Source organism: Pterocles gutturalis, unplaced genomic scaffold, assembly GCF_000699245.1.
Source record: "Pterocles gutturalis isolate BGI_N339 unplaced genomic scaffold, ASM69924v1 scaffold11093, whole genome shotgun sequence".
In the NCBI taxonomy this organism is placed as follows: domain Eukaryota; kingdom Metazoa; phylum Chordata; class Aves; order Pterocliformes; family Pteroclidae; genus Pterocles; species Pterocles gutturalis.
This window is the reverse complement of record NW_010118111.1, coordinates 15,463-72,757: the sequence shown is the minus strand read 5'-3', so window position 1 is coordinate 72,757 and position 57,295 is coordinate 15,463. Positions and strand designations below refer to the sequence as shown.

Genomic DNA, 57,295 nt, shown 5'->3' with positions numbered 1-57,295 from the left:
CCAGACCATTCTATGATTTTATGATTCTAACATGCTAAGAGTGTGTATATGTAACTAATGTAGTACAAGTGCCATTTTTCCTCTGGCAATGGATAAAGAATACCTTGGGCAAGTCTACAGATTTTGTCTGAAATTGGTAAACCTAGGCGAGTTGCACTAGCAGACACTTTCTCACATCTTCAGCTGACGTTTAAGTAGAATCCCAAATACCTGGTGACAGGAACTCATTGTTTGTGATGTAAATCCGAGAGGAACCCAAATATTTCAACTAGGGGTGACTGACTAAGTCCTTGGAGATATTTTGAGATTCAGCTGATTGAGTTATGTTTCTGGAGAGAAGTAATTTTCTTGAAGCCATCTCAGCAAGAGCATATAGTAAAAGCAGTTGAAAGCAGTGCTTGACACATTAACTCTTCATTTCTGCTGTTTGGTTCCAAACTGTATATTTCATTGTTTGCCAGTAATCATTTGTGTAATCTAGAATATGCTTCCAAATGGTAGCACTACAGAAAAGTTGAACTGTGGTTGGGCACTGAAGGGGGCACCTTCCTACTATTGAAAACTCCTACATGGGGGAAACTAGAGATAGAAAAGATTTTTCAGGTCATATCATTAATTTATTTTAATTCAGCTACTGTCAATTGATTTCCACTGTATATTTTCAACTGGTCTTCCTAGCTGAAAAAGAATGTAAGATTAAAGTATAGTAAAGTTTGTTATGGGTTGAGTGACCAGGATTCCATGATAATTAATTTATATTGTCATGGTGATACTGTTGTAAGTTTTGACATGAAAGGACCTCGTAAAGATTGCTTCTTTACCTCTTCTTCAATGCTCCATCTGGCCTATATGGTAAATTAAAAGAAACTGAAAATAAAACATATATGAATAATGGGCTGGTAAGGAACTTGCATTGTTTTGAAGACAAGGCAGTCACAAATTTTCACTTCAAAGTAGTATAAGAAGCCAGGGCTAGATTTTTAAAAGCAGATTAAGTGCTCTAGACACTTCTGAAAATCCTACCAGGTGGTTATTTGCATATTTGGATACTGAAATATTTCTGGAAATCTCCCCTTCAGAACTGTTCATTCTGTAGTGGCATATCTTCAAATTCTTTGTTTTTTTTTAAGAAAAGCATAGGAATTAAGCTGTATCTAATTGTTGTAGAGTTTTTCACCGTCTGCACTGCACTGTGATGTGGGATGCTGTAGGTGGCATTGCATATATGACTCTGGAAGTCAGTTCAAGGGTTGGTACCAAGCAGAGCCATAGAAGAGTAAAATGTGTCAGAGTACTTTATTGCTGAGCTCACTTTATGATTGCGACAACAATCCATAGATTGTTTTTGCTGAGAGGAATCTGGTGACCTTGGAATGGGGTGAAGCATAAACTAGTGAAATCATTTATCATTCTTACTGCAGAGTAGTAAAATTTATTATACCAGCTGCTTTGGGCTCTTCCTGGTCCACAAGACTACTCATTCTTTCAAGGCACTGACCAAGTATGTGAGCTTATTGTTGTTCCAAATTGAATTTAATTCTCTAGATCTCATTTCTGTTATGGGTGGGCGTGGCACATATCTTTGTTGCAGACTCCATTCTTGACAGAATACAAGGGGTCACATAACATTTTATGTAGCTGCACTGGAGTAGTGCATCTGAAGCCTTGTGATACAATACAGCTGTCATAACTGTCACGCATCGCAAGCGGCTGAAACCTCATAGTAGTGGCTTCCAAGTTAGTCTGGGAAGGTTATGTCTTTACGTTGGTTCATAGACCTGAGGATTTATTTTCAGTATGGCTTTCAGTGTATTTAGCCCTATTTGCTACATTAGAATTAATGGACTTGGCTAGGCTAATTTTTTGCTTCTTGTGCTGAGGGTGCCATAACCCCGGGCATATGTGTCTTTAGTACTGAACTGGTAACACATGAGTATGTCTGCAAAAAGTGCTAATAATCAGAGGTAACAGACTTTTTAAACTGAAAGTATCCTTGTTACTTATAAGAAACACAGGGAAAAAAGAAGTTGATATAGTTTAGTTCTTCCCCCCACTTTCATCCTATTGGAAATTAACCATCTTAGTTGTGAGAGAATCCATTAGTAGTAGTAAGCTGAAAGAAAAGGTGTGGAAAGAAGCATGCTAAAGAAAATCAGTACCAAGTCTCTCCTGCAAGCTAAGTATTAAAAACTGCATGGTTTTCCCAAACAATTGCAATAGATGCCCGATTAGAGGTGGTTCCTTCCTTTTACTTATTCCCATTTTCTTGGAAGTACAGGTGTTTCCCATAATTCAGAACCATGACCTTTTTTCTGAGTTTCCCAAGCAAACATTTAAGGGTGAACAAGCAATTGTGTGTTTGACTGCCAGCCAGGATCAAAACTACAAAAATGGAGTTTGTCAACTTTTTTGTCATTTGTCTTCTCATACTTAACTATAAGACAGTCTTTAAACGTTGAGCACCTATTACAAAAAGTTTTGTCACCAAAGTCAACAAAAGGCACCTAAGTCATCATCTGAGTGTCTCAAATGGGAATGAACATAGGTGTGGTTTTAAGTGCGTGACTTAGGAAGCCAAATATCAGTTTGGACCATCTGAAAATAACATATGAAATACAAAAACTGTGGTTTTGTTTTTCCTAGAAAGCTGTGCCAGGGTTCCCTTCTATTGGGATGCTCATATGCCTAATAGGCTCATCTTATGGACGTGGGACCGATTTTAAGAAAATAATCAGGTTGTACAGCTTCCTCTTGCACACAGGGGAACGTTGGGGGGGGGGGGGGTGGAGCCTGAGCTTTCTGAGCTCCACACAGCACAAAAGCACCCTTGGAGACTTGGGAGTTGGTGAACTTCTTAACTTACATCTGTGATCACATTTCCCTTCAGCTGCTGGTGCTATGTCCAGCCTTTTCGAATCCCTTGGTGCAAGTATACCTGGACTGCAAAAGAGATCAGTTTATAATGAGATTACGTATATTAGAAATGGAGTTCTGTTGAAATCAGTGGGAAAATGTTAACAAGGGCAAAGTTTCACCCTAGAGATGTCAAAAAAAATTTTTTAAAAAGATGTCTTCTTGCTTTTTCTTTCAATGCAAATGTATTTCCAAAAGCACTTCAGGGAGCTCTGTCAGCAGCTCTCTTGTAAAGGTTTGAACTAGTGCACCTTCCTCTCATTGCCAGCTGCAGGAAAAATCTCTTTTGCTGCTCAATGACTTGAATTTCTGCTATAAGAAGTGACAGTTCTTGTGTGTCCCACATTTCTGGTTAATATAGTGAGAACTCTCTCTGTTTCTGTCCATTTTAACTGTTGTTTTCTGTAGCCCACACAGAATCAAATCAAAATAATAGTTTGAATAATGAACCAAGGCATTCGAACCTTTGGTAACAGTGGAAAACATAACATTAAATAGGACAATGCACGGTTCACACTCTGTTTATCACGGATATTACATTTCTCATACTAATATTGAGGATAGTCAAGCCAAGAGGTATTTTTCCTTCCCTTGACTCAACAGAAGAGGAACTTTTTTGAGTGGGAGAAGGGATCTTAGTCAGGGATGAACATTTTTTTCATGCAATTGTTTTTATTCACAATTGGAAATGATTTGCTGTATTATACCCCTGTTATCATCGTGAAAACAGTCTTCCAGCCTACAGGCAAGATTGGTATTGATCCCCTTAAAAAACAAGGAATGCACTGCATGATCTGGAGTCATTCTAAGTCAGCAAAAAATATATAAACCTGCAGAAAGTTATTGTTTAAGTTCTGAGATAAATTGCTTTGAATAATCCAAAATAAGCCTGTAGTGTTTTTCATTGTGAAAAAAGCCCCAAACAATTACTTTCATAACAGGAACTAGAGAAAGAGGTTTAGATAAATCTGAATATGATGCACTCTATCTCTGTGTGTGCACACAGATGCTGAAGGATCAAGGCAAGGCCTCCATTTGCATTTAACCACTTCACTGACCACACACAATAGGGTCTTCTACCTGTAGAAAGCAGTTGTCTCCCACCAAGCCCTTCATTCCCATTTACTTTTTAAAATAAGCTTCAGTGCAAGGACATGATAGAGCAGGAACTGACTTTTGAAGACATATATGTTACATGATAAGAGGGCAAAATGAAAGGCATTTGTTATCTGGACCTTAGTTAAATTAGCTATTTCCATTAAATTTCGTCATTTGAGTGAAAGTTGTTCCTCCATGCTGGATGTTTAGAAATTGGTTAGTTGTGTGCATCTAGTTTTGAGAAGACAATCATTCACGTAGATAAAAGACCTCAGGCTTTTCAGTCTCATGCTTTCCAACATGATGCCCTATTTAAAGTTAACTTTTTATTTTATGGTGGAGTTTAGTTGTTCATTTTTACTTGAAGCTCAGAAGAGTTTCTTATACTCTTAATCACTTATTTTACAAATTGGTGTTCAAACCTGCACTGCTCTATGCATACATCTTTAATAAAACTACAGAAAGAAGTGAGTTAGATGTTTTCCTACAGAGCCTGTAAGAGATAAATGATAAATGAATCATGCTTGTCCTGCAACAGAGATTAAATAATTCCAGGACCTAAAAAGTCTTTGCAGCATCCATGGCACCCCAAGTGTCTTACTTTATAGCCCTGTCTGTTCTGACACAGTTTATTTACCAATTTCCATCTTTTAATGCTATTTTGATAAATTTTTATTCAGCATCTTGCTTCAAAACAGCTTTTCCTAGCACAAAAATGAGTCAGCAGTGCTGATAAATGCCAAAAATATTATTTGAGACTCCAGCTGAAAGAAGCTTGTTTAATATATATTTTTAATGCAACTGCAGTATGTCTGGTAATAACAAAATCTTGACAAACAAATCACAGTGGCTGGTAAGAACTTGCTTTATGTCATGCAAAAATTCCTTTAGGGCAGCTCTTAAGTACTCCCTATAAATTGGCCAGGCTTTCTGCATTTCTGATTTCTGCAGTCCAGCCCAGTGCAAAATGCAGCTCTGTGCTTCTGTTAAACTTCTGTGACCCTTAAGGAACAACCCAGCTGCCTGCAAAAAATATTTTATAATTTATCTATTTGCATTTACTTGATATTATTTGTACATGTTTATGCGTATTTTTTATTCTGCATTTTGCTTTTTTTTAAATTTTTCTGACTGTGACAGTTTTATTATAATGGTATAGGTTTTACAAACCTGTTTGTGCTGGCCTACTCTTCCCAAAGACTTAAGATGTGCTAGGTCAACTCTTCTGACAATGATACCTATTGTGCGTTGCCTTTCAGCTCTTTCTTACATGAAAAACTGTAATTTTCGTATGTAGTTATGCTCGTTACCTAGGGAAGTTAGAATTATTGCAACAAGCAAGCCCTTTAGACCCTGAGACATACATTTTTTCAATCAAATCAAAGAAGAGACAAAAAACAGGAAGGAAATTCCCTATGGAGGAAAAAAGAATTTAAAACTAGCTATAGCACCGTGAAATAATGAGAAGTATTATGATCTTAAAGCTTACTGTGGGAAAGCCCCCAAATCAATTTAATTTCTTACATAGAGAATATCTCGGTATGGAGTTATTAATATCCCTATATAAGCTGGGCTTAAGTGTCTGTTAGCTTGCCTTGTTTTATCGTACTCTGGGGACTCTAGAAATAGAAAGCCTAGAACAGAAACTCCCAACCAAGCTATGCGTGTGAAGGTGAACAGTCACATTTGTTTTCTTAGTTATTGGCAATTTATATTTTACACTTTCTCTGATTTATCAGTTTTGCCACCAGAGTTTGTACAAAACATGCACAAACTGTTTTGAAAATGTTGCCGAAGAGCAAGATCTGCTGCTTGGGCGATTTCCTAGGGCCTCTATGTTGTTTATCTTTCAAGAAAAGCAGGTTGGCTTTGGAGCATTCAGATGGTGTTTGAAGCATTTCACAAAGGTAGGACTGACATCTTTACCCTTCCAAATGCAGGCTAGAATATAAATAGCATGTGTTATCAATAAATATAAATTATCTGTGTGCATGAGCTGTTTGTTCCAGCCTTGGAGCCGTGGTTTCTCGATGTCCATAGTTCAGGAAGAAAGTATGAAGTTGTTTTTCCATTGGTGTACTTTCCATATCTGCATAGTCTCTTGGCAATAGCAAAACCTAGAGATGCATATGTTGGAGCACATGATGAACAATTATGTCGAAATGCATAACTGAGCAGCTTTCTAGTTGTACAGTTAAACAATAGAGTGCTGCCTAACTGTAGTCATCAAATGTTACTGAACTCCCATGCTTGCTTGATGCAGTTTAACAACAAGAAAGGTGGATTATAAAAGAATTATTTCATCAGGAATGAACTATGGATCTAATTTACTAAGACACATAGAAGTTAAAGCGTGACACCACAAAGACATGCTGCAGCTACAGTACATAATCAGGGCTTTCAAGTGCTTTATCTGTCAGTATGATTAAGCAATTTCATTATTTCAATCTGTAATTAAGCCATCCATATTTTTGAAACCTATTGTGAAAATAAGTATTACACATTACGAGTTTCAAGGCTACAAAAGCAGCTCACAGCTTGTGTGCAAATTAGTTTACAAACTCTTCAACTTCACTGCAGTGTTGTCACAATGCAGCAGTGAATGTACATTGTATAGAAAGGTTCTTATTTGAAAGCTGAGTACCTTATTTTCTAATGCAGTTATTTTCTTGCAGCCAGTAAGACAAAAAAAAAAAAAATCCTCATTCCACGATTTTTTTTATTGTGCTATGGGGATGCTAGGTATGACACATACGAGTTTCCTGAAGCTCATCATTGATCACTGAAGTCCATTAGGCCACAAGGCATGTGGGTGGTTATACTGCAAGGATGGTGCTGTGTGTGAAAGACAGCTCAGGGCACGCATTGCTCTGAGGTTAATGGAGTCTCTTCGTATGGAATGGAGGTTGTTCCTGCTGGTTGTTCCTACAACAATTCCTACTGTATTGTTGTCCGTAAATCCAAATTATTATTAGACCAAGAAACTGAAGCTTAGAGAAATCAAATTCTTTGCTATTGAAATGTATATTAAAATGGAACTAGAACTTAAAAAAAAAAAAAAAGGAAGATTAGGAGATCAAGCTCTAGTTATATTTTACCTATTAAATTTTATTTTCTTATATTTATTATTCAGTTTGTTGTGGATATACTTTGTGCAACCTTGGCAGAGAGAGATGGACTTTATATGTCCTCTTAAAGTTCCTTCCAGCCTTGTTATGTGTGACTCTAATTAATGCCTAATATTTTAACAATATATTATGGTTGCTAATGGCTTCATGAAACTTGTATCAGTAATTTCTCATGTGAAAGTGACCATATGAACAACTCCACACCTAAGACTGAAGGAGACATTTAGCTTTAGTATGGGTTTGTCAGTTCTCACTATACCACTTCCCTAGATCATCAAAACCTATTTTCTTATTTACAGAACTCTTGGGATGTGTTAGGAATGATTGTGCTGGATAGACCAAATGTTTATGATTCACATGATCTTGAATAAAGAACAATTTCACTTTTCACAAAGAGCTCTACTTTTTTAAGATATGGACTGTCTTGAGATATAGATTTTAAAAACATTTTTTGTATTCACCGGACTTTCAGGAGAGTTTGTATCTATTGGCCATATTGAACTATTATGACATTAGTGGACTTATTTACTGCAGAAAGTAAAAAATTCCTGAGGGCTGCACTACGCATCTGCAAAGCTTATAAGCTGGTGCATCCACTGGTGTAAACCTGCCCCGTTCTTCTCAATGCAACTGCTACAGCACTGGCTGAGAATCTAAACCTTTACTTTCTTAGCAAACAAATGTACGCTCTGTGAGAGTAAAGGGAATGTCATCAGCTTTTGAATAAGGTCAGCATAACCGTGCAGTTTTTTTAATGCAATGCCACCAGTTAGAAATGAAGCCTTCAAAATGTGCTTGGATCCATGAGCTTTGCCAGAGCATGACAGAGCCAGGATTACTTCAAAACTGAACAGCATCTCAGCCCTGACTACGTTACAAATAATGGTGAATCCATTTCTAGTTTAGTAGTATTATTAGTGCTGGCTGCAAAATGGAAATCCTTATGAATAACTGCATGTCTTAAAAGCATTTTTTACTCTAGAGTCACATATTCTTTGTAAGCAGGATATGAACCCTACAGAAGCTTCTTAGGCAGGCGAAAGCAGGATCCTCACTTGTATTTTCCATTAGTAGAAATTGTTTTCCAATCAAACTGTATGTTTCTAAGCACAGCTTTAATGTTAAAAATTGCAACTTTGTTGAATCATAATTTCAGGATAATTACTGACATGCTTTAGTATTATTATTGATAGCTGTAATATTTTTATTAGTATTACTTTTTTTTAGTATTTGCATAAGTCAAAAATCCTACATCAGCAAGTAGATTTCCAAAAAGAACCATCACTATGACATATCTGTTGCACAGAGCTCTGCTATCACATTATAGCATATCTTCCAAGCTTTAAAGTCTCCTCACAGCAGCCAGTTAAGTTCCTATTCCTGATTTTCTCATGCCTACTCAAAAACTAAAAGCTGCAGGCTGATAGTGCACAGATCTTCGAAGCCCTCAGCTAGTCTTCTTCCAAATGGACAATTAATGGTACTCAAGACACTGAAGAATTTTACTGCATTTTTTCAAGCAGTTAGAGTTCATTTGGCAATCTTACAATTGTTGTTTTATTACAAACTCAGCCTTTTCCCTTTCAATTTGTTTACTCCAATTAACCTGTGGACTCAAATTTGCTCAGAGCAATTTGCTGTTCTTGTAATTGGTTACACAGCCTGCATGGAATTTTTTATTCTAAGTGGCCTCAAGCTCTCTCTCACTGAGGTATCTCTGCTGACATCACTGGATTTGGATGTACTCCCGAGTAAGGATTTGCTGTAATGCTTCATGGCTGGCGCAGAGACCCTGATTTCAAATTCATTCTTCATTTTCTGCGTTCTGAATATTTAACTGGATGTGTCTGATTTAATGGATATTCTTGCAGTAACTTATGCCCAGTGCTCAGCTAAATAGAAGAATTGGGATCACAGTTAAGTGTATTACAAGTTAAACAGAAAATTATTTTATTAATCTAACTAGTGTGTATGCAATAGAAGTCCATACTACTTTGTATGCAAAGGTAACAGGAAACATCCGGTTTCCTTCAGATAACTGCTGTAAGAGACCTTTTTGAATGTCATGCTTGGATCCCTTGCAGTACTGTTCTTCCCTACCTATGGACTTATCTTTAAGTATTTAAGCAGCTATAGTGGTTTTCATTAAACTACGCACATGCTTACATAGAAGAGCCATTCTAATTTGAAGTGTCAGTTGCTATTTTAATAAATGTTAAGCAGTTTGTTTAGGAATTTAGGCCTCAAAAGTTGGCCCAGAAGCAAATCTGCACCTCTATTAATTGCCAGCTAATTAAAACACAGCCATGCCTTTCTCACTCATCTTTCAGTTTTGTGTTACACAGAGCAATGGCTTGGACTTACGGAAACACATTTGGGCTGGGAGAGTCTTACGAGAGAGAGTCTTCTGCAAAGCCTTTAACTGCTTGCCTTGGAAGTTTTCAGGAAAAGAGTAAAGCCTGTTGAAGTGTTCGCCATATAGCTCTTCCTAAAGGCTCATGAAAGCAAGTAATCCTGATTTCTTACATGCTCTTGAACTTTTTTTGTCAGAAATGTTGAAAAACTTCTCAGGTTCTACAGGCTGAAGTAGGTGTCTCTTTCCTCATGACCCTGACTGTTGAGTGGCTAGCCATCTTTTCAGCGTTTGAAAGCCTTCTGCAATCCTTCGAGCTAATGAATCAGTTCCTGACCTATAGATGGACCAAGGTATCTTACAATCATCCACCAAAAAACCCTTTATCCTTTAAAAGGATGTAGACTCCAGTACCTTATTCCTGCTTTAATTCCTGAGTTTTGTTGGCTTTATATGAAATAACATTTACACTAAAATTTGAAAGAAAATATCAACAATTCAATATTTCCTGAAATTTGCACACTAAATATAGCAGCTTCTGCTAGAAATGCTTGAGTTTCAAGTTGTGGAAATGCTACTTTTAAGCTTTGGTATGGAAAAGCATGTGTCTCTCTAACTGCTATTGATACAACTTCTATGAAAAACATCTCCTGTGAATTTCATGCCTTCAAAAAGCCTGTCTATCAATTTCCAATTTCATTATACCTCTGCTAACAGCAACAATACTCTGGCATTTATAGTTTAAGGGGATTTTACAATAATTATTTATTTTAAACTGAAACAGTAGTTTAATGGGACAGATGTGTGCTGTGTGGTTGCAGTCTGTATCTGTGCTGAAGGCACACAAGGTATTTTTCACAGTTTTATTTTGAAATAGAATATCTCATCAAAAATTAAAAGTTTTAATTTATTGTTATAATTTCCAAATGTCAGTACAGCTGGTTATTTTAATTATCAGCTCAGAAAACTAGGTGAAAGCTTTACTACACTGGATTGTCCCCAAGGTCTGTTACTGTATATGTATTCATATGCATTGGGAATGAAGACAATGTCTAGAGCAACAAGAGGATGAAGCCTGCATGACTTCATGCATTAATGGTGTCTTAACCTCATGCCCGTAGTTTGAAAATCAGAACACAAACAAGGCTTTTTTAGTAGCCAGAAGAAATGCAAATGTTTCTTCTCTGTAATTTTTTCTCTAAGCCTCACTCTAAACTTAAGGTACATTATTAATTTGTACAGCCAATGATGCTGTCCTCTGAACCTGATCAGCAACAGGAATGCTACATAAAAATTATAAATTCCTGGGCACCAGGGGGTGGGTGTGCTTGCTGGGCACTTGGGGGGGAGCACACAGCCCCACGCCGTTTGATGCTCTTATAGGTTGACTTTGAACTTGGCTGCCCCAGAGAATTGCCTGTTCTCTGACAAAGAATTAGCTACGCCTTCAGCTGGGATTTTGGTATGACGAATATAGTGTACATGTGATTTCTCACGCTAAGTGCATCCTGTCTTCACACCCTTCAGACATGTTTAGTCATCGTCAGGAAACACTTGATACACAAGCCCTTTCAGGAGCTTCAGAATCTTTTCTTGTAGAGCTAAAATGTGAGAGGATAAAAAGTCTTAAGTGAAAAATAATGCCTAAAGCTTATGATTCAGAAGATGCTTTGTCATACTTCAGGAGCAAATATTAGAGAAAAAAAGAAATCTCAAAAGGAGATAGAGGTCTCCTCTGCACATCTCCAGGTACAGATTGACAAGAGATAGAGGGTTACATATCAAAATATGTATTTTGCATCTATTCTTGGGATTTAATTTTTTTTTTCTTACAAGGCAAACCTGAGAATATTTTTTTTTAAAAAGCAAAGTCTTATTTGATAGTAGTGGTTTCATCTGCCACTCATTGATATCTGTAAGTCTGCTGCTTATCTGAGTAAAAGGGAGAGGGTGGCATTTTTATGTGGACTTTATTTCCATAAAGTTTTCTGTGCAAAATTATCAAAAAACTGCCATCTCACATAATTTTTGTTCACAGCATAAAAGTTAGGGTTCAGAAAGAACATGAATCCATATGCTGCCTGTGCAATGGTATAAAGTAGCTCAGGCTTGTTGGTGCTACAGTGGATATTGATTACAAACCAAGCAGGGCAATCACTAGCCTTGGGCAAGTGAAGTAAATTCTGAGGTAGTACTGTAATGATACATGTGTATCATTCATTAATATTTTAAATATTCTTCAGCTGCTGAGTGTAATCTACCTGTACGTCATGCTGCACATACATAAACCCAATTCTGACTTCAGTGTCATTGTTTAGAAGGAAGAGGAAAGGTCAGACACTTGGAAACGTGACTCATGCATGCACAATTCCCAATTTGAATAGCTGTAGTATATACAGAATGATAAAAGCTCTGTATCTAAGATTGGAATTGGACCTTGTATGTTTTGACTTATTTTTTTGAGTTATCTACATTTATAGTGATTTATGGGATTCATGGTCTTGGTAGCAATGGATAGGCTAAATCAGAATTCTTTGGTATGTTTTTCTATATAAGATGTATGTTCAATTTATGGTACACAGGAAAATTATTGGCCAGAGTTACTTTGACTATTGATTTGGCTTATCTCTTTGTGGTCATAATTGCTTTTAATGTGTAATCTGGAGAAAGCTTATTGGTGTGTGATCACTTCATAGCTTTTTCTTTTCCTTATCTCTATGTGCCCTCAATCTGTTGAAGAAATTAATTTTGGGGTTCAGCACACTATATGTGAATAGGGCAGAAGTAGTTTCCAGTCCCTCGATGGGATGTAGCAGCAAACACTAAGATGGTGTGGTCGATCATGAATTGATGAGTACTTTGTAAGAGCAGCAATGCAAATTCAATCTAATCCACTCCATGAGGAGCAGTATCTTTCAAAAAGCATAAAGCTGGCTCCTGGGTCTGACAGAGTGTATTGGAAGGGAGAAATGTTGCAATGAAGCAACAGGATATGTTGAATATGAAGAACTCTAAATCGTACAAGAGAGACATACAGATACAGCTTTAGTTCTCGCTATGAAAACATAGAAATGAAAGAACTACTGGAAGATGCAGGGGGATGAGGTGAAGGCATAAGGGAGGAGAAGGATGACCATAGATAGGAGGGAGAGGAAAGTGGAGAGGAGAGAGGTTGATGCTGCCGTACAAAACTCTGTGCTTTGTTTCCAACGAATAATTTTTTACTGAAGAATCACATGGTATCATTTTGGGGAAAACAAACCATACTGCTGAGATACCCAAGGAAAAACTGAATCACAGTGTGTGCCATTCCTTCTCTTAATGGTGAAATTGCCATCAGCACAGTCACAGCAAATGAGAAGGAACAAAACTGCAGATAAATAAGCCCTTATTTCTTTTTGGTATTGAAGAAATAAAAAAAGAAGTATTGGATGGGTGGTTTCATTTTGAGGGATATTTTATTCTCAGAATTCTGCTGTGAGGGACAGAGTTTTCATCCCAAATTACCTTTTGACCCTGACAAAGGCGTAGGGATGTTAAGAGGAAATATCTGCTCTTGTAAGAGTTCCATACGAATTGGTTTGGATCTATTATAGTATACTTTAGGGGAGCGTATTGGACTTTCAGTCCTCAATATTCAGATTTTGTTTTCCTCTTCTTTTCTTTAAATAAGTGATATACAATTTTGAAAACACCGGAACCATTTTTGCCACATTTTGTCAAACATCAAAGGTGTATTTTTTCAGTATTCTTTTTTTTTTTCCTCAAGAACCAGTTGTCCCATTTCTTGCACCAGTAATTTTATTTTAGGAAGATGTCTGTAATCCAGCAGCCATTTTCCTATCACCAAAACAGTGCTTCACAGGGAAAATTTCAGCCAGCTCAACTGTGAATAAATGTTTGAACTTTTAGATAATTACTTTAATGATATCCATAAAACTTTTAGGGTTTCTGCAACACTGATATTGAAAATTTCTTCCTGCAGTCTATTTGTTTCATGTCCCTCATGTCAGCCCAGAACTATTCTGGGCTGTAGGCTCTCAATGCTGACTTGTTTCCTCCCATAAAAGCACTAGGAACATGATTGTGATTAGTACTGACTGAAAGCTATATACTGACTAAATAACAACATTCTCTGTCAAAGTCACAAATAAGCTGATAACTAATTGCCTCTATATGGTGTATAACATATAATCAGCTTGCCTGCAAAATGCCAGCTATGTAATTAAAGGCCTGGCAGTTACCATATCAGTAAAGAGATTATGCATAATATTTGGGTTGTATAATTTCCTGACTTCAAGTATAAACACAGGAGCATGGATATACAATGTTTCTTCACTTTACAGAAATTATTAAGGTAGACAGCTATGACTCATTGCCACCTTTTATCAGCAATAAAAACAAAATAGCATTTGCTTTTCTCTGCATTATATCCTAATTACCTACTGTAACAGAGTAAATACAACACTAATCTGTATGGGGAAGGGGTATCTATTTCTTACATGTCTTTCTACAGTTAGAGCTGCATCAATATTCAAGATTATTATGGTAGTGGGCTCCTTCACGAAAACAGTGGGTGATTCTCTGGAGATATCCTCTCAATTCAATGTAAGTTGTGTAAGAGCAGGAATTCTTTTACCTCTGATTTGCACTGTGCACCTTCAACACAGCACGTATCTTTCAAGTAAATCACCTTTCCCAAAATGTGAAAATTGTAAAAGGGTGTTTAGTGCCTGTGTCGGCTCTTTCTTCCTTTACTGAGTATGTTTAAAAAAACCTTTGCAAGCTTGCAAGCGATGTCAACACTTCCTTCGGAGATAGCAAGCCTTTGAAGAGGGATTTGCCAGGTGAAGGAAAGCCTTCAAAGAGCCAGCAGTACCGTTCTCAGCAACAGAGAGGGCATTAGCCCAGGGGAGTATTCTGGTGGGCTTTCTTCTGTGTGCAGACTACCTGAGCCAGGAGTCCTGGTATTTTCCAGGACTGGATATTTATTTAATGAATAAAAACCAGCACATAGCACTTCCCGTGGGATTTTAATAGACAAGGGGAGTCTAGTGCTTTGGTCTAACACAGTGAGTGATACGTGTATGTAGGAATGTGGGAAAGGGAGGAGGAGGAGGAGAGAGGAGGTCTCTTCACAATCGGGTTTTCTGAGCTGAGCCCAAGTGTTTCCCCTCAAAGCGAACAAGCCACAACTAGTCTGTTTGCTTTGTCTCTGGAGTCTATTTTGTATTAATCACACTCTTTGCACCTTCATAACATATCTAAATAACTGACTGAAACAAGCATTGTATTTGTTCAGACACCAACAGCAAGGGAAGGATATATCATCCTCTTTTGAACAGTGCCAACCTCCGTTTTCTTAGTGCAACCTCAGAGAGGAAAAAATGCCCAGCTGTTGAATACCCTTCCAGAGTATGGCCAGGCTTCTCAGCTGCCTGAAATCTCAGTCCCTGGAGCAGCAGGCAGTCAAGATGCCTGACTGAAATGTAACCTTTAGCATTTAAGTATTACAATATTTCAGTCAGGCTTTTAGAAAGCAAACTGAAAAAATGCAGTATATTAATATTTGAAAAGTAATTGTAAAGGATAGGAGGGCTTGTTTTGTGTTAACACTCATAGTCTTTTCTTTAATTAAGTATTATTAGCATACTGAAAAGTATTTCCGTGGTTTTCTAGCAAATAATACATGTTTCAGGAGGCTGGTTAAATGTGTATTTCATTTAGTTTATGACCAGAACCCCATTTGCAGACCATATATATTGCTGAGCCCTATAAAGAGTGAAAAATAAGTTCATTGCAAATCTCTTAATAGAAATATCTAACAGGCAGAATCCCTGCACGTATCATCTGAGCAAAAGGCAGATCCTGGAGATAAGAGAAACTGTTTTAAATTCCAGATAATCTTCAAAGATGAATGATGGATTTGAGCCTCAATGTACATAAAAACATTATCCCTTATCCATTTGGTCACTTCTCATTGATGTATTCATGATCATAGCGTATACCTTTTGGAAATAAACCAGTTTCATGCTTTGTTAAAAGCATTATTAGTCAAAATTAAAAAAATTAATTGAAAAGCTCAATAAAATGATGTCAATTAGACTTCAGGTCTCAGACTCTGAATCAAATGAGGTATTTGGGCTATTTCAGTTAGGTAGGAGCTGAAAGGATATGGCAGTTTTATTTTTTTTTCCTTTTCTTATTTGTTAAGTGGTAATAATGTGTTCAATTTGTGAGTAATTCGCAAAGACATTATCTCCCTAAGTCTTTGCATTTTTTAATCTGTGAACATATATATATATAGACATATGGATATATAACATTTATAGTAGTTTCTGTAATTTAAAGGGATGCTTATCAGAAAATTTATACTGAGAAATTGTAGCATAGATCAATATCTACCATATAAACTAACAAAAAAAAAAAAAGCCCTTTACAAGTGGAGGCAGAAAATTAAGCTTGTAATGTTTATTCTGGGTAAGTTTTTGGGTGTTCTTTTTATTCATCAGATTCTGTTAGATAAGAGTTGATTCAACTTGATTTAGAAAATGTTACCATGTTTTCTTCTTAGGTGGCAAGTGCATTCATCTCAGAGTATTGATCGTTCTTTCCATTTGGAAAGAAGCAGTTTCCCACCCTGACAGGACCAAGGAAATATTTTACTGAGCCTGCCAAGCTGTGGTATTTCATAGTGGGAGGTGTAATGCCCCTTTCTTCCCTTTCTTTTCCCACTCTCCACAGCAGTAGGTTTCAAAGGGCAGATCCATGCTGACAGTGTCCATGCTGCATTTCCAAAGCAAAGTTCTTTGCATTATCTGTAATAGTTTTATTTATTCTTTTATATGTGCAGAAAATTTTGTGGAATGTTGGTATGGTCTGCGAATAAATAGCAGTAACCATCATATTGACTGCTAGATCTCAGAGCACCTTACAAAGACCAACAGTCCCTTTCGAAACGGGAAGCATTTGGGAAGCTGTGAGTGTGTCCAATAGAATGCTGCTTTTAGTTCATCTGCTAAAAAGGTATGAATGGGTAGGATGATCTTTTGAATAAAAATGACAAAGAGCATAAGTTCCCACGTTACTAGAACTGGGATATTATCATTATTTTTATCCATAAATATTACATGTACAGGAACTGATCAGATGCTAATCTTTGCTTTTAAAAAGAAAAAACAACACCTAGATTGCATTTCTAGATCATCTTTTGGCTTTGGTAGTAAGGAGCTTCCACTGGCCCAATATAATTTTACAGAGTAAATTCCTCTTGTGCCAGTACTGATTTTTCAAGTCTACTTAAAGCTTTTCCAAATAATTAAAAAAGGGGAAAAGGGAAGCTGATGGCTTATTTGAAAACAACATGAGGTTACCATGCCTCATTCTTGTTTTATCATTATTTAAGCACTTGTTAAAATTCATTTTAGACCGTAGCTTGTATTACTCACTGATGTGAAGAAGGTGATAATGGGAGAGCATGGATGTATAGGGTAGCAATGAGTTTGCTGGTTCTTGTATATTTATTTTTATTTTTTATTACTGACTTAGCACCACAAATTAGCTAAAGGCGAATACTGTTAATGGGATTTAAAAATGGGTAAGTATTAATTTTCTAAAATATTTGGTTTTTAAATACAAATTTATGAGCTTTAGTAATAACCTTTATAGTATGTAGTATTTCAGAGAGCTCCTAGTTCTTCTAAGTTTAGTGGCATCCATCAGTATATTTTCTCCTGAAATATACAAAATGTATGTTTCTGTAAGATATTTGCCAGAACTTCTTACCTGTATATTTGGTGTGTTTTTGAGCAGGAATCGCAGAGGAAATGTTATGTGGTCTCATACTATTAGTGTATGTTTAAGTTTGTGTGGTGTATATAGAGTTCCTATCTCATGATGAATAGACCCCTCAGCCTTGTCTAACCAGAAAGCATTATGTGACTTTTCCCAGTAACAATGCTACAAATATGGGAGTGCCACACTTAAGCTATCTTTTGGCATTTGCCTAAGATCTGTCTAGTTTGAAACATTGTGATAAGCATTAGAGTGAGAAGCTGAGAAAACTTGTTATTGTTAGGACTGCACATGGTGTACTTAGATAATGTAGGGCTTTATTTTTCCCATTTTGCTGAAATGTCGTTGCGGAATTTTATAATGGTTTCACGCAGTGTACAGCTACATTAACTCTGAAGTTGAACTTTTGTTATTCTATAATGAATGTAAACAAAGGGTAAATGCATTTTTTTTATCATACTATGTGCTTTTTTTCAAGAGGCAAGATCAGATAGAGGTCACCTCAGCTTAGCTCAAGACCCTAAATTTGGACGTCCATTTTAACTGTCTCAAGTTGTCACTAAATGAGCTTTTGAAGATTTTCTGTTGATGAAACCTGGGGAGACTGGAAGTCTCTGAAAGTCTTCAAAGTAAATATACATTTTGTTATTAACACTACAGGGAATTTAGGTACCTGTTTTATGAAGAGGAGACACTTAAAATGCACACCCAACTTTAAAACCTAAATTAGGTAAAAGAAATCATTGTCCCTTCCTCTAGCTACAGGTGGATCGTGGCCTGTGTATTTATTTTTATAATCCACAAAGACAAGGGAGAAGGAGGTATAAAGTGTATGGGTCAAAAATATCATCACTCGATCAAAGAGATCAGAAAGCACCTAGCTGGTTGTGGTTAGTTGAGTGAAAAACTAAGCGGGAATTACCTGCTTCAGGTGTGGGCGATATAGAGTTTATGTACTTTTCATAAACACTGCTATATATATATAGTTTACTCACTTTTTAATTTCCTGATACTCTGTCGATGAATTAATGTGCAATTAAAAATATTCATCTGAGTATTCTTAAAGAAAAATATTTTGGTTTTTTGTACAATGAACATTTTCTGATACCTAGTAGACTCTTCTTCCTTCAGAGGGCTGAAAACAAAACTGTTATCTAATACTGACTTGAGATCACTAATTCTGACAAACAGTTGGACTGCTAAGCACTGTTTTACCTTACATCAAGGTACTTTTTCTGCCTTTTGTTAGTTCATGATCAAGTGATGTTAATTAATAGAAAAAAGGGAAGAAAAAAGGAAAATAACACTACCAGTATAAGTTATTGTTCAGTAAAGCTCTCTGTTAAAGGTAATGAGTATTGTAAGAACAAAGAGCAACCAAAATGGAAACTTTTTTTAAAAATTATTATTATTTAAACAACAGTAGACAAGGTTGCTAAATGCTTAATAAACTGGTCTGCTAACCTCCTGGCTTTCTAACTTCTGTTGAAATCAGTGCTGCCTCCTTCATTGGGCATTAGTTTCTGGCAGCCTCAAGAGAAGGGAATATTGCCTCTGAAACAGGGTGCCACTTCAACTGCACCCATTATGTACTCTCGTTTAAAGACCACCCCTCAGCCTAGAAGGCCTGGAAAGAGAATTGTCCCTGTTCAGAACACCGTGTTGAAATAGTGCTCACTAGGTTTATTTACTTGAGGAAGAGAAAAGCAGAGAGAGAGAGAGAGTTGGATGACCAGGAAAAGTTTCCTTACTGATGAAGAATAATCAACATGTTACTTCTTAATCCCCATGAATATTTCTTTATGGGATCATTATAAAAGTTTATACAAATAAGTTTACTTTATATTAGCTACCAAGACTTCGTTATTAGGTAGCTGAAAGAATATCAAAAATAGGTTTATTTAATAGTTTAGTTAACTGTTACCAGTTTTCTGTTAGCTATGTTTCACTTCAATAGTTTAGTTTCAATTTCAGTCCAACCCAGTTATTAAATATTTAGTTTCTGAAAACTTTTTATATATCTTTGGATGTTTTCATAATTTATCTTTTTTTAGCAGTTTTTGAATCAATTTGTTCTGATACAAGCTGTGAAAGTACCCTGAAGTCTTTGAGACTCAGAATAAGAGACTCCTAACTGGCAGAATACTACAAATTGGTCTAAGAAAATATTCACATTGAAATGAGCTGTTTGGGGTTTGTTCATGTAGTGATTATATCACGTTGACATTTTGAAAACAGTGTTCACTTTTTATTTTAAAACATTGGAAATCTGTAACTGTTCTGCAAACTTATTTTCAAATTTATTTCACTCTAGTTTGTAATTAAAAAAACCCTCTGTGTATGTATGCGTATTCATATTTGTATATATTATACATTCATAGATATATGTGTACAACTAAAGACTAGAAAGTACGGAACCATTGAATTGTTCTTAACATATCCTTCCCTACCCACTCATCTCTCAGTCTTACAGTAATGTAAAAATCTATAGGTATGGCACAGAGTAGTCTAGTCTCTTCTAAGAATAAGAGAGAAGAATCTATCCAGGTGAATAGCCAGATGTGTTTCGAAATAGAATGGTTTCTGATGGAAAAAGGCCACCAGTAATATCATGCAAGATTTTGTCAGGGAACTGCAAAATGAGAAGCTGATATGTCTCTGATTATTCCCCTTCATCCCTTACCCATCCCCCCGGCCGCCCCTTCTTTTTCTGCAGTTAATGAATAGAGGTTTACCATTAGATTTTTAAATTCCTTTCAGTTTATATACCCTAAAGGTTGGTTTGCAGATGGCTCAAATGTCGTGTGTGGTTGGAATAAAGTTGGCTTCATTAAATGATGGAGTAATAGAGTGGATATTGTGATTAAAAAAGAGGGCAGAGAATACTGCGCTGAAAGACAGTGATCTGCTCTGCCTGGCAGCATGCCAACAGCACAAGGGAGACTAAGAGAATCTATCTAGCAACGGGGTCAATGCCACAGTTAACATCCTCTCTCTAGCATATGGGGCAGGTAGTTTGGACAAAAGCAGATAATAAATCTTGGAAAACTCAGAGTCAGATCTGTATACTCAGCTCTTTTAAACGGAGGATGATACACAAATCAGATTAAAATTAACAGTACTGAAACATTTGCCCCAGTTGCCACAGGGTGCCTGCAGTGTCTTTGTTCACCCTCTTCTTTGAGATGAAAGGCATTTGCTGTGTCAGTCAACCTCAACATAAAATACATTACAGAGCTCTGCAAGATTCAGTTTTTTATCTGAGGAAAATCAAAGATCAAAACATGTCTTACATCTGTAAGTCTGGCACTAAATACAGACTCACCTCTTTCGGGTGCTTGCTCTTCCTTCTGCATTCATTTAAATGTGGAGGGGAAGGTGCTGAGGATAGAGAGAAGGGATTGCTTTTATTTGCCACTACAAGGTAAACAGGCATTTCTGATAAAATGCAACAAGGCATTGCCTATGGGAACATCAGTAGCTGTAAAGTATGCTTGGTATGTTACTATATAAATGTATTTTTATGAACTAGTTTTGGACCGATTGGTATTCTTGGGGTATTTCTCAAGAGAAAAAAATTGTTACAAGATGGTACTTCCCTCACCAAATTTTCTGAATGATTTAATGGACATCTCCACTACTGTTTGACAAGTTAAACCATACTGCATCATAAGTATCAGAACTCAGGGTATTCTAATAACATATTCTACTTATATTTTCTTAAGAATACCAAACAAATCTTAGGGTTATTTCCTAAACAGTCTGGGAAAAATTGGGGTTTTTTAAGTGAAAGTAAGTGTCTAAATTGTATAAACATTAAGCAGAAGAAAAAACATGGACTAGACAGTGAGTAAGCACCTGAAAATACCAGTTTGGAAGGACTGTCATTAGACACTTGAGTAAGGTACATGAGAACATCCATTAGTTTTACACTCAGTACATTGTCCTGAAGAGTTTATGTGGTAATACTTGTTTTATAAGGTATACAAAATATAATTTTAAAACAATCAGCATTAAACTGCATTGTGTTTTCAACTAGTGGGATTATAAATGCAAAGTGCCTCCCAATCATTCACCTCCTGTTCCTCTGTTTCAAAATTTACTGTTATGGAAAATGTCTTCTGCTTTGTCAATATAGTGACACCTGGAGAGGGTTTGAGGGCCACTGTTGTCAGAGTTTCATATTGTCTGTCTATAGGCATGTAAAAGGTTCCTCATTTAGGAGCTCTTGCACTGTCAGTAGAGCCTTAAGATTGAGATTCCTGTGGCTCTTGCCCACCTGAATATAATCCTGAGAGGTTTCTCTTCCTTTTGTGCATGCAACCAAAGGTAGGGAATACAAGCTGTATTTCTAGTCTCCTCACCAAAAATCCTATGAGGAAGCAATAACTTACTTAGGAGTTGCATAAGGAGCAGGGAAGTCTCTCTTTTGCTTCTTTCTCTGGTTGATGTTCTTCTGATACTTAGTTGAGGTTCCAAAAAGAAGGGATTAATTTGTGCAGTGTTCAGTCTCCTCTCTTCTAGGACTGATAGTACTCATTCTTTTACAACTGCAGAATTATATGGCATAAAAAAAAAAAAAAAAAAAAAAGCATGCATGGACCAGAAGATACTGCTTTGAAAGCTAGTTTTAAAATACATAAATTTAAGACACAGATAGAGAAGAATGTTTATTTAATTTTACAAATTCTGTCCCCGTATATGAAGCTGACACACGAAGCTGAAGTTCCAATGCAGATAGTAGCTATGGAAAAGCTTCCTGACAAAGGAGTGCAAATTACTCCATGTGATGACCGCTGCTGCTAACAATTGGAAGAGTGGTGATGCTCTAGTCTCATAAGCGTAAAAGCACTGGTCCAGAGCAAAGCAATCTGGTTTTTGTTTCTTTTTTCCTTCACAGCCTGCCATCAGCTGTCAGAATTCAGGAACTTGCTGAGAGACCTTGTGATCAAATTCGAGCAGGACTTTGCAGGCTAAGGTTCAAGCAACAAGTTTTTCATGGAGGTTAAGTGTGCCACCAGTATTCTTATGGAAAATACACTGAAGGTGTAGACTGTGATGACACTTTTCAATGTATTGCCCATTAATTTAACTGGGGGAAGTGTATTGATTCCTTCTTTTTCCATATACAGTATATTTTTGTTCCAGCCTGCCTTAATTACTAGATATATACTGTATCTGTTGCCACTTCAGAGGCAGGGCATATTGATTTTTACAGGCAGGAACAAAAAGTGTCGTGTGAGGGAGCTGCTGAAGAGTAAATGTAGAAAGAAAAACCCAATTAGATTATTTTTTAAAATCAGTGCATAATATGAATATTTTAGAGCTTCTATTTAATTTTTTTCTGAAGAGGTTGTGGAGATATTGGGGACACATTTGCAAATCTGCACAGTTCCATCCTTTTGAGTTTCAGCAATGCTTAGACTTAAGTAAAGCGAATACATGTGGCGAATATTTGTCCTAATGCACAGAGCCTATTCCTGAGGTAGAATAAATAATGCTCCAAAACATAACAATTTATATTACTGAGTTAATTTGATTAGTCTGTGTTTGCACTTTGCTCTTGTTTGTTTCCAGTAGCTCTACCCCAAAATGAATATGCTGGCAGGTTATGCTGTAGCACAAGGCCAACATGAAATGTGTGTCTGCTAATTCTCACAAAATAAAATTTTTACTATAAAGCCTGCATATTCACAGCAGAAGTATATTTTTGTTCATTAGATTAGAAAACAGAAATGCATAAGGTAAGCCAGTATCCAGTGAAGTAAGCACATCTTGAACAGTGAGTTACATACTTGCAGCCTACAGTAGGACATTTTTAGCAGTGTATCTTTTGTTCTTGGTGGTGGTGGTATAATTAAAAGAAAAAAAAACACAAAGAATTCACAAGGTGCTTATAAACAATGAAAAAAAGGAGATAAAAAGTCAACTCTGTAACTTATTTCCCTATATCACTTAATCAGCTTTTTCAGGTAGCTCAGCTGTGGAAATTTAAGGCAAGGATTTATTAGAAGAAATCAAAGAAGAGCAGCAGAGTTATAGCAAAAGCAATACCCTAAGGTATATGCCTTTCTTTTCTTAAACTAACATGCCTTAATTGTAGCAGTCTGTGGATGAGAACTGACAATAGGAAAACAATTAAGATACTAAATGAGTTTCTGAAGTAACAGATAAAAGCTCATTCAACAGTGTCTTCAAAGTTCCCATTCATCAGAGACAACAGTTATAAAATACAGAGAGGGACAGGAGAAAGCCTTTTCTATGCTAACCATGAAAAACTCATCAATCTTCAGCCTAATGACTATGTCACCTAAAACTCTTAAGAAAAGTTATTTTTATTTTGCATATGTAAATATACAACATTTTTCTTCAAAAAGATGCAAATATGTATAACTTTTTCACTTTTACTTGAAATCTACTGCCAAATATTTCCAAATTAGTATCTTTTTCAGGCTTGCTTTCTTAACAGTGGCAGTATTCCTTAGGTCCCTATTAAAGGTGCAGTGAAACTGTCTTTCAGAACCTTTAAGTCTGTTGCCTTTGAGCTCCCTGCTTGTATGCAGTACAGTGCTTTCAGTGCTATAAAAATATGTCAAAATGCATATAAGAAAAATATTTGTATATATCAAAACAGATAAAAAAAAATTTCTACCAAAAGACATTGGAACCATTTAAGTGTCTATTTAATGTCACCAACAGAAAAGAACAATGCTGAAATTTGTAAATTTTCACAAAGGTCTTTATGAAAGTATTACTCTGGAGATGGAAACATGGGGTTTTTTTCAGCTCAAAATAATATCCCCAAATATCATCTGTGTTCTGTACTCTGAACAAGGGTAAAGAGTGCCATGCTTTGAAGCAGGTTTACAAAGCATGTGGCTGCTTTCAGAGCAGGGCAGAAGGTTTGATGTGGGTGCTGTAACTGAGTGGATGATGCCAATGCCTTTAAGCGTAAGATCAAAGGTAGATTCCCTGCATTTGTTGTCGTCTTTAGTGAAGAGAGATAAAAATGCAGACCCTGAGCTGTCTCTGCATGTTTACAAAGTTTTCACAATGATGACCTCCATCAGCTCTATCCAGACATGCTTACAAATAAGGAAACTATTCCCTTGTTCAGGTTTCTGCATAAGCACTAGACCTATTCTGTACAGGAGCATACAAAGGATTTGAGGTATGTGTTTTGTTTGCTGAAGGACTTACAGATTTGTAAATATAGTAAATGTACATCAAAAGAGAAAATGTTGCTGTTAATAAAAGCATAACAATGATTAATAATATTATTAATAATATTAACTGTTAATAAATGTGTTAATAATTCAGCCTCTTAAGATAAGATGTGCTGCAACTCTTTATTAGTGGAAGCAGTGCCTTCTTCTTCTTCTATAGACTTTGCATTATTCTAGGCATGCACAGCCATCGGAGAGGATATTTTTGTACAGAAACACACTAAGCATGACTAATTTTCTATTATGCTACTTTACAAAAATATGTGATTTATAATCCCAAGTGTGCTTCTGACCTCCTTACAAGCAGAGGTAAGCATTAGTATTCTAGCTGCTTGGGCATTGTAATCCCTGTGTGAATGTGGTTCTTCATTCGTTAATGATCCCATTTTGCTATAAATAAATATAATAGACTTCTCCACCATAGTCTTGATTATAGAGTGGCCTAAATGTTTTACCTGCTGAAATACTACCAAACAGCAGAAAACAGATTTATTGAGAGGACACAGAATTCAACTGCGATTTAGAAAAAAATTGCTACTAAAGTGCTCCATGGGCTTACAAACAGTTACAGTTCTGTAAAGGCCAATACATCTTGGACTGACATTCCAGGAGATGCACATCAGTTCAGGCAGGATGATTTATATTCTGTAAAGTTAGGTTGAACAAACAGCAGGGCACATTTTTTTTTTTCAATTTAAGCCGCCTCTGTTGATAAGAATTCAATTGTAGAAGTGAATTACTTCATTCAGTATTAATGTTTAATGAAAGTCATACTTTGAATTTTTCCATAAAAAGGAAAAGAGAGGAGATTTGAACACCTTTGGGACTTCTGTATGTAACCTTTATTCATTTTTCAAAAAGTTAAGCCTTGTGTTTGCAGATTTAAAACACCTCTAGTCTGTGACAGAAATGCAAGATTGGTCAGATTGGCCTCACCAGCTCAGATATTTGGAATGACTACTACACTCTTAACTATCTTCCCTATTTTCAAGTTTTTAGCACATAACTGTCAATTGTCAGTCTCCTCTTTAGTCCAAGTACACAGAGTAGTTCCCTCTGAGGAGATGCCATAGCCCCATTAGCATTTCCTTTGGCATTGGCCTTTGGGCATGAGCACCACAACAGAGCCAACATTCTGACCTAGGTTAGGATTTTTTTTTGCAGAAGATACTAGGTAATTTCTTCTCATGTGCAACTATTCAGATTTGAATCAGTTAATAAGACTGGAATTAAGCCTAATTTACACAAGAGTTAGTGAAAGAATGTGACCCAGTCAGCTGACCAGTTTGTTAGCAACATATTTTAACCAAAACAGAAAGGGGGCAAAAGGACCAGAATAAATAAATAAAAAAATACCTCCTTTCTCAGCTCTAAGGGGATAGACTCAAAGTCCTGAGCAGCACTGACAGGATGTGCAGAGCTGTTTACATGGGCAAAGTCAGTGGTCTGCTGAACATGACTTAACGGGACTTTCAGGATGCTACTCGGAGGGCTGTGAGTATGCATTGCTCTTTGATATTCAACTGCAGCACCAGGACACTTCTCCAAGTACAAGTTCTCATTGTGTATCTAGCCAAACAGGGGAATGATCTGTTTTGGGTGGCAATGCCCCAGATGACCTAAGGGAGGCTAAAAACTGTAAGTTAAAAACATGTAGAGCCCATGTTCTCATGCGTGCATGCCTGGCTGTTATGTACAAAACCATAAAAAGAGACATTTTGCAGACCAGTAACATCTGTTTCTAAGCACCAAGTGCTTCTCAGACCAAAGTACTTTGCTTTCAGTCCGTTCCTAAGCATTCCAATATAAAACTGAGAAATCTCTGACTTTCTTGATCAGAAGATGCCAATAGCTTTAATGTCTTGGGAAACTTATTTCATAGGATTTATATTGAGTCTGTTTTCATCATTTCATAAAAGCATATTCCAATGCAATGGCTTGTAATCATCACTAAGACTTCAGGCTGGTTAGTTCACTGTGATTGGATTAATACATCTTAGAGGCAGACTGACATGGTAGAGTGATTAGACCATCCTAACCATCCAGCAATCTTTGAAAGCCAAGTTACTCATCTGTAATTTTATCTCGTTAGGATAGCTTTATAAATTAGATTTTTTAAAAATAAAGTTCTTACTTGAGATGATTAAAATTTCTTTATTTGCCAAACTAGTATATTTTATAATTTTATTTTCATGGCTTCACTGCAAACATATTACGTTCTATTGCCACAGTGGAATGCATGCAGGGAAGAAATTGGCTTCCTATGCTAAGAAGGTGAAGAAGGTGTCTGAAATGACAGCATAAAAAATTACACTCCACAATTATTTATTTCATTATTTTGTTGCCTGTGAAATGGCCAAGCATGATATGGCCTGCTGCTGAGTGACTGGGATGTATTCCAGAATTTTAAAATAATTTTATTGCTTCCGTGTAGAATATTTGTTTTTACACTGGGACATAGTATTGATACTTTAAGATGTTTTGGCGGAATATACGTGTCTGTGTACCTAAGCTGTATTGAAATTGTATGACAATTAAGCACCTGACCATCTTGGGTGCTTTTGAAATCTCAGGAAACACCATGCTGAGATTTTAAGTGCCTAAATTCCCTTTAAAATAAAACTTGATGTGTTCGTTTGTTGAAATTTAAGGAGAAGCATGCAAGTGATGGTTTGAGGACTTCACCAAGCTGTCTACGCTTGCACTGTCTTATGTTCCAGAATGTATCAGAAAAAATGAAGTTTAGTAAGTACATACTTTAGCACGGACATCTGCAATTGGACATCTGCATTTTTCTTGGAAGCACTGCAGACCAGTTGCTGGAGACCTAAATTGTGAAATTTATGTAATCTTGTCTTTCCGGAAAGCATTTTGTTTGAAAAATGTAACTGCCCTTCTGATCAGTCAATAGAGTAATCAAACTAGCAATACACAGTCATGCTCTTTATATATATGACATTCCAAAATGTTTGGGTTTGCTATATTATAGTGCTCTTGCTTTGGTTAAATACAAGAAAGTTTGCTCACTCATTTAATAGCACTTGGGTATCCCAAGTGATGCAGTATAGGGTTGCAAAACAGAAATACTCCAGGATAGTTCTCTGAAAACTGTCAAGTATTAACGCCTGTAGTTTTTTTGTCATGAAAAGTCTCTCAAACTCAGGCACATCATTCATTTTGTTTTATTTAAAATGTCTGACACGTGCAGCTGTGATGCATCACATTCTAAGGACCAGGTCAGGAAGCCTAGCAAGCTGGTTTTTTCTTGAAATGAGGGACTGCGTAATACTATTCGTGATTGCTGTTTCTTCAATAAAGTTTTCAGTCTTCCAATTTATTTACTTTCAATTTCAGTTTCAGTTCATTTAACCTTCAGAAAACATTTGTGCTGTCTACTGCTTACAAAAGGAAGCCTCTAGCAGCCCCTTGCTGCATTTATCTCATGCTGTGGAGCTATGATGTCTGCAGTAATGAATGTATCCGTTTGAAATTGAAGTGATTAAGTTCTTGTTGAAATGTCTTCCAGAACAAAACATTAGCTTTTGCTTTCAAAGGGCAGATATTGCAGCAGATAGCACTTAAACCTGTCCAAGGACAAAGTGTTATGTTTAAACATCACTTTTCTGCTTGCCTCGGTGAAACAGCAAGGATATCTGCATTCAAGCACTTTCATTTCTTAATACGGCAAAACAAGTATCTCTACAGAATTGAAAGTAGCATGATTGTTACTGTTGCCTTATTTTTAAAAACAGCCCACCTATCCTACCAACTTGCTGTGATTTATTCATTACAACTTGTAAATCTGAAAGATACAACAAAGAAAAAAATTAGGCAGGCATTGATATTTACATGCTAGACTTCTGTCTTCAGAGGCACTGGTTCAGCTAGCTGTACATTTCTGAGCTAAATGTGAATTTGACCATCTTGCAGTAATCTCTGGTTGTCCAGCTCAGGAATTCATATAGATTTGACACTGATAGTGTAATCTTGAAAGTGTGTTGCAATTGTGGCTGTTGCTTTTCAAAGCTGTTGTATATCAGTGCAGCCATATAGATCCTTATTGTGCCAACTACCTGGGAAAAAGCTCAAGGCCAAAAGGTGGAGCATGGAGAAGATCTGGGTTTCCTGCCCAGATCAGGTAGACACAAAGATTACTTGTCCATCTGTGTGTATGCAGAGCACCACAGAGGTCCTTCTACCACGCTGGAGGTCCTGATGCATTGCACAGCACTTTCTAAGTACTAGTGCAATAAGATAATAATGACAATTGAATCAAATAATTAATAATAACTTGTCAATCTAGTGACTAAATGTCTTAATCTGAAGCTAATAGGCATCCCTAGTAACTATGCCAATACATCCCAAGTATGCATCTCTTCCATACATTTTTTATTCTCAGAAGTCCGTATAGACATTAAGAAACTAATAATATGTATTAACAAATGTGAAAATAAAGAGCAAATCCCAAATTGTCTGATTTTTCTATTTGATCCATGCCTTGATTTCAAAGAGTGTGTTTTAAGATGCCTCTATTATGAAATATATTCTGCATGTATACCACAGGCATTTATCAACATTGTTTTACACTTTCATTAATTTTAGTGACTTACAAATTGCAATAATATTATTTTTTTCCATGAGTGGAATTTGTAAGCAAAATTTTAAAAACATATGGGATATAAAAATTAGTCACCTGGCAATAAGTGCTAATTAATACTTTTCTTTTGAATTCTCTATTTCAGATTTGTGATAAAGAATGGCATTACTACGTTGTCAATGTTGAGTTTCCTGTTGTTACCTTATACATGGATGGAACAACATATGAACCCTACCTTGTGACCAACGACTGGCCTATCCACCCTTCGCACATCGCCATGCAGCTGACAGTTGGTGCTTGTTGGCAAGGTAAGATGACAGCAAATAGTAGACAGTAGAATTATGAATTCAGACCAAAAGAGATTTTATTTGTCTTTCTGATTGTATAGTAAATAAATTACTAAAGGGTTGATGGTATAAAATCAGAGGTAAATACACATTTAATAATGCATCAAGTCCAAGGATAAAACAGATGGGACATGAACAGACCTTGCATTTCCGTCACCTAAAGAAGCGTTTAATACATATTGTGTATTCAGTGTGAAAGATTGTCTTCTTTATCTTTTGTATGCACTTATTTTGTTTCCCTAGTTTTCCAACTTTAAGCAAACTATCTAAATACTACTCTAAAGAACTCCAGTTATCTCCTTTCAGTCTCTGCCTCAAATTTCTTTCACAACTCGTGGCCCAGCTCTGCACTCTTCACATTGGATGTACGTCACCAGTAACTCCACTGATGTACTCAGTTCACCCTGTTATAGACCAGATGTCTGGTCTTTATGCCACTGTTTCTTTTTCTGTTTTCTGCCTCACACCTGAAGCACTCCTCTTTTTCTGCTCATCTGCTCTTGTAAAGTTGTCTCCATTACCCTTCTGTGTTGATTTTCTATTTATGCCCTGTGTCTTGTTTTCATTTAAGACAAAGATGAAGTGAAACCAAACTGTATAAATAGGAAAAAATGCTTTAACACAGGTCGTGTTTCTTCCCCACTCTTTAATGTTGACTCATATTCTCTGTTATTACCTTGTTTGCCAGTTTGATCTCTGCTCGTTTACAATATCTTATCTGCCAAATTTAGACATCTTATGCATGGCAGAGCTGTTCAGTGTAAATAATATTAGAAGCAAATCCAGCTGTTAGATTATGAACACCTTGGGCTAAAGATCTGGTCTTCACTTTGATGACAACATACAGAATAAAGCCACAGTAATCCAAAAACCAAGATTTGTTAAGTTTTGAATATTGATCACTGAGATAACTATTATGATACCTAATCAGCATGACACTAATCCCATATATTTGTGAAAGTGTAGACTGATTCTTGTCTGACTGCTCTTTGCACGTGTAGGCTTCCATTTCTATAGGATGATCTTAAGGTGTATTGGAATTTTTCTTTTATGTTAAATATACAATAGAATACATTTAATTTTACTCTAAGGTGCTAGTAGTCTAAGGGAACATTTTTCCTTTTTTATCTAAAAATAATTAGTGAAATACCTGTCAGACTCTTCAGAAACCAGAATTTCAGTTTAACCAGTAGTTTACTGAGGTGGATAGTTGCCAGATACCAACTTGGTTTACATGAATTTTCTTTTAGTTTGAACTTTTTTTTTTTTTCCTTATGTAGTTTTGGTGCAGTATTTTTAAATCAAAATTCCAGACTTAACAAATGCAGATGTAACTTGTGAATGGAATAAATTCAGTTCTTTCCAGACATGAGAAAGTGCCATAGAGACTGTGAATAATCATTGAGTATTGCCTTCTGAAAAATCAGCATGCCTCAGTAGCCATGCTAGAGAGATTGTATTTTAATCCCTTACTTTATGTATATTTCTAGTTTTATCTGCATAGATCTACATAAGTATTTTCATGCATAATGTGTATTACTTCTGTCTCTCATACACTGTGTTTTTATCACTCTCTAATAGCAATCCTCGGGGTTTTTTTTCCCCTAAACATCTCAGTATGGGTAGGAATCCAATCCCCCCAGCTCTCATCTGTATCTCATGTTAATCATAATGCAGGCACCAAGTTCTGAGAACTGTGGAGTGGTGACTTTATCTGTGGAACATTCACTGTACAAGCAAAAGCTATGCCAATTTTGCCACACTGCTGCATCTGTGGGTTTCATTGACCTCCAAGGCAGGTGAATACAATAGGAATAGTCTTGTTTCATTTGCAGCTTTGTCTCTATGTCAAATTGTTAAGAGAAAGAATTAAGGTAAAATTTCTCAAACAGGCTCACAATAAATTTAGACCACAGATTATATTTAACACTTAAGCTGTTAAATAGAAAGTTACAATTGTTTTTGAACTTTTTTTAGTTTTGCCTTGAATAATTTTGTGGCTTAATGAACTGAATAACCATTCAGGATAGGATTCTTATTCCTTTTTGGTGAAACACTTGATTAAAACTACTGAAATTTTACCTGTTGCTGCTGTCAATATTTACTGCAAGATGATGTTATTGCTATTTCAATAGTGTGAGAATTGGAGCTCATCAAGCAAATTTTCCAACTCATTAAAATGTCAAGATTTAGCTTAGATAGTGTGCTACAGATTTGGATAAACTATCTATCATGTGTCAGGCAAAAAAGGGGAACTTTTAACAGTTACATGAGACAAGATTCCAATATATTGCTTTTGGCAAAGCTTATCCTTTGCTAAGCTTGCTTTTATTTTAAATGAATTTTGAAAGTCACTTTGTTAATAAGCTTCAGCACTATTTCAGTTTGTCGAATTGTAATTGTTCAAAATATAAAACCAATCAATTCTGTTCAAAATTATAATTTTCAAAATCCATGTATTTCAATAAAAGATCTAATTTGTTGGATCTAACAAACAAAGAATCTGACTATAAGTAGTTTCACTGAAACTGTTAACTGGGTCTACTTAAGATAATGCGCTTTGGCCAGTTGTCTAAACCTTCATGTTTTCAAACCGTTAGAAAATGCTTTACAACCATCTACGATTTATTTTGGTAAAAATATGCCGTGATTCTGATGTCATAAGCCATTCAGGGGAGTCCTTGTTAAGAGGATATGAGGAGTTTCTAGCTGTGGTTTGCTCAGACTATTTCCTTCTCTTTTCATCAAAGTGCTGGCAGAATAGGAACACAAGCTCTGACCTCTTCCTTCAGAAAGGACAAGACTTTTTTTTCTGTCTTTACTAAACCATTTTACAGTTCTGAGTCCACAGTATCCATTTATCAAAGTCAAATTATTTGAAAAACAATCTCCACTCAGACAACTAAATGAACCAGAAGAAATAACATTCTTTTTTCTTACCACACCAATTCTGATTTGCTCACAGCAAAAAGTAAGTCATCATGACTGTGGGGCAGCTTAAGAACTGGTGTGGAGCAGGTGCATTTAGAGGGCAAAGTAAAAAATCAAGAACACAGATTACGGTAATTTGCTTTGTTAGCACTAATAGGAAAATCTGCTACTGCTCTGAAGGATTTACCCTTTCATATATGACAGTTTCCAGTTCTGGTCTCGAAACTGGGAATTGTTCCGCTGTTTTTCTAGGAACCTGAGAATCCTCCAGGTTATAAGACAAGTGACACTTTCAGCCCTGGTCTTCTCATCACTTACACTGGTACTTGTCCTGAGGTCACGTAGCAAGTGTCACGCTTGCATCTCCTTCTTATCTTCTCAGACCTATGTCATGCAGGAGTCTCAAGCACAGAAAGAAAATTATTTTATTTGAGATTAATATTTGCTATTATTAATATTTCAACCCCAGAGTAACTATTTTCTGACATTCATAGCCTTGTTTATGACAGCCATTATGAAAAGCTAGGTTAGTTTTAATTTCTGCCTTCAGCTGTTCACATTAAATATAAGAGCAGTTTAAGTTCAGTGCTCTTCTCCTGAATCTAACAGAAAAATGAACCAAGTGTGCAATCTCACAGGCTTACATGATAAATTTAAACTTTAGTCTATGATGTGCTCACTGTCCCATTTGCATCAAACCTTTTTTTTTTTTTTGACATCAACATTCCAGCTGTAATGGACATGTCTAGCCTCCATCTTTACCCTTGCCTTGGCAGTGTAAAAAGCATGCCTGTTTTGTTTGTTCCTGATTTTATGCAATATTTATTTTAAATTATGTGAGTTGAGTGCTAAGATGCTCCTAAAAGGAGGAAAAATTAGCCTTTTGCTGAACATCAGAGTCTTGTCTGTGGGGCAAGAGGGTATTGGAGGCAGAAGTTAGGGTCTCAGTGTGTGGATGGCAGCCTGCAGATAGGCAGAGAGTGAAGATGGCTGAAAGAGCAGAGAGCCAAGCTTTAAATGTGATAGAAGAGAACCTTCCTAGGGTCTGTCAGGCACTGGGTAAAGTGTACTGCAACCCAGGAAGTCACTCAATTCCCTAAAACCAAGTCTGGGCGATAGTTTCCAGCTTTAATGACACATTTGGGCATGAGGAAAGCTGTATAAAAAAAAATCTTTTTTACATTTTGTTCTAGCAAAATCAATATGACTTTTCTCTGCTTAAAACTAAGTATTCTGGATGTTACTCTAGTATAATCTCCCATTTTTGATTTAAAAACCTTGTTTCTTTATTCAGGGAGCTCATTAAAGGGAAGTCTAGGCAGAGCTGCCTCATTGATTTAGGGACCTATCACAATGGTTAACATAGAGCTAATTGGTTTTTATTTTGTGTGGTTCACATTTAATACTGCTGCACTTTAGGAAAGGTAGTTTATTTGCAGATGGGAGTTAAAGCATTATCTTTAGGCTAAATTGTTTGTGTTGATTCAGTTACGTGTGACCCAAGAGTAGTGACAGTTGGAGACAGAAACTTCTCAAACTGTTGCAGCCTAGCTCCAACAGAATGCCACTCTTCATGCATGGCAAATCCTAACTTCTTAGCTGTGATTTCAGTGACACTAGGCCTGGAAAAAGGTGATACTGACTACAGAGCTAAGCAAATGGGGCTCTTAGTGAACTGAGGGCAGAAATGAACAGTTTGGAGTGTAGTACAGCTGCTTCTGAAATCAGGCCTTTACATACCCTGGTAAAGTTTGACAGGCTTCTCTGCAGGTACTTAGGGTTAAGGATATCACTTGATTTTAACTTATTTAAAAGGCCTTTTTTGTTCACATCAGTGTCTCACAGATGACTGTCAAGGGTGGATTTTGATGTAGGTGGGGGTACTTAGGTCCAAAGTGCTGTTCTATCTCTAATGGTGAAGGAATTACTCTTTCTCAAGGCCATCTAAAGGACAAAATTTACTTGCTTGTGTAATGTTCTTCCCAGAACAAAAGAGACACCAAAGAGAACGTGGGAAATGTGACCCTGGCACTGTCTCTGAACTTGTACCTCCCTGAATGGACGTGAGAAGCAGACGTGGTCAATTGCGATAGGAGAGAGCGCATCAATGCTCAACTTTGGCTCTCTTTTCTACTCTCTTCTCTAGCGATAAAAATACTCTTGCTTTGCCCTTCCAGCTCGACATTCTTGAGAGCTTTCCAAACAATAAAGAGGTTACACAGTTCTGCAGCAAGGAAGTAGAATTACCCTTTCTCTGGGAGGGTAAAGTGCAGTATCAAGAGGGTAGGTGATTTTTCCTCAGGCCAGTTAAATCTGCATCACAGCAAAGAACAGAATCAGACTTCCTCATCCACCACAAAATTGTTCTTATTCTCTCTTTTAGCTCTTGCAATTCTGTTTAATTCTCCTAAGCAATAGAAAGAGATTAAGGTTAGCTTATCCTGGAGATGCACTTTCCAGGAACCTACCCTAGTAAGTTTTCCTCTGAGTTCATTATTTTTGGTTCAGTTTATCTGAGGACATAGCAAATGGACCCGTCAACAGAGCGAGAAATTTCTTCCATCAAACCAAGGCTTGTTGGTTCCCACTCTGATCCCTTTATTGATAAATATTCTGTGGCAAAGGCAGCCAGAAGAAGGGAGCAGGTTACATGATTTGGTAGGGTAATCGTCTTTAGTACCACCAGCTGCAAACAGACTTCCTTCAGGTTTCCCTGAAAAGATAAGGTCTTGGGTTTTTTCCCCAAAATGGTTTGTTTCCTTATGTGTGATTCCCGAAGTCCTGTCAGGAAAGTAGTGACACAAGTTAATGGCTTGTCACATGGTTATATTTTAGCTTACCGTGACTGTAAGTCATTATTTGTGATAATGCCACCCATTCTGGAGTGCTGGAGCTTCACAGGGTGGTTGTGCTGGCCACACTGTGCAGGGCAAGGTCTTTAGGAGAAGGCTGTCAATAGGCAAACTGTAATCATGAATACAGCAGAAGGCTATGGTCGTTCCTGTTTTCTAAGCAATTTCTATTTTCTATTCTAGTTTTCTTGCATATTCTCCTGTCATTTTCCTCTTTCCTTAATCTAGGCTGGAGACCATTTTTTTTATGGTGTTCTTCTGTGGAGGAACCTTATTAACCTCATAGGTCAGCACTCCGCTGCCATGTCAATCACAAAGTTGCAGTCAGAGAACTGACACTGTTCAAGGCAAGAAGAATGGTAAAAGTTTAAAGTTGGAGAGGGATCAGAACAGGGAGAGATTAATACACTGTGGGCAGTGTAGCAGCAGCCTGTATTGCTCAACCTTGACTTCCCCAGAAATTAAGATATCCAACAGATAAAGATTACACCCTATTGTGTGTTGTAACACCAATGGGTCATGCCTTGGGGGCTGACATAGCTTGTGCCAACCTGAGGCTTCAGTGAAGTGACACAAGCAAACAAAATAATGGAAGACCGCCTTGGCAGATTTCAGCATAATGTGATGCTGAATAGCTGAATACTGATCTTTCTGTTAGTGCAGCAGTGTTCTCTCTGTATTGCTCTTCTCATGAAAAACAAGGTGGAGCAGATTTCAATGCATTTTGCAGATCTTTACTGGAATTTTAGCTGTAGCAGAAATACAAACGTACATGGAAGGTTAGTGTAGGAGAGTGTTTTCTTGGAGAGCTGAATTTGCATTCAAATCTATCACTAATTCAGCATGGATATGTGTCCTTTATTTAATTGAATTTTCACACTGGGGAATATGCACCAGCACAACAATGTTATTTGAAGAATAGGAATATAATTTCTTGGGCAACATTAACATCATTTGGACTGGAATCTACTCTAAGGTATGTGATTGTAACATTTTTCTGTGATTGTCATGATTTCCCGCAGTTTCCCTAGAAATAAGGAAAATGCATTGGCTTAGTTGTTAGCAATTAAATAGTGTTTTTCTTATCTTGAGAAAAAATATCTTAATTAGCCTAAGTTATACCACTTTTGATCTATGAATCTATTGCACAGTGATAGATTAGCTATGCATACTTAAGAGCAGGTAGTCCTCAGTGTTCTCTGAACTTCTCATATTTCAGAAAATGCTTCAAAGCCTCAAGCTGTCTGTGTGAGGTCATCAGGTTATGATATCTACTAAGAGCAGGAGCAGAATTAAATAGTGTCATGTTTGATGAGTAATTTTCTGAGTAATTTTTGTCTGATTGAGATATAATAAAAAACCACTAAAACTTTTTTGTCCTGAGAAGCTCTGGGAATATAAAAACTCAAGTCACTAATTGGGACTTCTCCTGATATTTATGTTAAGTTTCATCCTATTTAACAGCCAAACTACTTGTCAGGGAATTAAACCCAGCTCCCTAAACTGCCATAATAAAAATATGGGATAGATTTTGGGACTTGGACCTGAGGACTTCAAATCCAGAATGTCTTGCAGCCACTTCCAGATTCACTTCAATCTTTATGTTGTGACCCTGAATAATTGCTCATTCCTTAATTATCTGGCTCAGTATAACCAGAGTCTCTAATGTCTTTAAAGAGTCACATCTCAGTTGGAAATTCTCTTGATTCATAATTTCTGGTGAAAACCTCATCGTTAGCACAGCATTCATGCTTAGCAGAAAAAGAAACTCAGACTTTATCAAGGCTACCCTGGATAAAGTTCTGGCCCTTCTGCCCTAGTGCCCAGGCTGCCCTACTTGCTCTGCATTGTTAGAGTTCCAGGCAGAAGAAATCAGAACCAGCACAGAAGAAGAAGAATCCCAGTCCAGGAAACAGTTATTATTTTTAAAAGTGAAAAATGTGATGCATGCTACTTTGACAATGACTAAGCAGTGAACAGCATTATAGTGAACAATTATGTATGTCGACAGTTCCTCTAGATGCTTCCCACGGTCTGTTGACACCGTCTTCCCGTTTATGAGGGTTGAATTAATGCCAAAAAAGCCAACATCCACCCTCCTCTATCTGCCAGACTTTGTGAGCGGATGTGCATGCTGGGTCAGGTGGAAAAAACAATGGACAATTTTGTCATTAAGGTCTGAATAACACTGTGGCCTGTGTTGCCTCACAACTGCGATGGTGACTGCAACATTTACATTTAAGGAAGGGGAGAAAAAAACAGTATCTTTGAAAATTTGTCGTGCAAGGGTCTGTAATGAGAATGTGATGTTGCTCCTTAGTGTTGTTTCAGTCTTTTTAACATTACAGATGTCACTGTAATTCCCTGACTGGCTGTAGGGAAGATTCCCTTTTCTTTTGTTGGTTGCATCAATCAGCTAAGTCTTAACTATCCCTCAAGAATTAGCGTTCCCAGCATATTAATCTGTAGTAATCAATAAACACAGAGCTGGGTGAAACATAATATTTAACACAGTTGAGGAGTAGGTTTTCTTATTCTCTCAGGTCTTGATGCTATAACATCATTGTGGAGGTGAGCTCTGTCTGAGCTGTATCTCACTTGTAAGAAAGGACAAAAAGACCCTGACAGCAAAAAAATCCCATTAAACTTGCTGGGGCAATCTGGGTTAACCGGGTGACCTGACCTCTGGATAGAAACTGGCAGATGCTGTTACAGAACATTTTCTTTTTCACTGCACCATGATGTTGGGGAGCAGAAAAAATGTTAGGACACTTGCATCACCTCAAGATCATCATCACTGAAGCTCTGTTTTGTTCACTGAATTGTTGATCCAGAGGCTTGTGTAATCTGTTTAGGTCTTCATTATCTCAAAAATATTGTTGCTTAGGCTCAGTTTGGTGTCAGAACCAAGAGTTAAGTTCAAAGTGTCTAAAAGCAGCAAGAGCTGTTGGAGTAGCTGATGCCTTTTCCTCACTTGTATCTTAGCATGTGGTCATCTCAGTGATGGCTCCAATTGAGACAATGGAACTGAGCATTCCTCCTGCCCAAGGAAGTCAGTGGCTCTGAGCTGCCCGTCAATCAGCTGCATGTGGAGCTGCACAGGCATGGAATGTATCATGCTCAGAGTCAAAGGATCTCCATTTGAAAAGATCAGTATTTAGAGTAATTTGGATAATATACTGTAAAAATGTTACAATCAGCATTAGCTGCAATTATGTACGTGCTACAGAATTACCATTTTTATGCTGGATTAAATAAATTTATACACATCTAATCTTGGGAGCTAAGAATTTTAGAGTGACTAGGACTTGGAGGCTGGTAGTCCTGGGTTAAATTTGCACCCACTGAGAAGCTGAAGTGAAATATTTGAAGAATATTAGATTGCAGAAGCAGAAGGAAAGACAGCGTTCACACATATTAATATCGTAGAACCAAGCATGAATAAAACACTGATAAAGGCAAGAGTAAAGCAGCCAATTGCTGAGGATTTACACTTTATTCTGACAGTTTTTTAATTCTTACATTTTTTGAGATTGAAAAACTGTATTCCCAGTAATCCCTTTTATCAAAGTTAGAATACAGGATTGTAGCAGATGGCTTTAGGCCATTCCTTCAATTTTAGGGACAGTTTTGGTTTTTGCGTCTCAATTTTATTGCATTGGATTTTGTCCATTTGCAATCTAATAATTACTGGCAACTGAAACACATCAGCAAGGTAACATACCTCACTGAGCTGAGAAGATCTGAAATGCTGAGGTAGAAGAATATCAAAATGTCAATATGCTGCAGTTACAAGCAGCTGTGAAAAGAGTCAGATATAATGACTTTTGCTCACCTTCGAGGATAAAATTGGCAGGTATATAATTTTGTCTTTAACTCTGGTAAAAGGTGCTTATGGAAGGCTTAATTTAACAGTCTGGTTTTTCTAATAAAGTGTGAGATAGTATTCTCTCTTTAGGTGATCATGTTTTTGTGGGAAAAGGTAGTATTCACGCTGCCCTGGATTAACAGGCATGTCCTATGTAAAACACGTATAATGTTGAGAAGAGCACTTGGTTATAGTAAGTATTTAAGATCATAGAATGAGTTCCAGGAAAAGCAGCAGGGGTGATCGTAGTCTTTAGCATTAGGTAGAAGATGTAAAGAAAGGCCTTGTTTAGCCTGGCAAAGGAAAAGGGAAGACATAGCCATATTCTGACAGCTCACATTCCCTATTAGAAATAAAATCCAAATCTAAGGATCAGTGGTCATTGGAGTGAGTGCGTTGCTTGGGGAGCCTCTGTCTTCAGAAGAGTTAAGAAGAGCTCAGGCAATTCTCAAGAATGGGTTACAGACAGTGGGTCTTGTCTTGGGGCTAGGGGACAGACTGTTGTCCCTCAGTGTCCCTTCAGATTCTGGTATCAGTTGGTCTAGTGAAACTGTACCAGCCTGAATCACCTTGTTGTAACCATGGGTATAGTTTTGCAGATTTTCTCTACTGACATAATACAAGACTAGTTAGTCCCAGCTATTTTTCACTCAGATTTTCTTGAAATCCTTGCTTTTTTTTTACATAGCAGTTGATAGCCTCTCCAGAACCTCCTTTGAAGTCCAAAATCATTCTATACATTTGACAAAACCCAACTTTAGTTCCACGAACAGGGTAAGCATGTAAGCCTGTTCTTCAAATACCTACTGTTTTTGTAGTGTCTGTATTTGCAAAGCACTAGGAAAGCTTATTCCTGGAAACACTCATATTCTCTTCCGTGCTTTTATGTTAGTGGTTGGGCAGATGAATTACAGGAGAGGTTACTTTAAACAAGAATTATACATCTCCAAGATGGTAATGCCTCCTTGTACCACAGCATTTTTTAAAGTGGAGCTTGGGCACAGTGAATATTTGTGTATTTAATATGGTTTATGGGCAATTACTGTATCATTGTAAATGACCTAGCAATGTAGATGTAAGAGCTTTGTCAATGACACCAGGGAAGAACTAGTCCAAAGTGAAAGAACAACTTATTTAAAAAAAAAAAAATCCAAACCTGAAATTCCTATTAATGGATGTAAGTGCCAGTCGTGTTGCTCTATAGCTTTACTTTAACTGGTTTATGCTGCTTGTTTCTGTCAGGTATAGCCACAGCACTGAATTCTTTGTTGTAGCTTCTTGTCTAGTCCTTTATACATTTTAATGAGCTAGTTTCACATTTCAATACATTAGCTTATCTGAGGCTGCTTCTTATTTTGCATCTCCTCAGAACAATTAAGATCTACTGGCAGACTTACTGTAGGTTTCTAAATTTCAAAGCTCCAGGATTAGTGTTGGTGTTTTAGACTTGGAACTTGCTGTCTTCAGAATTCTGTTAGGGATATGAGAATTTTAAGCTTCAAAGCACAATGCGATTCCCTTCTTCTTCTGTAAGTTCTTATCTGGTTTTCTCTCTTTGTCTCCTTTTTAGGGAGAATTTTGCATTTTGTTTTAAATTTGGTTTACCTTTTTTTTGTCCAGATACATTGCTGCTGTATGAGTGGCAACATGTACTTTTAACAACAATATAAACAGATAAATATAACAACATTTTGTATCAAAAGGCCAAAATTACAGTACAAACTAATCCTGCACTTTAGCTGTTGCATACATGAAAGGTTCTATGAAATCTCAAAAAAAAATCTGCTCAGAGGAAGTTTTCTCTATAATGGACAAATGAATAAGAGTGGAGAAGAATAATCTCTCCTTGAAGATCTTTCTTGGGGGTAAAAAGAGAGGCATTTCGCACTGCAATGTTAACAAAAAAGAACAAAACCTATTTCTATGAAGAAACAGCCTGCTTAGACACCTTCTTTTCTCCCAGTACACCAGTGTGTATTTTCTTCACTGTATAAAATGTCCTGGCTTCATCTGGGATGGAGTCAACTTTCTTCATAGTAGCTAGTGTGAGGCTATGAGGATTTTAGCTGAGAAGGCTGATAACATACTGATGTTTATAGTTACTGCCAGGACAGTCAAGGATTTTTTCAGTTTCTCTGCTGTGCCAGTGTCTGCATGTGCAGGAGAGGCTGGGAGGGAGCACAGCCCCAGTTACTAGCCCAGGATTTGACCTTAGGTTTAGGACTGAGACCCAAATTGGTCAAATAGTCTATTCCATATCATGCACATGTCATGCCCAACATATAGATGAGGATCTGTCTGGAAGTTGGGGCTTGGGGTTGCCACTCTCTGTTGGCTCTCTTGGACTCTTAGGCCCTTATCTCTTTTCTGAGTTCGCCGTTTCAGGACTCTCCCTGCTCCAGGATTGTTAGCCAGGAACAGGCTGAGCCTTGGTCATCAGGTGGTGAGCAGTCGCACTGTGTATCACTCCTTTGTATTTATGTAAATGTGTCTATATTACTATTATTATTAATATTTTTCATTTTATTGTAGTTTAGTTATTAAATTGTTCTTATCTCAACCAATGAGTCTCTTTTCCCTTTACCCCTTTAATTCTTTCCCCCATCCCTGGGGGGTGGGAGGGTGAGCAAGCGGTTGTTGTGGTATTTGGTTGCTGATAGCTTGGTCGAACAACATAAAATAACTTGAGGCTTCTTCGTAGTGCTCATACTGCACAGACTAGAAGTGATGTTTTTCAGGCTTTTAGGTAGCAACATCAGCCTAAAGAAAATGTGCCACTTCATCCCTATCCTAACTCCAGTCCACACACAAATTTTGAAGTTAAAGTTCAAGCTTGAGCTCGCTTGCCTGGCTGAAATAGGTTGTTTGACAATAAAGCTATAAACACTGTAGAGATGAGTTATCTACCAATTACAACAGCTTATCAACACTAATCCAATTAGTCTGCATGGCTTCACTAGTGCATGGCTCTCTTAGTCCTCTCCGGCTCAAGGTAGGCAGTAATTCATATGCACTGATATAGTTAACACTTGCAGGAAAGACAAGCTCTACAAATTCTCCTAGAGGAGCATGAGTAAATCACTAAATATCCCACGAGTAATTTAGATGCTATGATCACTGGTGCAGGCAGTATGTAATCACATTTTATTGACAACTCCTAAAGATCAGTCTTCCTTTGAAGCTGCCTAGAGTGAAACTGAATAGAGTGTAGCTGGAGGGCCTAACGCAACGTAAAGTGACGAGCCTTGACCCAGTACCAAACGTGCTGCTTTGGGTCAGGCAAGAACTCTCAGCCTTTTAGCATAGTGCTCTGCATTGCCCTGCACTCACTGCTGTGAATTCACACCATATCCTTAGAGACAACCGTTTGTAGAGACTGTAGCAGTTTGCTTAGACAGAACCATGACTCTTAGCACATCTGAGAACTTCAGGTAGTATGTTTTTGGACGAGAAAGGCAAAGGCTGTGTAAGTGGTCTAGTAATAGAAAACTTGTAAATACAGTTTCTGTATAAAAAAACCCATTGGACCTTAAACCCCTCATGTTTTGAAATTCATGTTTGATCACTTCAATAGTCTCATCAATTCATTTTTTAAAATGCTGTGCTTCCTTGGACACAGGCTTGAGGAGACATGTTTCTTCTCAGAGTATGTTATCGCAGCTTTATAAACACCTGAATTGAATACAATACTGGAAAAACACTGACAAGAGTCTTAAAAACAGGCTGCTATTAGATACCACCCAACAACCCACGAAGCAGTTCCACTTGTCACACTATATCGGTTCTCTTCTCAATTATACTTGGCTAAAACTGATATAAATTCTTTAAATGTGTTAAAACATAAAGTGAATTATTGGATGTGTGCTTTGTGTACTGGTATCAATAATAATTTTATATTCTCTTTCTTGCAGGAGGTGAGGTCACAAAGCCCAGATTTGCTCAGTATTTCCATGGCAGCCTGGCCAGTCTCACTATCCGTCCAGGGAAAATTGAGAGTCAGAAAGTGATTTCCTGTTTGCAGGCTTGCAAGGAAGGTCTGGATATTAATTCTCTTGAGAGTCTTGGCCAAGGAATAAAGGTGAGAGATGAACTGACATCATCTTTGATAAAATTTAGAGCTGATTTATGAAGTGGAGAGCCCAAGGTAGAGTACACACAGTACAAATGCACTCCCAGAAGCGATGTAATTTCACATAAAGTCATGCAAAGAAAAAGCAGAACAGTAGAAGAGCTGTGACACTGCTAAGAAAAATGTTTCCATTATTGCAAAGCTAGATCCTCAGAAAGTAAGGTGCTGCTGATATTTCAGAGCCGGTAAGAATTGCCAGGTTGTGTTCTCATGCTTATGCTGGTAGTTTTACAGAAATAGACATGATTCCAAAGAATTATTTTGATCTCAAGTAGCTTTAGAGCAATGGAAAACATAAGTGGAATATCATTCCTCTAAAGGCAACTCTGAAAGAAGTCCCAATGCAATTGTATTGAAAAATTCAAAGTGTATTCCAAGAGGAAAATGTTATGGGACGTGAAAATTTGATAATAAAAAACCCTAAAGTCAAGAAATTAAAATTTTACATTTGCATATCAATCATTATCCATCTTTATTATGCACATGACTATCTTTACTGGTATTGTAACACTTAGTTTCTAAGATTGGAGAAGAACAGACAGAGGGAAATGCTGCTTCAATTAACATAGTGGCCAGATTGCCTTGCATTCTATAAGACAAATTCTGTTCTTCTGGATACATATGTACGCTCTTGACTATAACTTCTATAACGCTTACATGAGATGGATTTTCAGTTTCCCTTTACCAATACCATTATTAGATGAGAAGTCCTCTTCTGCCTACTGCGTAAACACACTGTTAAGCTATTTCCTAGCACACAAATCACAATACCAAAGGAGCTTCCAAAGGAGCTGAGCTTCACATTCAAACTGGGAAGATACTTGGCTGCAGACTGTGCATCCTATGAGACTGCAGAGGTGTTTTTCAGTGTGTTGTTTTTCAGTGGAGAGGAGGATGGTGCTGTGACACTCGATCTAGGGTTTGCAGTGGAAGTGTCGTGTACTACATTTTATTAGCTAAACCTTTTAATTGTACAAGATCAGAAACTGACCTGAAATACACTCAAATATCTGTCTAGGTGATAAGTTGCAGTGGTGTAGTGTAACTGATACATTTTCCGAAAACAAGGGTAAAAATGAAAATTGAAAGTGCAAAGGTTAGGAGTTTTGCAAGCTCTAGCTTTTACATATGAGCAAAACACCCCAAAGATACTTTTTTTTTTGCTTCATCCTACCAGGAACATCATTAAGAATTTCACATTGTTGCTTCTTCCATCAAAATTATACACTTATGAGTAAAACCTATTTTTAAAAGACAATGCATACAAAGACCAGGTAGGGTTTTCGGGGACAAAACTGTATATGCCTACCAGTAAGTTCTTTGCTGGGATTTTACATGAAAGTGTATACTTGGTCTATGGTGCTTAAAATTGTAGTAATTCCTCCCCTCTTGTCACACTCTGAAACTAGACAATATTTGAGTGGTCTTGTTTCATGGACTTCGAAAAATCCCTGTTGTACCAGGCACTGCTGCTCCATCATAGGTGTTTGGCTTCATTACTGTACAAGCAGTGCAGCGGGAAAATCAAGATGAAGGATTGTTTTCTGTCTTTTCTTTCACCAAACTTCCAAACATTTTAGTTTTCCAAAATACAAATAAGGCATTGTATTTTTCTTAAGGTTACTATTTTCATTTTTACTTCATCAGCAAGCTCAACAGTTAGTGCAACAGCAGGAGGCAAAAATGAGAGGAGCAGTCAGAGAGAGATTATGGTAGAGTTTCTTATTGGGGCTGACAGAAGGAAGCTCGGATGAAAGCAGAACAGTTGGCACTTGACCTTGAACAGAAGATTAATAAAGAAAAAGGGTTTCTGGTGTCAAAAATAAACATACCTGACCTCAGACAAGCATGTGCAACAGTTGCACAGAGGATGGGTTTTCTGTGGCTGTTTCCATGGCGCTTAGCAGATTCAGTGTTGGCAGGCTGCTGTTGGAAGGTGTTTCTGCTGGGCACTTCGGACTCGTGAAGCTTCACCCCTTAGCCACCTAAGAAAGAGCAATGCAGGAGTAATAGTTTCTGATACTGTAGTGTTGGATTTTTTTTTTTGTCTGCAGCCTAATTTGCAGATATCTGTAACAACTCTCAGAAACATTGTCTGAACTCTTGCTATTTTTAGCCTTTTTTAATGAGAGAAACAAAAATGGCTCAGAGGAGGGCTTTCTTCAGTCCCCTTGGCAGCATTCCAGCTGTTCTGGCAGCTGAGCTATTAAGTTAACTAGCTAGCTAGAGTCTCCTTTTGCAAATTTTTTTCTCTACTACTGCTAGCTTACAGAAAGGAAAAAGAAGTGTATGCAGGTTGTGACTCATGTTAGCCCTCCTCTTTGTTAAAAAATACCCTTCAGTGTGTTATGACCTTCCTGCACAAGCTTTATACCTGGTCCTCTGTGTTCTGTTTGACAGAGAACCCTGTGCTTCATTCTGTTCTTCAGTCTATTTGCTCTTTTGTGTTTTAACCTATCTCATTGTAAGGAAGTGTAGACAACCATTGTCTGTATATAGTAGAACATGTTCATGTAATCAGTATCCAGCTTTGGGAGGGGACTGCATGTGAGAGAAGGGTGCATTTCTTTGTGTTTTGTGCTGACAACAGTAGGGTAAAAAAATCAAGAGTGTTAATCAGGTTTTCTCTGCGATGCAGATGGTTTGCTGAACCAATTAACAGACAAAAAAATGGAATCAGGATGAATTATGATGAAGATAAAAATCAGTCATTTGTGATGGGGATATAGTAGCAAAGTTTCTTGGTCAGCAAGACTGTTTCCTGTTCAATGCAATGGACTAGACAAAGATGAGGGCTACAAGAATAGCCGTTGACTTTGCAAGGTTTGTTGTCTCAAGTGAGCAGCTTGCTTTGTGCAAGTAGCAGCTCCATCCTAAATCATGACACTCTTATTGATCGGGAGACAGAGACAGGAGAATGCCCTTTATTGTGTCTGATGTTAATGAAGTTGTAGGAGGGAAATGTTATAATTATTTTGTTCATTCGTGTTGAAATATGTCTTGGAAAAATAGACCAGGGTAAAACCAAACAGAAAGCAGGAAAAATATACTTTTGCATGCTGCTGTGATTTAAGCCAATATTTTTCTATGGGGGATGTGTTTAACCTAAAAAAATTACATAGTAATAATAATGGTGACAGTAAGTTAAGGTTTTGAAGTCTACGTAGTATCAGCAAAGTTGATAAGGCTGGGCAAAGTACAGCAAATCGGGATTAGTTTACTACAAAAATAATTACAAGAATAGTTATTCAGATATGAAATAGGTGACTGATGCGAGTACATGTGTTAGGGAACAACACAGATTCAACCAACAATAGCTACTAATAATTTTTTTTGTTAAATCATTAAAGTTTAAACTTACATCTGTGCAACATTCCTTAAAAATGTCTTATTTTGTACTCTGTACCTGTTACCGTAAATACTAATTATATGCATTTCCCTCAGTATCACTTCAACCCTTCCCAGTCAGTCCTTGTTATGGAAGGAGATGACATAGAGAATATAAATCAAGCTCTCAGAAAGGTCTCATACATCAACTCCAGACAGTTTCCTACCGCAGGCGTACGACGTCTCAAAGTCTCATCTAAAGTCCAGTAAGTTATATTTCAGCTGAACTGATTAGATTAGGAATATTTTTTTAATGAATTACTTTTTTCTTTGGACATGTGAAAAAGAATAATTCTGGCTAAATTACATCACTAAAGCATACTTTTATGTAATTGAGCATAAAGGATGGATTTCATTTACTTTTATGCTGATTTGCTTTCGATATTATCCTTTGAAGAAACTTTTCTTGTTAATGTAATTTACGTGCATTCTGTTTGTAGGCTGTAGGAGCATACAGTCTGGACTGAACATCACTTGCATTTATTGCATTATTTTACTGTTTATTTTTTAAAGTTATAGTTTCTTCTGAGATAGCTAGAGCCATGACTTTTTAAAGCAAGCCTATTACATCTAACAGATGACATCGGCAAGAACAGTATTTATAGCTACGCTTGAAGTAATCTTTCTCTGTATCCATATATGGCTCTCATGACTGAGGTACTTGGTGTTGGGTGTTAACAGAAATCCACGTCCTTCCATTTTCATGTAACAATAGTGGCAGAACCTGCACAACAATGTTTACAGTCCTACATAATCAAAGAGCCATCTGCCACGCCTGAGCTCCCCCGGGGGTCTCTGTTACAGCAAGTTGTGCAGTGAAAGCTGATCTTTAGAGTGAAAGTAAACTCCAGTTCTCCGAACTCTCAGTTCTTACTCAGTACAGGGTGCTGTGGGTTTACTCAGTACCCTAGTGCTGTGGGCTGACCACACCAAGTATGGAGAGCTTCTTCTGATGGGCGTTCACTGGAAGCACTCCAGGTCGCACGCTCCAAGGCTGACCCAAGCCTCGTGCAAATGTGAAGGTAGAGTTTGTCAGGACATTCACTTCCAAAGCACAGTGCTGATTCAGATGAAAATGCTAATATGTGCCCCTTTTGTCCTCAGTAAATACGGGGGTGTACCAGAGTGAGTTCGTGATGGGTCCAGTTTAAATGGATAATTAGACCCTTTTATTCACACATGATAAGATAACAATATTATGTTCATTAGATATCGCTTTGAGAATTTAATGTTAGGTTTACTGAAGTTAGTTGTTATCTTATTTTTTTTAACCATTCACTACTTTGTTGAAAGTCAGTTAAACATCAAAATATCATTCTCATAGTGACCTTACTAAAGACTGAACTTGTCATGAATCTGTTTGCTAAGCTGTCCCTACATAATTTCTGCAGTTGTGAATGTAGGAGAGGATGAGAGGAACAGCGCTGTTACTGTCACTGCTGGCCGATGTACCTGGCGGTACAGCTGCATGTCCTTATGTGTGGCCGTGTCACAGTCTGGAATAGACTGATCTGAGACGGTACAAAAGGATGAGAGCCATCAGGGGGGTTTTGGGCAGTGCGAGTGCCACACACCTCTGATGTGCAATGTGCTACATGCAGTTAACAAACAATATATTTTTCAGATGTTTTGGTGAAGATGTCTGCATTAGTATCCCAGATATAGATGCGTACGTAATGGTGTTTCAGGCCAATGAGCCCAAGATTACAATAAGTGGGATGGATCACTTTGCTAGACCAGCTGCACAGTTTGAAAGTGAAAGAGGTGTTATTTTGTTACCTGACATCAGGATTGTCAGCACAGTCACTAAAATGGAGCATCCAGTGGATTTAAAAGAACATGGCAGAGGTTTGTGGATTTCTTTTAAATATTGCTTACTCTGTAACATGACCCCTCACATTTTTTGAAGGATAATGCAAACAAGTAACACAAAGGAAGTCACCACCTAGATTAATTTAGGCAATGTTAGACAGCAGTAATGCTGTACTGAAGACACTCAAACACATGGAAAAAAAAAATGTGTTAAATAGTGACAGATCAGTATGTGCTTCCAAAAAAACAGCTTTTCCATTTAGTGTCTTGCCTACTTCAGAATAATTCATTTCCACTCTTCTTTACATATTTGGTTGAATAACATATTTTCATTAGAATCTCTCAATTTGTAACAGGATTTTGTTAATTGTACTGATGAAGTGGAAAACAGCAATTGACTAATAGTTGGAGTTTTAGTCTGTTCTTATGTTTCCAGCTCTGCTACTGACTTGTGGGTGATACTTGAGAAAGTAATTTTGTGCCTCAGTTTCCCACCTATGTATTGTAAATATAACATTTGCAAAGATTTTTTTTTTAACGATGACAGTTCATTCTAATGCTGAACAGTGTGTGTATTATTTGACACTAGGTGAATGTTCAAAAATATAAATATGGTTTAAAATAATTCTCTATAAAGGTATCTTCATTTTGTATGATTGTGTGCAAGGTAAATGAAAAGCCTAGTAGTCTGAGGAATCATTCTAAACAATATTTGTTGGACCAGAATAAGCAGCAACAAGATGTACATCTCTTGAGAAGATAAAATCTCTAATGATGTGCAAGTGTAGGGGCATGGATTCTCTGAAGCCTTCTCTGAAGAAGGCTGAAAAGTGGGAAGGCTGAAAAATATCATAATATCAACTGTATACAATTACAGTATGTAAAAAAAAAAGAATTCTTGCATAGGAAAGAGTCCATCACTTAAGACAAAATGGATGTATGATGCTCCACATCCCTAAATGTTATGATATCTTCAGAACTGTTCAGTGAATTAGGAACTGTTGCTCTCCAATTTAGTTCATAACTTTTGTCTATCTCAATTTTTCCCAGTACAATTATTGACATAATGCTGTTGTAACACCTTGTAACCTTAGAAGCCCGAGTCTCACCTTGAAAATGAACATGGCAGCATTTCTTAAACTACCTAATTCCTTGAAAGTCAGGCACCTCCTAATGTGCCATCTCTTGTTTATTTCCACCAAGAGTGGTTAAAATGGATAGATAATAATTGGCTTTGGGAATAACTGTGTTTTGCAAAAGATTATTGGATTCTAAGTCTCAATTTCTGCATTGTAAGCTTCCATCATTATTTCTCTCAGCCCAGATATTGTCTGACAAAGGCAAAGACAGCCATAAATCTTGACCTATAGCTACCTATAGCTATTTTTGGTCTTATGGGAAATTTATGTAACCTGGTCATTGTGACCGTAGCAGAGACACACATGGCAAGGCTGAGGAGCCTGATTTAGTCACCCTGTATTCCCCAGACACAAGACCAGTTAGGTCTGTCTCATCAAAAGCCGATCAGGCTGTTGTCACCGGCAGCAGCATGGCCATAGCTCTGAGGCCTTAACCAATACAGTATTGAAAACCAGAACTGTTTACATGGATTTATTTCCAGGTTCAAATTTCAGTTTTCTACTTCCAGTACTGTTCTTTAATGCCTTTTATTACAGAGCAATGTATTTTCTGTCTATTTCACTGGGTATTTGTAGGCCTTCATCATCATAGGACCTGAACAAGCAAGACACTTCTCTTGATTTGCTTCAAGTATGGTGTATTTAATATCAGCAAAAAGCAATTCAGCCATTTTAGCAAAAATTGAAAGCCCTGATGCAAAGCACATAAAATGACCAAGCTGTTCTGTGATAATTTATCTGAATTTCTTTCTTCTTTTTTTCATGGTGTATGCCATGCCTTCACAGGCAATCAGCCAGTGGTATTAGAGGAAATGCTCCACAACTTGGATTTCTGTGATATTTTGGTCATTGGTGCAGAACTAGATCCTGAACAAGAGTGTTTAGAACTAGATTATGTGGAGCTTCAAGGAAAACATCTAGATGCCACAAATTCCACAGCAGGATATTCAATCTATGGTATGTTCATGGACTTTGCTTTCCTTTATTTCTTCCCACCAACAATTACATTATTAGAATGAAAGGACTAATTTGAAATAAATTAGACAGAAATCTGTGATGTACTGCCCATAAAATGTTCCAGGAAAGACTGTGTCTCAAAAAGCATAGTCAATTTTTGATGTCTGGGTGTGCTGTGTTTATCATTTGGAATACAGCACAGCTTTGTCTTGATCCCAGCATCCCTCCTGCTACTCCCAAATAAGGAAAATAGCAACACTACTTTCTTTAGATATGGGGGTTCTTGTGGACCGTCACAGCGCAACATGGGAACGAGGGGATTCCTCAGTGCTCCTGCACAGTATTGGTAACTCTTTGACTAATTTTTTTTTGTTACTAAAGAATTTATTCTGAATCTTTGCTGTTATATTTGTTGCTCCTCCATTATGGACCTACATTAATTTCCAAAAACTATTCTCACATAATTTAGTATGAGCCAGAGGCTCCAGCAGGGAATATTTGATGCACTGCCATTTTCAGATCATTCTGCCAAATTTTGTATTTTCTGTGAATATTCGATTTCTCCTGTACTGCACAGAGCATTTGTAACATAGTGTCTCCTTGAGATTATTACTGCTCTACCACCATTCCAGGTGTGGACAGCATTCACAGCTATGAGCAGGTTCTTCGGCAGATTCGATATCGTAACTGGTACACTTCTGCCACCTTTGACAGAAAGTTCAGAGTCAAGTGCTCAGAGCTAAATGGACGTTACACCAGCAATGAATTTAACTTGGAGGTAAGCAATCATTTAGTCAAGTTTTCTTTTCCAGCACTGAGGTTGAGCGCTAGCCTTATCTTCAGCAACATTGAGTTTTCTTTAAAATATGTAAAATGACACATTTTGTCACATTTTGGTAACTCTAATCTAGTGGAAGAAAAATTCAAAGTTCCACACAAACAGGAAGCTGACTTCTTCTGTGGGCATTCCTCAATGTAGATGTGTCTATTCCCCTGCATATGTAAGAAAATGACCCTTCTCTTGAACTCCACTAACACAGAGTATTACTTCTGTTCAAACAGAATGGAGGCTAAGGTCATCATCACTGTTTTATCATGATGAAAAATCTCCTACGTGTCTTTTTGAAGATGTACACACCTGCCCAAAAGTAAATAATTGCCTCATTATTTTTGTTAGATTAGTTATTTTTTTAACTTAAGGTGACATACTTTTCTTTCCTGCAGCACTCACCTTTTCAGTTTTTCCAAGCACTTCCTCCTTACAATAAGTTTTATAATTTGTTCTTCATCAGATGGAGATCATTCCTGGTAATTTACATGATTTCAGATTTCTTTGAGAAGGAAAGTCAGTACACAGGTAACGAGCGGATAGGATGGACTTAATCTGTCATGTTCTTTTGCATCCACTACCCAGACATGGTTAAGCGACCACTGAATATTTAGATAGCTCTAATTGAGCTTATGTGTGCCAGTACTCCAGCACGAAGTCCAGTGCAGCACAATGGCTCAGGGACTGAGAATTACTGCTCATGCATCTCAGAAGGAATTGTGGACCTCTTCTGAGGAACCAACTTATCCAGCCTAGAATCCAGGTGCCAAGTAACTACAGGAACGGGACAGGACCTTCTTAGCAATAGGCTCAAAAGTCTGAAAGTTTTTACGTGTTTATGTTGTATTGAAAATTCTTTTCACTTGAGCATTCTGCAGCCCTGACAATGACTTCAGGGCTTTTGCTTATAACGTAACAATCAGTAGGACAGAGAACTGATTGTATCTTCAAAGAAAGTCACTCTGAAAGTAGGGACACAGGAAAAACTGAAGCCTCTTTTAATTCTTTACTGTTTTGGTTTTAATCTCAACAAGTTTGATACATTCTCTGTCAATATTAAGAGTGACAAATCTCCCACTAACTGTCAGGAAACACTTGAAAACTCATTAGTATAGAGAAAAAAAGTCACTACTTATCCAGACAGGTAAATCAAAAAAATTATTTTCTGTGCCACTTCATAGTCTACAGATAGAAATGTTAGAATGCATTTTTATTGCTAGAAATGAGAAATATATTTACCTGTGTATTTTTCGCTGGCATAAAACAGTTGATTTGGCCTTTAAAAATCTATATCATAATGTTTCTATCTGCTGCTGAACTTCATAGTTCATTGTAATGTATGGAGCCAGCAGGCTTGGAACATAGACCACTTTTTAGTATCTGATCTCTTATTTTTCTCTTGTGCCAGGTTAATATTCTACACAGCTCCAACTCCAACTTCATGGACCATGTAAATCATATGATGGTACAACCACAATTTCTCCAATCTGTCCACCACTCAGAGGGAACCACAAGGGCTGTTCACAACTCAGGTATGTCACGACTTTACAGAGACTGCACATAATGATTCTGGTACGTCGGCATTTCGCTTGTGATTCAGCATGGTCAACAAAAAAAGCTCTGAAGTCCATAGTTACAGGTTGTGAAACCTCACAGAGATCATTGCACAGGTATGAAAGGAAGTAACATTGAATTATCTTTCTTTCCAATAAGGTACTTTCTAATTAAAAACTGGTATCCTTTTCTAAAATCTTCATTAAAGGTTATGTACTCTGAAAATAGTTAAGAAAATGTCTTGTTTCTAGTACTGAAAGGTACGAAGGATAGTATTTATGCTCATATTGTCTTTGTACATCTGTATTTCTATGGCATATTAATTCCTGCCCACCCCTTTCCAAGCAAAAGGAAGAAATGTTTGTATTATTTTTTAAAAAATATATAATTGCTGCAGTGCTCTTGTTAGCTGCTGTCCCGGCCTCAGTCTGGAGCTCTCTGGAGAGAAGATAGGTCCACCTAGCCATGTGCAGGGGGCATTAATATAAATTAAATACAGAATTTAAATTGAATTTTTTGGACTATATGAGTTAAAATAAATACCCAACTCCAAAATCCTTTTAGCTGAATGATACATATGTAAAGAGGTAAAGCTGATATAAAGCGTAGGTAGTTATAAGTAGTTATATACAGTTCTGCTTAGGGAATTACTGTATTTTTCTGTACAGGCATTTTACTAAAAACAGAATTTTTACAAAATGAGTTATTGCCAACTAGTTCTTTCTTCTTTAATATTGTTCTGATTTCAGACTTCCATTGTCACAGGCAAGGCAAGGTGATAAAATGGGGCACAGAACTACTACAGGTCCTGGAATTGCAGTACCTAGGTAGCAAAGGTGCATAGAAAGTGGCAGCACTACTCCACTGGCCTAATTACAGAGCTGATAACATAAGAGTAGTTCGGAGAGATCTCTTCTTGTGAGTAGGTGGAGACAGAGGTTTCTCAAAGGTCTCCCAGAAAGGTTGTAACACAGGCAAATAGAGTGGAATTGTGTTATTTTATTTCCTGGAGACTGAGATTGAAATCGTAGCATAAGTGTTTGAAACCTTGGAAAATACAAGCTTTGAGATATACTTTTTCTCTGAGTGAGGTTAACGCCTCAGCTCAGGAGGAGACAACATGCAGATAACAACCTTATTGCAAAAACATTTGTTCTGGAACAAATTTACTTTGCACTGATTGACTTCTTGTTTTCTGTCATAAAGGGGCTTAAAGAACAAATGGCAGGCATACTCACTTTTTAGTTATAATTTATAACGCTTATTATAAGGTATCCGTAAATGCTGTTTGTGTATGCTCTGCCTTGGTAGGTGGGCGCTTGTCAACATTTTCTGTAGTCCCAGGCAGGTGGCTGTGCTGATTCTCAATCCAAAGGAAGACGTGCTGAAGGGAAAAAAATAGACAATGTATTTAGTGTTTTGCAGGCAATTTGTTCCACAGATGTAAGCCCGTTCCCTTTTCCACATTCTGTTCCAGTTGTTCCCAGTCTGGCTACCATCGTTATCATAATCTGTGCGAGCATACTCATTTTCATCATAACCTTGGGGGTCTATCGAATTCGGACAGCTCACCAGCACTGCTCTGCAGACGGTGAAGGAAGTAAAGAAAATGAAATGGATTGGGATGATTCTGCTCTGACTATTACTGTCAACCCCATGGAGGTACGTAACTGAGGCACAGTGTTATATCATACTACCAGGAGTTACTGTCTGGGCTGGTAGCTTACTCAGCAGTAAGTTTTAAGCCTCTTTCAGAGTACACCTGTTTAGGCTTGGCACAGCAGTTGTATGCATGTACACTCAGGATCCCATCTCAGTTTTGAGGTCTCCACACCATGATAATATAATAATAGAGCACTTAATATTTTTTGTAAATAGGATGGTAAAGAGTTCTTAGGTACAACACCACGTCCCCTCCATCCCTATTTGCACCCGAGGTACCCAAGATGATATAGCTACTTTGTTTTTAACTTTATAATATAAGCACTAATACACTAACAGGAGGGGAATTGATCAGCAGTTTAACTGACATTGAAGGGTTAAATTTTGGCAGCTTGGCTAACAAAGATATTGCTTATTGACATTCCGTTCTTGTTACAGTAGTTTTTGAGTATTTAGTACTGAATTGTATCGTATTTGTTGCCTAACAGTCACATAATGATGGCAAGCAGATTTTCCCAGCATGTTAGCATTTCAAATGCAGAATAAATGCTCACGTTCTCACAGCTGCTGGCTAGCAAGGAGGCACTTTTCTTCTACTGTCTCTCTTTCATTTCTTTAAATGTACCTTAGAAATATGAAAAGCCTCACCAGACAGAAGAGGAGAGTGAGGAGGAAGAAGAAGACATAGAAGATGAAGAGGAAGACACAACCAGTGCTGAATCAGATGAAAGTGAAGAGGAGGAAGAGGAAGAGGAGGAGGAAGTCATTGTCCGAAAGACAGACAAACAGAATGCCAGCAGGCAAGAGCAGTTGGAGTGGGATGATTCAACACTCCGGTACTAAGCCCTCCAGCCACATTGCTCTTTTGTAACAACCAATACAATGTTTTTTCAGAGTCTATGAATTCTTTGATGAGATTTGAACTTCTGCTTGCATATAACTGTTTTGCCTAAAATGATCCTGTTGTAGTAATTGATAATGATAGAACTGACCCGTTTCTTACAAAGCGCAGAGAAAACATGGTACAAACATACTGGCATCACCAGTAATAAAGTAATCTAGAACTTGGTCTGTTAGCAAGCGTAGTTCTGAATTTCCTGTTTCTATACCGCAGATATGGGACAAATGTCCTGTCACTCAATCCATAGAGATTTTTGCCTGTGCTATTTTTTTCATACAGGAGAGATTTTAGCTTGTTACGAGGAATTATTTGTGTGGGTCCGAATAACAGTTGCCATTTGACTTCACACACTTACAGGTGTAAAAATATAATCCACCTTCAGACTGGGGCAGACTTTTAGTGCTACAGGTGACAGAGATCAAATTCCATTTTTCATCTCGTCCTGCCTTCTTGGATGTTAACTGTCTTCACAAGGGAATATTTAGGACTTGACATGGGATGCATGTGTGCCTGTGTAGAAGTGGACAGTATATCTTTTTCAGGCATGCTGCCAGAACCCTCAAGACAGGGATTTTATCCAGCACACCCATAGAAACTTAAGAGAGTTTTAAAAAAACAGCAACAACAAGGGGATACTGAAGGTTAAAAAAAAAAAAAAAAAAGATTGTTCTATGTCCACAGATTGAGTAATATCATTTTATGCAAACTGCAAATTCTAATGGGACTGATTTACTGAAAACCCGTAGAGCTGCTTATTATTTATGGATTGAGCAATTTGCAGCAAATCGATGCTTTAAACTGTCTGTCTTGTGAAATCATTAGCTTGCTGCAGTATCTCACTGAAGTAGTTGAAAATAAGTGATCCCATTATTCCATAGCTATGTATGGTTGGGATTCAAACAATGATTTTACATGAGGAAAATGTTCCCTTTTGCTTTAGTGAATGCCAGCTGGAATTCCTGTCTGACTGTATTCTGTATAATGTCATGCCCTATTTCTTCGGTACCCTTGCCCACGTACCAGTGGCACAAGAGAAAGTGGCAACATACACAACTGTCAGATCTCTTTTGTGCTCATAATTCTCCCTTACTTCTTTTTCGTGAAGCCATTAATGTTGAGAAAAGGTTTTTATAAGGTATAACAAGAAAGAACAAACCAAACCTACCTGGAACCAAAAGAAGTGAGGGGAAAAAAACAAACCAAACCAAAACTCCTAAGAGGTTGAGAGAGTATTTTAGTTTGGTAACACAGCATATTTTTCTTAAACACTGTTTAAAAAGGAAAAAAAAAAAAAACAAAAAAAAAAGAAAAAAGAAAAAAAAAGCCAAACTCCATATAATGTGTTGGTAAGTCTGTGTGGTGTGGTTTTTGTCCCCTTTCCTTAATTATCTTTGCATCTTAGAATACTCCACATACCAAATGATGCAGCACTTGCTAGGATAACTGCTCAAATGCATAAAAAAAAAACCCAAAACAGCATGGAAGTGAATGCTGCCTAGTGGCTTGTCTGCTTTTTTTTCTAAGTACATCCTTTATTCTTTACAATCTCGTCATTGACTTTTGCTTTTGTAATTTGCTGTTTAAAATGAGCTGCTTCCTCTTCTCCTCTCTCCCTATGAAACAAGCTCTCAGTCTTGCCACAACAGGACCTTCCTGAGCACCCATGAATGGCAGCTGATATTGCAAAGAAAGAGTAACCTGGGCGATCTTGAGAGTATCCATCTGCCTCGATACTTTATAGTAGCTCCTGAAAGTCTTGGAATATAGAGAATATATTGTGGGTTTGGGGGTTCCTTTAATTCCAGTTTCTGCATCTGA

At 37.3% G+C, this 57,295-nt stretch overlaps 1 protein-coding gene across 1 annotated transcript; it reads left to right on the top strand.

The window, feature by feature from the left end:
- Positions 1 to 28,617: 28,617 nt before the first annotated feature.
- LOC104463658 (calsyntenin-2-like) lies at positions 28,618 to 55,412 on the top strand (the record flags this gene model as incomplete). Its single annotated transcript, XM_010076075.1, has 10 exons — positions 28,618 to 28,650; positions 29,255 to 29,417; positions 43,019 to 43,185; positions 46,681 to 46,829; positions 48,248 to 48,471; positions 50,361 to 50,531; positions 51,164 to 51,309; positions 52,769 to 52,892; positions 54,392 to 54,576; positions 55,207 to 55,412. Coding segments are annotated over exons 1-10 (1,568 nt in total), but the record flags the coding sequence as incomplete, so codon positions are not given.
- Positions 55,413 to 57,295: the final 1,883 nt, after the last annotated feature.